The sequence below is a fragment of the Lycium ferocissimum genome, chromosome 4, assembly GCF_029784015.1.
Source record: "Lycium ferocissimum isolate CSIRO_LF1 chromosome 4, AGI_CSIRO_Lferr_CH_V1, whole genome shotgun sequence".
Lineage (NCBI taxonomy): Eukaryota > Viridiplantae > Streptophyta > Magnoliopsida > Solanales > Solanaceae > Lycium > Lycium ferocissimum.
Genome location: NC_081345.1, coordinates 6,011,684 through 6,083,772, shown reverse-complemented (window position 1 = coordinate 6,083,772; position 72,089 = coordinate 6,011,684). Strand labels below are relative to the sequence as shown.

At 37.8% G+C, this 72,089-nt stretch overlaps 2 protein-coding genes across 2 annotated transcripts; both read right to left on the bottom strand.

Moving 5' to 3' along the window:
• Positions 1–14,485: 14,485 nt before the first annotated feature.
• On the bottom strand, positions 14,486–22,394 carry LOC132051476 (pentatricopeptide repeat-containing protein At2g30780). Its single transcript, XM_059442555.1, has 6 exons — positions 22,263–22,394; positions 20,667–21,103; positions 18,558–20,117; positions 18,395–18,449; positions 15,141–15,649; positions 14,486–15,059 (listed from the first exon to the last, which is right to left on the bottom strand). Exons 2-3 carry the CDS (start codon positions 21,078–21,080, stop codon positions 19,002–19,004), a joined length of 1,530 nt encoding a protein of 509 aa, XP_059298538.1. The 5' UTR covers positions 21,081–21,103; positions 22,263–22,394; the 3' UTR covers positions 14,486–15,059; positions 15,141–15,649; positions 18,395–18,449; positions 18,558–19,001.
• Positions 22,395–24,372: 1,978 nt separating this feature from the next.
• Positions 24,373–31,431, bottom strand: LOC132051475 (serine/threonine-protein kinase Nek6-like). The gene is made up of 13 exons (XM_059442554.1): positions 30,936–31,431; positions 29,701–29,767; positions 28,127–28,192; positions 27,963–28,009; positions 27,677–27,722; positions 27,521–27,601; positions 27,396–27,438; positions 27,262–27,311; positions 26,394–26,475; positions 26,266–26,315; positions 26,100–26,173; positions 25,932–25,983; positions 24,373–25,847 (listed from the first exon to the last, which is right to left on the bottom strand). The coding sequence occupies exons 1-13, from the start codon at positions 31,049–31,051 to the stop codon at positions 24,657–24,659; spliced, it is 1,965 nt and encodes a 654-aa protein (XP_059298537.1). The 5' UTR covers positions 31,052–31,431; the 3' UTR covers positions 24,373–24,656.
• Between the last annotated feature and the right edge of the window lie 40,658 nt (positions 31,432–72,089).

Sequence of the window (72,089 nt, the reverse complement as noted above, 5' to 3'; positions counted from 1 at the left end):
CTTTTAGGTCAAAAGCCCAAACTTTAAGGACAAAAACAAGGGGGGATATATTTGGGCCAATTTGAGAATAAGATGGCTTTGGTGTTAGAATATGTCTGGCATATGAGCTTCAATGGCTTAAAATGATGGAAACAATAAACTCTTTTCATTTACCTATAAGTATTATTATAAAGGAGATATACTCCACTTATTTTCTTATATAAGTAATAAAAACCTATAAGAACTAAACTCATTTTATTAAGACAAAATCAGTAGCAACTCTACTAGGGAGAAATCCCGAGTGTGTTTTGATCCGGAAATTAAGTGAGTCGAACTTTTATTCGCATTTTTAAACCAAACCCCTTTTTCCAAAGAGGATATTTTGCCAAAAAATGAGGAATTAATGATAAGCATAACAATTTGTTTTGCAAGAAAGAAGTACTTTAAGCAAATAATCAAATTAATCACACATTAAAGCTCATATGTCAACTGTATTCTATGAATCCTTAATACTGGGGTGCTTAAAATCTTCCCTAAGGGATCACCAGAACTCTTACTTCGAACTCTAGTTTAAAAGGTTTTTTCTCTTGGTTTGATAAACCTTTTTTACCCGATTTTTCTAATTTTGAACATAAAATTAGGTGGCGACTCTAAAAATACGAAATCCAATTAGAGCACCAACAACCTCTTAGTAGCTTTTATGCACTCGCGTAAAAGTGAACCGTAATATTGACCTAGTGATTTGGTAATGTCTGCTTTGATTAATAGCTGCGTAATTTCTGGAGTCGTAGTTGTTCCTAGAAGTGCGGTGAACATTATTCAGTGGGGAGTCATAGAACAATTAGCAATGATGGGTGAAATAGAGTTACTCGGAGGAATTGAGAAAGGAGTTATAGAGTTATTAGTTGTCACCGAAAGGCAGAGAGTGGAATAAAAAGTTTCAAGTATTAAATAGAGACACGGATTTCAAGGTTATCTTGGGAAGACCTTGGATTCAAGATACAAACACCGTGATCGTAGCTCTAGTTAGACGGTTAGAATTTCAAATGCCAGAAGGAGTAGAGTTTGTCCCGGCGAAAAGCTTTGACGAATGGAATGTCTGGTAGCAGCCTAGACAAGGAGAGTTAAAAAAAACTTACAGTGAAGATGGAAGAATAAGCAGAAGGAATAAGCAAAGGAGTATTTGATAAGATAAGATTACAGGGAAGAAATTCATATCAAATGATTGAATGTCAAATCATTCGAGGTAAGTTTTATTGTTTCAAATAAATTGGATTGGTCGAACGTCAGAGGCCACAGGAAATCAAGAATGATTCAAAAGGTTTTTGAAAGGAAGGAACCAAGACAAGATACTGGGGACTGACGAAGAAAATGTCATAGGAAGTCAAAGCTTTTAAATCAAAAGTGTGATACAGTTTTCTTTGGTGAATGTTAGCCAAGCTATAAGCCGACCAGTCAAAAAACTGTACAAATTTGATGGATTTATTTCCTAAAAGTTTGATGTTGCAATAAAAGAGAAATCTATCAGTCAAATACACTTTTTCTCTCCAAAAAAAAAAAGATTGTGATTGAGAGTTATGCATACTCGAATTATACACAAATTATAAGTTAGCATTTAAGCAAATAATTCTCAAATGAATTAGAGACGTCTAATTCATTAGCATGGTTATAAGGCCTTATTCATGAAAAGAAAATGGAGTCGGAAGTATCATTCCCGGCCGAGAAAATCAAATTTGAAGGGTATATAAGCCCAATAAATACAAATTCGGAGGTGTTAAAACCCAAGAAAGCTAAGCGCAGTGATGTTTAAGCATGATGTGGTCTTTATCCATTTGGAGATATTTAATTCGGATGATTATAAGATAACCAGAGTAGAAAAGAAAAAAAAATGCGGAAGTTATTTATCCAAATGCACTAGGTGAGCATATTTTGCAATTATATGTTGTTTTCAAAATAAAGTGGAAGAGTCCATTTGCCTCAAAGAGAAAAGGAGTCCGGGTAGATTGAAAGCTAACTTCCGGTACAATGTATCCGAGTAAGCTTAGATTATTTGTGTGTCTTTACTTTTGCATTAGAATAAGGCATAGTTGTCAGAATTATAACAATGCAGCAAGGTGAAAAATTGTGTTTATTAAGAGTTAGAAATAAATGTTGGGAAATTGAAAAGATACGACAAAAAGCCCAAGGCAAGTATAAAAGCTGAAAGGGATACAATATATCAGCAAGTTGCTAAGTCTCAAACTAAACATCGATCAAAACGTCCATTGTTTTCATCAAAATTTCAGTAAAAATGAAGTGCTAGTATTACTAGAAGACATAAAGACAAGCTCTGCCTGAATCACTTCAATGGAATAAACCTTGAAGAGTGTAACACCACAGTAAAAGTTCTCCTTATAGTCAAAATTCTTCCTATATGATTACGGTGAAGTTAGCTTGCGAGCTTCTTCTTCAAACCTCTTTGGAACCTTCTGTGAGGATGAGCCGGGAACAGCTTAGTAAGACCATTAGTAGACATGTCAAGAATAGCATCAAGAAGCTAAACTTCTTAAACGTACTCTTCTTTGGTTGCTTCCCAGTAACCTCACTTTCGTGTTCTGTTGAGAAAGAGCCTGAAGAATAGAAGTGGCAATGGTGAAAAAACAGAAGAGGTGATTGTGCAAAGTCCCGGAAGTAAAAGTGGATATTTGATTAATAAAAGCAAGTGGTTATCAAAAGTAAGAAATGTTCTTGTAGGCCATGTTACAGACCCACAGAAAGGGCCGGTCCCATGGTCTTGGGCTTACAAATAAGACTTGGGAAAATTCCATTAAAAAAAATTAACAATTGTTCGGAACAAAAAAAAAAGAATGCCAATAGAAATTTTAAAGGTTAGAGCAAGTACGAGAGCTAAGTGTCCGGTGCAGCTCCGGCAGCAGGTGTTAACTCAAAATCTTCACTCCCCGGTCTGTCCACTTCTGGATCCTGGATGTCCTCGAGAGCCATCTTCGCAACCTCCAGATCGATTTCAGCTTCAAGCATTGACATAGGAAGATCAAAATCAGGAGCACTCTCTTCTTCAAGTGTGGCCCTCCAAGTTTTTAAGATGGCTAGATCACGACGAAGTCGTAATTTTTTGCATCGGGCTCGAAGGTGGTCCCGAGAAACCTCAACACTGAAAAGCTGGCCCCGGATGTTGCTCAAATCCTCCTCAAACCTGGAAGCCTTATTCTTAAGACCTACATACGACGAAGTCAGAATCTGAATAGAATTCTCCCGATCCCTTAATGAATTAGCCGCATCTTCCAAGCTCATTCTCAGGGACGCCTGGAGAGAATCCGAGTCTTGAATCTCAGCCTGCAGCCTCTCAACTTCATTCCTTAGACGATTGTTATCTTCTTGGAGCTTGACTTCTCCAAGAGAGGGAGCAATCGATCGTGCAAATTCAGCAGTAGAGCTGGTAGCCACATAACCCTGATAAAGAAAAAGTAAGAGTGTCAGCTAGAAACACCGGGACTTGCGGGTGAATTTACGAGGAAGGAAAAATAGGTACCTAAAGAAATAGATTGGTCAGGTGAGCTAGGGAGGATTCCAAAGTGATCACCGGAGGTTTTGGACGAGAAGATGAGCCCGAGGTTTAGGCTTCAACCGGTGGAATGAAGCTTCTTTGTGATGGTTCGCAAACTGGAGCAGCAGGATTTCCTGGACGCAATTCAGCAAGGGAAAGCTTTGGTTCCCTGGATGCTTTCTTTGGAATCATCATGCAAAAGGTCCTGGGGACTGCCAACTTGAGGCCGCTCATCATCATCATAAATCAAAACCACCCCGGGCTGTGCATCCTGTTGTGTTTTGCACCACGCTTCTATGAGCCGGCGTCGAGTCCACACTCTAGAACCAATTTCTATCGGAGATGTTGACACATCCTTGGGCTTATGCTTTCAGATGGAAGAAGCAGCATTAACAATCTTTGGAAAGGGTAGTTTTCTGAGTAGGGACTCTCCGAAAAGTGGTCTGCCTCACAGCAAGACCTGCAAGGAGAGGATTAATAAGAAAGAAAAAGGCAAAAAGAGGAAACCATATTAAACAGAGCTAGCATACCGTGACTTTTTCCCCTCCACCAATCAGAGGTCATGCTTCTCCAAGATCTAGTCATGTTGGGAGTAGCACGCAATAATGCAACGACCGAAAATCCCGACTAGGATTTCAGGTTCTACAAGAACCGCTATGAAATAGCATATGAAAAGAGGAATTAAGCAAAAGGAAAAATGATATTGTGGGAAGAAAAAAAGGTAAAAATAGTAAACAAAAGGCTTACGAGTGTTATTCCATGCCTCCGGAAATGGCGCGGGAGTAAGACGATGAAGATGATACGTCCGGATCATTGCGAACCTATGAAGCCATCCCCAATCAAAATCATCCTTAGGGTTGACCAAGCAGCGTCTTCCATGAGGATGTAAATAAACCAACCCTTCACGGAACACCCGGGGAGATTGAAACCTATCGCAAAGGGATAGGTGTAAACCATGGAGAAACCTTCGAAGTGATGGTTCATCGTGGCTTCAGAGTTAACAATAGAAATTTCAACTTCAGGAGTGAAGTTGCAGTCCTCTCCAACCTTAGGGATAGTATCAGCATTGATGAAGGATTCGATTTCCTCAACAGATTGATGGTGGTCAAATCTTCATGATATTTAAACCCAACAGGGAGGATATCAGCTGCAAGGGAATTAAGGTCGACTTTTTGGCTTGTTGGTGAGATTAGAGCTTTCCCAGATTGACGTCCAGGAGATGGAGTGTTATTGGGGGATGAAGTAGCAGCCATAGTTAGAATCTTTGCAAGAAAGGAAAGGATGAAGATAAGGAAAGTTTCAAGAGAAGTTTCTCTCGTTTTAGGAAAGGAAAGATGGTTGAATTTGGGCTTGATTTCTTGCCTTATATACACTTAATTGAGGAAGACGAAGCGTTTGACATTTAAAGAGGTACAACTTTCCAGAGACGGCAACTTTATGTCAATCATCATGATTGAAAGATTGTCAGCGCTTCGCTGCACAAGCATTGAATTCAAAGTTCGACGGTTGTCTTTTTTGATTCAACCGACGAGATGATTCATTTTCCCACCATTAAGTGGAGATAGGCCGGGTGGCATTTAAAATCCACTCCCCCGTGTCATTACTCTCCATTGAAGAGTGGGGGACTATCTGTATACATGATGAAATATAGCTTGACACATGGCATGATGAGAAAGGAACACGTGGCATTTGAAGATGAAACGCTGCTTAGTCGTTTAACTTGGTCGGAATGAGAGACCCCAATTTACCCCGGAGCAAACTTACCAAGTCAATTATTTTTGGGTCATTAATTAAAGATAACGTTGTGTGACCGGTCCGGGCTCGAAGTAGACATTACGATTTAGAATTAAAAAAACATTTATTGTCTATTATTGCTCATTATTAGAATTTAATCACAGCTTAAATGCTGATGTATTTGTACTATAAAAGGATCATCGAATAACAACAACTTACACACATTCATACTATCCAATTTCTAGCAATTAAGTTTACTTTATCTTTCTTTTGTACCGGGCTACCATTAATTTAGCAAAGCCGAAGCAAACAGCTGTTCCACCAGAGGAAAACCTATCAAAGGATTCTCTCCAAGGATCAACAAAGCCCAAGCTTATTTAATTCATTATTGCGTCATAATACTTTACTAATTTATTCAGTCAATTTCTCTAGTCATTATTGGCTTTATTATTCACAGTTTATAACAAATAAATTCACGTATCCTTTATGTCACGACCCAACCGGAGGGCCATAACGGGCACCTGGAGCTAACCTACCGAGCACCACAGGATATACGTGCATCAAATAATCATACCTTAGTAGGCCATAATGCTAATAGATATCCTGAACTGCAAGGAACACAAGCCCAAAAGATATATAGATATATACGTCATCAAGCTAAACCTAAGTATACAAGCCGACAAGGCTATCAACATATAATGATACAACAAAATATGGACGGAGAAGGTCATGGAACATCTAGCTGTGCATATCTGTCTACGAGCCTTTACTGGAGTGCATACCATAATAAGGTCGGGACAGGACCCCCCCCCCCTCATGCCCATATGTACACGAAAGAATCATACCAAGCTGAACTGAAAATCCAAAACAAGTGGAGTGCTCCTGTACAACCGTTGAGAAGGCAGCCTAAGGGTCTGAACCGTCTCTTTGTCTACCTGCGGGCATGAACACAGCTTCCACAAACTGTCACGACCCATTTCAGGATCGCGCGGGCACTTACCTTTCCCACCTCGGTAGGCGAGCCCTCTCATTGAATACACATCAACTAAATAAAGATGATTCATTTAAACCAATAGATATTTAGAAATAACAGCGGAACATCATAATATATATTTAATAAACTCAAGTATTCATATGATTACAATAATACATGATTACAGACTCGATCCAATTTCCCATGCGGCTGGTCTAGACTAGTACAAGAGCGACTACATGAATTCTGATTTCCACTATATTCTAAGACTCAACCTCCATCCCGGAATGAAGTGTGAGGAGGTCTTCAAGATCGGCACCGCGCATTCCGCACACGTCACAATCAACCACCTAAAACAATCGACACCCCAAAAAGGGTGTAACAAGTGCAATATCAGTACAATCCACGCTTACTGAGTAAGTATCATAGGCCGACAATGGTTAGTAACACATATCAATAAAAGAATTCACAGATAAACATGATAACAACCCAATCAAGTCATACGTCTATCTACCACACACTGTATATCAATACCTTTAAGTATTAATTTCACTCTAATAATTCGCCAGTCAATCTCACAATGATCTCGGAACTCACATACCATTAAATCGATCGTTTCAGCCTAGTAGTCAACTCATCATTAAGACACCCGTTATCCTACATCACATAGAGACCAAACACATAACTAATCTTACGTACGGTCTATGGGATACCTCAACAAGTTCAAACAATGAATCTAGATTCAAGTACACGACATTGCCTGAGTAAATCATCTAATCCCAAATGTGTCAAGTCTGAATAAACCAATCTGAATCCACTCATTACAAGTAAACACCAAATCATCTATTATGGCTATACAAGCCATAATGCAATGCAATGCAAGATGTATGAATGCAATGCAATGCAAGATGTATGAATGCAATGCCATGTCATGCAAATGAGGTGTACACATGTACTTCGGACGAAAATATCAACGTCTCGGTAGCACAACCCAGTGTGACTCGCGAAGTCTAAGTGCCACCCGTCCCAGATCTTTGCCTAACAGACAGACGGGACCCTGGCTAATTGCTCACAGGGGGAGTCTAACCGGCACCACTTTGAGAGACCCGCGGAGTCCATGCACTAACAACGATTTCGGAATAACATTGAAATCAGCCATGCAACAATGATGCCAGAACGGATCATCAGACATCATCCATCTCACAATCACTTAAGTAAAAGAGTTTATCAAATATCAGTTTCACTCAATAACGATACCGGATCATCACCGGGTATCGTCCATGCATCATGAATGAATGCGAATGCGTGCAATGCGTGTATCAACATCAAGCTCAATATCACAAGTACCAATAATGGGGTACGCCAACAACGTATCATATCACAATACCAACAGTGGGTATGCCAACAATGTATATGGGACATCGGCCTTCTCACAATCACTCAAGTAAAAGAGTTTATCAAATATCGTTTTCACTCAATCAACGATACCGGATCATCACCGGGTATAGGCCATGCATCATGAATGAATGAGAATGCGTGCAATGCATGTATCAACACAAGCTCAATATCACAAGTACTAATAATGGGGTACGCCAACAACGTATCATATCATAATACCAACAGTGGGTATGCCAACAATGTATCTATATCACAATACCAACAGTGGGTATGCCAATAATATATCCGAACCAAGACGGATAACGAGATTTAATCTCTATCAACAACTCATAGCATCAAGCCAACACAATAGAACTGTCAAGTACAACACAACGGGGTGGCTAGTCCCAACACACAACAGGTCAATCAATCGATATACATTATTACCACTTCCTTAAATCAGCCTATTAACTTAGAGAAAGTAATATCACCCTACACTCACAATCATTCGTCACAACTCTTTTTAGAACTCAATCACAATCGTTGGTGTATTTTATCCTCCCATTTATCAGCTAGGTTCATTATTAATGACATAACACAATAATCATTTATTACGAAAATTTCTCATCATTAGACACAACAATAGTTTCACCTGCTACTTCCAAGTCACATATATCCATCGATATTAAAGAAAACCACATCAAACAACCTAAGAAATCTACAGGCCACAAGCCCAAACACGCAAATCACACAACAATACCATCCTAAAATTCCATCCCAAATTTCCAATTCCTATACATGAATTCTCTATTTCTGCTAATACATGAATATATGAAGCTAACCGGAGTCTACCGAAAGGGAAGCCATAACCTACCTGGCAGCCGAACAGGTGCCACGAACCCACACGTTGCCTTGTATTTCGAAGCGTCTCCAAATAATCAAACTCTATCACATATGAATTCTATGTAAGAAAACATGAATAATGATACCCATATTGGCTACTTTCTATTCGGGTCAAATTCCAACCCGTAATTTAGGAAAAACAGGTCTCAAGGGCAAAACGGAAATTTTATGACCAAAATGCCAAATTCAATACCAAAAGGTCAAAATCCATTACTTTAATCATAGGAATACTCAATCAATTCTCAAAATCATCATTACTATGAAAACCCCCAAATTTGGGTCTAAGAACCCTAGCTTTAATTCATGAAATTCAACTCTAGCATGGAAGATTATTGGTTAACAAGCCTAGATATATCATTATCTAGCATAAATAGCAACATTAACATCATTTATTCACAATCTAGGAAGCCAATTCGTTTTTAGAACTCTTTCATGAAAAACCCCATAAACCCTCCTTTAATTCTGGTCATTACAAGGTTGAAATCATGTTTAGAAGATCATAATAGGATAGTATAAGGTTAGAACACTTACCCTACGAAGAAAATGGCTCACTAGACCTTCAAGTCGCCTCCAAGAGTGCTTACAACGAGTTTAGAAGTTATGGGAAATGTCTAAGGGTTTTACCAAATATAAATGTATACGGTGCGGCGATACATTGCCGCGGCCTATCCCGCCGCCCCCGGACCCGACTACGGCGGTCTAGCCAAAAATGCACTTCACCTCTCCAGCGGTACCATCACCGCCCGGCGGTGCCCGTAGCGCCGTGATCTCGATGCACTAGCCGGACACGCGGCGATTCGGACACCATAAACCTAATTTTACGGTTTCGCCAATTCCATCCCGATACTCGCCTATCATACGAAACCCAACTTACACAAACAAAACATGCAGATATACATAAAAACGCACTACGAACTCACCCGCGGTCTCGGATTTCCCAAATAGGGTCTGGTTGACCAATTCAACTCTCGATCAAAGGTTCTCAATTAAGGTCAAGATTTTCTCACAGGTCAAAATAAACATTAACGAGGCTCGGAAACGGTCAATAAGGGAAAAATCACGCTAACGACCAAACAGGTCTTTACACAAATAAAAGAACGTCAGTACGAATAATGTACCGAGTATGTAAGGCATGAAAAATAACACAATAGAGATATGGAAATAACATGAGATAAGAGAGAAATAACTTGTACATTTGAATGCCTCTTAAGGCGGATGTCATGCATGCTTTCCTTTTGAAAAAAACATTTTCATACATATATGTATCATAATACCGTACTCGGCCATGATAGGCTCAATGTTATCCGTACCCGGCCATAACAGGCTCAGTGTTATCCACACCCAGCCATAATAGGCTCGGTATTATTCGTACCTAACTGCAGTGGTATGCATAATAGGTGTCGTACCCGGCCGACTATAGCGCGGCTCAGTGTGTATATATATATATATATATATATATATATATATATATATATATATATATATATATAAAGCATGCATGAGAGCTCAAAGAAGCGTTATGACTCTATCGGTGTGACATAAGGTCGGTATACCTCCGATTACCATTATGGAGCTAACATCGTCGATATATCTCACCTTAGAGGAACAATAACCATAAGATGAGATTAACAATCATAAACAAGATCAATAATCATAAGACAAGATCGATAATCATGAGACAAAAATCAATAATATCATAAGAGGATTAAGAACATAAGCTCCTAATATTTCTAAGAATGAAGTCATTATGGATATCATTTGTATAAGTTCGCATCAATAAGATCATGCCATAAGAAACAAAGGGATAGTCTTAACATAACTCGTCGTCTACTTAACCACTCAACGTCTATCCTCCTGAGCTTGCAAATCTACATTCAAGATAATTCACACTAAGGTTAAGTCGTTGCGACGCTTATAAGGTAAAACTAAAGTAATAGGTGAGCTAACGAAATTTGGGCAGCATTTCCCCTATATCATCTACTTCCACCAAACTTCAAAGCAACTCACAAACATCAATGACAACATCAACAATACCATAGCCAAAAGATTACATTCATATTAGACTCAAATCAGTCCAAAACTTTCTTTCAAATTCAATCCATTACCATCAACTTCAACTTAATACCTTATGACTTCTCTACTATGATTCTCTTCACTTTTAAGACTTGCCAGACCTTCAAATCAACTCAACAAAGAAATAATGTGAAGAACATACCTTATTATTGAAGAAATTCAACCACACACAACTTGCTTTTAGACCAAATTCACCGCAACTCCAAGTAGAAGCAAGAACAATTACTTCCTATGAACTAGTTGCCGATTTAGAGCTTGATCCTCTCTTGTGTTGGTTTGGAATGATTTGGGGTGTTTGAGAGAGCTTATAGGGTCAATAAGGATCTGTTTTTTTTTTGAAATAATTGAACCCCAAGTCGAGCCAATCAATTTATAATAAAAGGGACAAATTTCCACCGCCTCAATTTCACGGTTCCTTTCACGGACCGTGAAACTGTTCCAGTGGCTCCACCCCACTGCCACCATTCCACGGTGGCCCAACACCATTTTCACGGGCTGTGGAACTTCCTATGTCAAATTTTTCGACGAAACGTATTCTTTCCGATTCGTTTGACGTCTAACCTTCATACACCTTTCCAAACATGTTTAAAAACTTATACATCTCTAGGATACACTCATAGGCCTGATACACAACTTCCCAATACAAGCTTACAACAAACGACTTAAGATGAAACTTTAACGTACGCGAAAAAAGAGGTTTAACACTTTAGACCTCTAAAAATTTAACTGTACTATTTTTTAGGGTAAACAACAAGACTGATAATGATCTAAAACAATAATAATCAATGAGTAATATTAATAACGTGTTGATAAAAAGGTTGTGATGATCATAACTATATTTAACAACTTGGAATTTGTGAAATAACTATATTTGGAAAAGGTTAATATGTTACATGTGATCTATATTGAAATTGATGACACAACACATGTGATCAATGTGAAAATTTATCGCCTTATTGCAATTGGTGAAATAACTACGTGGCCAACATGTAATTTTGAGATTAATCGAGAACAACTTGTAAATTTTTATTGATATTAGTGTTTATATTAATAATGATGTTATCATTTTGTTTAATATTCATTTAAATGCCAAGAACGATTTCAAGAATTAATTCATCAATTTTCAAGATAGTTTCGTATAAATCTTAGGTTGCTTACGAAAATTGTAGTCATTTATAATTATCTGATAAATATTATAATAGAACAGAAATCAAAACTTAAAATTAACGAAATATTGTGCCCAATGGGACTGAAAAGGTGTTACTTTAGTCCTCGGTGCCTAATGTTTATATTCTTCACTACCATCTATTAAATATACACTTGATCTAATGGTTATGTGTGACCCTCTTCTATTCTTAGTGGCTAAAGTGTGACCCTTTTCAGTTCTCAGTGCCTATTTCTACATTCTTTACTACTGTTAATTTGAATAAAGACGTGGTCTAGTTGCTATCTATGACCCTATCAGTTCTTAGTGGCTAATTAAGTGTGACCCTATTTAGTTCTCAGTGCATATTTTTTTTTTTTCATTCTTCACTACATTAAATATACACCAGATCTAGTGGCTAAGTTTGATCCTCTTCAATCAATGCATATTACCAGGGCAAAAGGGTTACCTAGCTAACAAGAGACAAAAATAGAACTACAGAATTTGTGAGGAGGGGAAGCTGGGGGGAAGAAGAAGGGCAACTGTAGTATTCGAGCGTCTCTCCTCGAGCAACGAGAAGAGCAGCGAGAATCCTATTGATTCTTCTATATTGCCGCTCGTTCTCATTTTTCACCGCCAATGCACCACTTTAGTATAAACTATAGGATGCTCATAAATCTATTACACGCTGAACAAAATTATTATAGACTACTTCTAAATCTTTTGAGATATCACCCACTCGAAATGGAGCTCGTTTAAAGTAATCCAAACTTTGAACAATCGTCTTCTTCAACCTTGAGAGCTGTTGTAAATCGATTCAAAATCATGTCAAACCTCAATGAAATTGCTTCAAATTTTAGATATGAATTCCCCTCATGTTTCGATCTTTTGAGATATCACCCACTCGTGCGATAACCCAAATGTTTGAACTAGAGTTCCGAAACTCTGTTAATGACTGTCAAAGCCTTTCAGCTCCTTCTTCACGTTTTTCAGCAACCAAATTTATATATACTTCAAGTTTAGCTTCCAACAACAATTACACACATAGAAGATTTAGGAATGAAAGAACTTGAGAGTAAAGGAATGTTTTTGGGGGAAGAAGAAAGAGGAAAGAAAGAGAAAGACAAAGAGGGTTGTAATAAATATTTTTAAATATAACCTCAAATTTTTTAAAAATACAAAGAGACCCCCGCATATTTGCTAAGCCTAATATCGGTTGTGAAAAAAAAATGTTGTATAATTTGAGATCTCATAATTAGAAATTTATAAATCTAGAGCCAAAGCAACATCTAACTAAATTAATTTAATTATTAACCTTTTAAGGTCCGAACATATCCAATGATCTTAAATTCAAATACTTAGATAACAAAACACAAGTAAAAATTTGATCTAAATTTATAACAACTAACAGGGCATTTACATACAACGCATGTACACATGAACTGAGCATGTCAAATGACTGGGTTAGGTTAAATTTGGAATCAAAATAGGTTGAGTTAATAAATAGGTGAGTTAATGACACACTCAATAATTACTTGAGCTGAAATGGGCTAATCAATGAGTTGTAGCGCAACCTGACCAACTCTCACTAAGTCCTAATTTCTTTATTTGTTCAGCTAACAGGGCATTTACATACAACGCATGTACACATAGGCGAGCATGTCAAATAGGCTTGGGTTAGGTTAAATTTGGAATCAAAATAGGTTGAGTTAATAAATAGGTGAGTTAATGACACTCAATAATTACTTGGGAAATGGGCTAATCAATGAGTTGTAGCGCAACCTGACCAACTCTCACTAAGTCCTAATTTCTTTATTTGTTTTCTTATAATTTGCTTAAATACCTAATAATTTTTTTTAATTATGATTATATATAACAAGTCAAACAAAAAAATATTTTAAAATATTTCCAAGATTTCTTATGGATCAGTTTTGGCTACAAATCAAATCAACTTTTAGATGGGCTTAATTAGGTAGGTCAATAATCGCACAAACTTGAACGGGACGCGGATCATGTTTCCTAATTCTGTCATCCCTAATAGGAACTAGTATAAATAATACCACTAATAACATCATAAGTTTTTTGCCTTAACGGAGTAGGGATTTAATGATTCTATTGCTTAATACCGTCTTACCTATAATGAAATTACTCAGACATGCATATGTGCTTTTATCAACCTTTTTAAGCTCAACCCTGTTCAGTATATTTACCATTCTGTCTCTCCCTGCCTCGTTAGTCCTTTTAGCATGGATAGCCCTTCAAACGCACTGGTCTTTAATTTTTGTCCCTCATATATGTTAAGTGTTGAAAGTTTTACCTTGTCCGACATAACTTGTGGCATGTTAAATTTAAATTATGTTGAGCGAAATCTAAGTTATGCCACACCAAAAGTTCTGAAGCACAAAAATTAAAGACCACAAATTTGAGAGGCAAAATTAAAGACCAACCCAAAATAGGGGTATTTGTGCGGAAGACCGCCTCCTTACGAATTCATCAGCTACCCAAATACAAAAATGAACTATAGTAAGCAGATTTTGCTGCAATTTTTGTTTTCCACCAAAAAAAAAACACAGAAATTGTAGATTCTCTTCTTTCCTTTTCTCCTGACTTTTTTCCATTTCATTTCTGGTATAGATCTATTTTAATTCCTTTTCGCAAGGGTTCAGTTAACATTGCTTTGGAAGCATATTTGAACCGATAAGCAAGACCTCCTAGAAGGGAATGAAACAGAACGAGAATAAACATTTGACTCTTCAAATAGCCAGAATTAAGACGCTGTTGCAGAAACAACAGTCAGAGCAAATGATTATACGCTAGTTTCAATCCTTTTGAACTTTATCACTTTAAAGTTTCAGTTTTTAGTCTGCAAAATACCAAAATAATTTGAACTATTACAGTTTTCAGGCTTCCCGACAACAAATCTAGGAACAACAGGCTTATTAAGAAACAAACATTCTTACTAAGAAACAAACATACTCTGGCCCGTATTTCATCTGCTAATTGTCTCTGTAGGTTCTCATCATGCGGGGGCTCTCGACCTTAAACAAGCACCATGAGCAGCAGAACGAAACAAACATCGACCATCTCAAGGTATACCTTCAATTGTAACTACTGGTTAATAGAGGCAGATCTAGCCCTTTGTAGCAGGTTCAACCAAACACAATGCTCTCGACTCGTAACCATGTATAAAATGTAGAAGATCTAAAAAATGTACATATGTTAGTAATACACGGCACCACCTCCGGCGCTCACTAACTCTAAGCAAGGGTTTTAGAGTTTCTGTATGATGCTTTCACATAATCAGCAGGTGGCCTGGTAGTTTATCAACAAACCTGGAAAGAAGAAGGAAACAAAACCTATAAGTTCAGAATGCACCAAGCACCCATTTACAGAGTAGTCAGTGTTGCACAGACCTTTCCATGTGAATAACCACTGTTTGAGGAAGCACCATTGTTTCCCCTATTTTCTCCTGATGCTTCAGACAGTAAGCCCATTGTTTCCCCTATTTTCTCCTGATGCTTCAGACAGTAAGCACACTTCAGAGGCTGAGCAGTAGACCAACAATCCAATAATAAACAAACAAAAAAAACAGATGTAAAACGCCGCAGCATCTGTTTTGTCAGAGCTTTTGACTGATTGGCAAGAAAAGTCTCATATTCACATTTTGGGACAGCAGAAACATCAAGGAACGGCTTCCAGGTAATCTGGGACTCGGTGCAGTTCTAAATATTAACAACTGGCAGCTGCTCTTCAGCTTGGAGATCGCGCAAATTGAATTGTAGATGAGAGACGTTTGCCTTGGATGCAGAAATAGTAGAATAATGGAATTTCGGGGTCTTGGTTGAGATACAAACCGCAACAAGTTGGCTGGTGCTTGCGAAAAATAATCAGGAAATGGCTCGTCATTTGTCTCTGCGCATGTCTGCTCAGGAAACACAGGTTTTTCACATAAGTACTGATGGAAGAATTGACAATTATGCTAGCACAGTAGCAGGAAAGCGAAAGATGGAAAACCCAAACTCATAATGGTTTACACATCATCAACCAGCATAATGTGGGTGTTAATTGGCCTTAGTACAGCTGTCTGAATATTCATCAGGTCTTTGAAACCACGTTTATATACCCATATATGATCAATTGAAGTTCACAGTTTATTCCAGAATGAAAGCACTTCTAAATACAAACTTTCTCTACTTGTACATGTAAGAGACAAATTAGAGGCATAAATATCTTCCAGTCTTTTGACAAAGATCTGTGCAGCTTTTTCCAATCGAGTGATTCAAGTGGTTACTATGCTTTACCAGTTAGTCCTTCACTTGCACCTTACTTAGGAAAAATACCCCATATCAGCCAAAGGAGCAAAAAGCATGACAGTATGCCACATGAATTTAGGAAGGCATTACCCAGTGAAAAAAAAAAGGGGGGGGGGGGGGGGGGGGGGGGGGGGCAGCCCCGTGCACTAAGCTCTGCTATGCTCGGGGTCCGGGGAAGGGCCGTTCCACAAGGGTCTATTGTACGCAGCCTTACGCTGCATTTCTGCTACTTCCATGGCTTGAACCGAGGTCACATGGCAGCTACTTTACCAGTTACTCCAAGGCTCCCCTTCATAGGCATTACCCAATGTGGTTCACAGAAATCTTCTTCAACTCTAAAAACAGTCGAAATAGAATCAATAATGCACAATATCTCATATGGTACCTCATATGATACTTAGGGGTGGGTGTCGGTTGATTCAGTTCGGTTTTTGGGTTTTTGGTTTGTCAATTTTGGTAACCGAAAACGAAGCGTAGTAACTTTTGTTCATTCTGGTTCAGTTTTTTGATTTCAGGCCTGTCAAATTTGCGTCTTTTTAAGACCAAAAAATGGGTCTCAAAATCAATATTTTGCAAAAAAGGATTTACTCCAAGCCAATACCTTCTTGACTTCTCTCTCTTCACATAAATTAATCAGCAATGACACAGAACTTCAAGCCAAAACAAATAATAAGAATGAGAAAACGGCGAAGCCATTCCATCAAAATTGAGTAGCATAGCTGCTTCTTTGCTCTTCTAGAGCAGATATTTTTTGGGTACAGCTGCGGAAAGAAGACAAAGTGGACTGTTGGTTTTCTTTTCCAAATCATTTAAGAGTTTATTAAATCTAACAAGTAAAACTCAAATCTCACTGCTATATTTAGTACTTTGTCACTTAAACAGCAAACGAACAGAATAGAAACCAAAATACACCAGAACACCATATATCAGTGTTATCAAAAGCGAAAAGCGCAAAAAAGCTCTAAGGTCAGCTGGGGCTTTAAGCGCAAAGCGCAAATAAAGCGTGGGCTTTAATTAAAAAAAGGGCAATGGTGCAAAAATACAAATATATATATATATATTTGTGTTTAGTCCAAGATTGATAATAATAAGGATGAACACAAATATATGGACAAAGAAATTATAAAAATATTACGATAAAGTGAAATATCAATCATCTAGTGTCACCTCTCCAAGAGAGGCTCATTGGCAAGGAAAAGTATGTCTTAGAGCCTTGATGATGACACTGAAGCGCACATAAAGCGAGGCGAAGCGCTCAACATGTTTTGAGCCTCGCTTCAGGGCTTAAGCGCGCCTTTGATAACACTGCCATATATTTAAAGCATGAGATGACCTTGGTAGGAAGAGATTCTGAAACGAGATGAAAGTGTGAGTCAGAATGAGGGCTGACGGCAACGGCACAGAGCAGGTGACCCAGCAGCAGCAATGGTTTGAATTTGGATGTGGGGCTTTGGGCTTCTTCAGTATGAGAATTTGTTTTGAGCTTAAGCTAAGCTAAGTGTAACCGAGTACGGGACTAAGGGGCCCAAAAGCTTTTAGAAAACCTTGGTTCTTTGGTTCACCGAAAAAACGAACCCTTTGAACCAACCACCGAATCAAAGAAACTGAAACTATGAAATATTAACCATGACCGACATAAACCAAAAACCAAAAATTCTGGTCTGATAATTTCTTTTTCTTTTTGTTTTATTCCCACCCTTAATGATAATGAGTAATTTTCACTTAGGCCAAATTATCAATATTGATTCTAAGGTAATAGAACCGTCATCAAAAGTTCTATCACTTGCCTTGGTAAAATATCAATCACAAGGCTCTGCATTGCTAGAAATAAATGGGGCAAACAGAAAAGTGTGGAACCTTTAGCGACATTCTTCTAACTAAGACACACAATGCATCTTTGAAGCCAACTACGTAAATATTTTCCAATATCAACCACCGCAAAGGCTGTTAAAATACTCGATCCTCGAAACAAAATAGAAAAGTACCACTGTCATTCGAGAAAAGGAACAACATTATTCTAGTAACAAAAAAAGAACGAGATATATTTGTAAACCAGCACTTGCATACAGGCAACACCAACTTTAGTATTTCCATCAATAAAGAGGGAAACAATGGGAACTCAAGGAGCGTAACTCTTCCAGATATTCATGATGTTTCATATGAATGACTGCATCAAACAACAACTACTGCGAAGGCCATTAAATACTCAATTCATGAAACAGAATCATCTATCTTATTATAGCCTCATCTATGTTATTACTTGCTTTGTCCTTGGAATCAAAACCATTAAACAAGATTTAAATTTAGAAAGCAGGCAGAAAAATAAAAAGTGATAGAATATCAGTGAGACTCACCGATCAGAGGCAGTGGAACAACATAAATCTCTGAGCGAGTGTAGCGACAAAGAATCTAGCAAGAACATCCAAGGATAGAGAGCAGTTATTACCCGCGTCAGAAGCGTAAATATAAAGGATACTACAAGCAGAAGAAAAAAGGATAGCAGAAGAAAGAACGTACAAGGTTAATAGCTTAGAGATGATGCTAAAACCCAGACAAGCTGAATGGCAATGAACCAAAAAGGCTGTAGAAGATTTAGAGCCACGAACAAAGCAAAATAAAGAAGTGTTCCATGGCCTTTCAGTTTGACGTTAAATACTCGACAAGTTACACAATTAAGTACTATGAGAAGTCTAAAATACCCTCAATTGGAATTATATTGACAATAAGCAGACATGCTGTTCACACATGCTTGGATTAACTCTTCTAAATCATAGAAATGCTTTCATCGCTTGAGCTTCTTTCTAGTCTGTCGTATATCAGCAATAACAGGGAACAAGAAAAGGAGAAGAACTAAATAAGGGAGTCATTTGCTTCATCAAAATCCCAAATTCCAACAGCATTACAATCGGTGAACCGCCATAGAACGATGATGGAAGGAAATTGAACTATGAACTACCAAATTCATCCATTCATAGGAATTCCATATCCATGCTTGCACATCATACCCAAGACCTGATGAAATTTATGCTTTTCCCCCCATGTTGCGTAGGCTTTAAGTAATATCCAAAATGTTTTCTTTGAGATATCCAGATTCACTTTATCCATCTCGCTAAGAACGCTCTCCATTTCAACGAGTCGCCTTTGTGATGCATACATAACCATCTTGCAGTGGTAAAGGGACCTGCATATTTTCCAACCAGCACATTCTGCACGGCTAACAAAATTAGCAAGTTTGTCCACTGCATTGTTTCGGAAGTAACTTGAAATGATGCAACGCATAACACCAACTGTTGTGACAGATGTGTTACATTTAAATGCCTCATTTATCGAATTTTCCATCTCGTCTAATAAATCCTCCTTTGCATACAAACATATCAATATGACATTCAGCCAAGGCCTATAATCATCTTTAGGAATCAACCTCATCAATTCCTCAATCTTTTGAACCTTATTTACGTCAGAACTTTTACTGTAAGCACATATCATCGATCGAATTAACGGGATTCCATACTGATCAACATGACCTTTGACAAGCTCATAGATTTCTTCCATCTTATCCAACTTACCAGAATGTGCATATCCTCGAAGCATCAACAAATGGGTAGTAAGATCAGGCTTGATACTTCCTGCCTTCATGATTCTATACGTCTTCTCCACATCATCCCACATCCACGCTGTGATATATCCAGCAATTAAATAGTTGTACGTACTAACATTTGGGCAGATATTTAAATCATTTATTTCCCGTAAGGTTGCCTCCATGTGATCTATCAGCATTAATCTTCCAAACACCGAGATAAGTATGTTGTATGTAACAATAGTTGGAGTACATGTTGCTTCCCTTTTCAAGTCACGAAAAACTGATTGACACTTTACAGCCAAACCATTGAACATATAAGCTGTCATAAGGGCATTATATAAAGAGGTCGACTTGAGTAGCTTGTTGGAAGCCTCCTTGAATAGTTCAGCTGCAAGATCAACATTCTTTAACCTTCCAGCCACAACAATAGCCTTGGAATACTCCTCAGGTGACATGGGAGTCCGGTAATCCAATTGTCTTCTTCTCCAGTCAAAAGCCTGATAGAAAAGAGTCTCATAGACTTAACACTTGCTCTTAGATAAAATGCAGACGAAATTTACTTAATACAGTAAAGGCACACAAGATAATTCTTCAACTGTGACTAGTAGAAAGGCACGAGATTACTATTGATTAATCGAAAGGAGAATTCTTTCATGTCGCCAAAAGAAGAGAAACCACTAATTTTTGTTTCATCCACAAACTCAGCTCCATTTATATTCCACGCCTAATTTACATAATTTAATCATAAATGTTATACTCATACATTATGACAATAACTCTATGAGGTCCCAATTTAATTGACATTTGCAGGGTCAACAAGTCCTCTTTGATCACAACTTCATTCATATATTTGTTTTACCGTATTTTTATGTTCAAAGACTGGTGGTTAGCAGAGTTTATGTAGCTTCTAATTGACAAATAAAATATCCACCAGACAAAATAATAATCAAGTCAACCATCGCAAAACAATTCAGTTATAACGAGGATGCTATGGTGTGTTGCTAAAGTACAGATATTAAGTATGTTACATACAGAAAGAAAATCACCTGGAGCGCTAATCCGGGCGAAGATTTTAGCTGCTTTAAGAGCTCAACAACTGCAGAACCATCTGCATACCTCCTAAACAACGAAATCCCTCTATCTTCCAATATTTTCTCAATCTTTTCAGCATCACCACTGTATGCTAGCAGCTCATCCCTTAAATGTGAAACCCTTTCTTTCATATCCTGTTTCACTAAAGAATCAGCGTGACTCCACCTGTCTGCGAACAAAGAAAATACCTGTGGCCAGGGAGGTTGCGAAGAAGGCGCCTCGCTTGCCAGTCCTCGGATGCAAAACATATTGGCTGAACCTCGTGCAACTGTGTAACACGATGAAAGTTTTCTATAATCTTCAGAAGATCTTCGGAGAATTGCTTCCATCTGGAAAGCATCCGGGATTCTCCATACCCTCTTCATCATTGATAAATAAGTAAAGTGGTAGCCTAATTTACATATAATTACAGAAGTGTCAGACAACTTTGAGGTTTTCAAATGGTTAAATAAATTCATCCAGCAGCTTAGATAACCTCCATAACATCAATATTAAAATCCAACTTCCAAATTTATTTCAAAAGTTATTCCTGTCCAAACGAAACCATTTCAAAACTCACCCAAAAACAATAGAATTTCTTTGAAAACCATCTTCTATCCAAGCAAACTATTTGAAAACCCAAAATTCTGGAAAGAAAATGAAACCGAAGATTCATATGATATATGAAATATTGAATGCTATCGTCTTGATGGTCGCCAAAGCATTAATAACACTAACAAATCTGATATAACATCACATATACAGTCAAGATTCACCATATCCATTTATCAATGCAACGTTTGTCAAGTGTTAACCGAGTGTAGGAGTTTTGATAAACAAAAGAAACCTCCAAAATAACTAAAACAATAGAACATTTCAAGATTTCTTCCGCAATTATTATATCCAGAAGAAAAACAAATTAAACGTAAAAGTGGATTTTGCAGGAGTGTTCATCGGCTGGTTTGGTTAGGTTTTCGAAAACTTTGGTTCTGCATTTTCGGTTGTCAAAATACTGAACTGAAATCAAACCAAATTAAATTCGGCATTTGAGTTGTGTGATCCAGCAACTTCGATATGTTGGACTTAGATTTAGTTGAGCCTCTTCAAACAAGATGCAATTTTCAAATAACGTATCTGATGGTAGAGTAAAGCATAATGCACCTACATAAAATCATAATAATAGTTTTGAAAGTAGCTATATTTTGAAAGTTAGTGTTGCTCATTTCGTATCTCTTTATTTTTTATTTTTTTTTGGATAAGTTCATTTCATATAGTGTTTCTGAACATGAGAATTGAAACTTCTTTCTACTTATATATTTTCAAGGAACAAATGAGAATGCTATCAACTGAAAAGTAGTGAAAATTAACCGAATCGAACAGAAAGCAAAGAGAGATGGAGATAACTGGGATGGTTGAAAAAATAATGAAATTTTAGTTATACACAATAGATTAACCTGCTATCGGCTAGCTAGGGTTTGGCATTTGTCGTATAGCTAGGGTTAAACTGTTATGGCCTTCTCTTGTTTTCCCTCATCTAATGTTTGAAGAAGAAATAAAGAGAGAGAGTTTACCTATGCCGGAGATTGCTGAACGTGCGGCGGAGTAACAGAGGGGTAAACGTCGACAGAAACCTGTTCTTTTTTTTCTGCACTTCAATGAATGTCCAAGTTAAAAAATCTTAAATGGCAATTCTAGAAAAAATGACAAAATGTCCCTTATTTTTGGAGTTAGAAACTTGAATGTCACTCAATTTTGGGTAATTAGCCACCATAGTAACTCGCTTTAGTTTATCTTCCAAAAGTTACTTAACTTTGAGTTAGAAGCTTGGAGGGTCACTCTACTTTTGAATAATGGCGTTGATATCGTCATTTCAACTTTGTTATCTTAAAATCATTCAACTTTATACTGATTAGAAACAATGGTCATATTAGCTCTAAATATAATTTTTGATTCGTATTGAATGACGTCACAACTATAAATTATTAGAAAAGAATATTTAAGAAAATTATTATTAATATGTAGATTTATTAAGGATTCAATTCATCATAATTAATGCATTTAACACTAAATTTTAAAAATATTATTCATCATTAATACATAAAAATAATGAACATATAAATATATAAAAATTTAGATTGGAAAAGCAACTTAAACACAATATTCAGAAAACTATACTAGCTAAGTAAACTAATTAATTAGAGCATATCATACTAAATTTTAGAATATTACTCATCATTAATACATAAAAATAATGACCATATGAATATATACTTATACGATATATCTCAAGTAATATTGTAAGACGTGAATAATAAGAGAATTTATTCTAAGAATATAAAATTCCATTAAATTAACAATTGGGCCAAAAAAAAACCAAAATAATCCTAACCTCTACAAATGTAATTGTGCAGTTAAACCCAAAATTAGCTCAGTTGTTTAATATATATATATACTTGGAATATTTTTATTTACTTGAGACATCTCGTATAAGTATATATTTATATGTTCATTATTTTTATGTATTAAGGATGAATAATATTTTAAAATTTAGTGTTATATGCACTAATTATGATGAGTTGGATCCTAAATAAATTTATATATTAATTTTTATTTTTTATAAATATTTTTTTCTAAAAAATATAGTTGTCACGTCATTAAATAAGTACCAGAAATTATATTTAGGGCTAAAATGACCATTGAAGCTAACTAAGCAAAGTTGAGTGACTTTTGGAAGACAAAACAAACTTGAGTGACTATGGTTGCCAATTACCCAAAGTTGAGTGACCATCCAAGCTTCTAACTCAAAGCTGAGTGACTTTTGGAAGACAAAACAAAGTTGAGTGACTATGGTGGCCAATTACCCAAAGTTGAGTGACCATCCAAGCTTTTAACTCAAAGTTGAGTGACTTTTGAAAGACAAACTAAAATTGAGTGACTATGGTGGCTAATTACCCAAAGTTAAGTGATTATTCAAGCTTCTAACTCCTTATTTTTGAGTAGGTTCAAATAGTGCCCTAAATATAAGCCTAAATAGTTTTGATACTTAAGTTTGTCAAAAATGAGCACTTTGGTGTCCGTCAGATATTTAACAAAATACATTTTTTAAATTCAGCGTGCTTGTAAACTCCCGTTCTCTCAGTTGTAGAATGCCATCTTTTTTAGATATAGAGGTGGTCATGGTGACGCTGATGGGGGAGGAGGGGAAGGATATGCTAGTGGTGAAAAAACAAATAGAGGGGAAGGGTAAAATGAGTTGAGGCACATCATTAAATATCAGTGTCACGTAAGATTGGATGTCCACCTTGGACAACCTTAACGGAGGGGTATATTTAAACCAATAATATAATGACGGGGATATATTTCAATCAATAGTATAACAAAGCGTAAATTTGATCTTTTTCTCATAGTAGAGGGGCATATTTGACCTTTGGGAAGGTTAAGGGGGTGGTGTGGCTGCCCACTGCCAAGGTAAAATGATCTTATCCCCAAAAGAACATCTAAACAATGACAAATTTACAAGCAATTTTCATCAAAGAGCATCACCAGAAGTTCAAAAGCAAGAAGCTGAAGTAATGTTATGCCCGGTCACCTAGTGTGATAAGGTGTTCTAAGTCAGAAGGAACAGCTAGCAGTACACTTTTAGTAATATAATAAATAGTGCAATCAAAAAATAGAAAAACATTAGCAAACTGAGTTAGGAGTAATTTAAGATCTTCACAATTCCATCAGATGTCCTACAATTATACAACCTCAATTCATCAAGCCTCCAACAAAACTTAGTTCACACTCTCATGTTACACACCAGAGAAGCTTCTTTGATGGAAAATAATACCATCAAAGTAAGCTTTCCCATAAATCAAATCATTTAGAAGGAAATCAAACACAGTCAAGCTAAACATCTATGTCAACCCACTGAAAGCAAACAAATCACTCTGTACAGTAGTATTTCACTGCCACCACAAAAATCACGATCCCTTGGCCAACTTTTGTGCACTCATGAGGCTTTTTGTTAGCCATATTGCCGTCTCTCTAGATGAAACTGCATCATCGCCAAATGGTTTCAGCACACCAGCAAGCTCATCAATTTTTTCCTGCTTGAGTAGTCGTGCACAAACCTCTAAAAGGGATTCCAGAGCTTCAGCTCTTTCTTGAGTGGGATTTTCCCAGTCGTTTTTGTGCCCATCACCAGCTAATGCAGCTAGTGCCTTAAGCAGTGAAACCCTATCATCTAGTGCTTGACGAGCATCTTTATCGGTCTGTTTAGTATCTTCAACCATATTTGTGTTCTTCTTTTCTATCTCATCTTTAAGTGGGCTTGACCCATTTCTTTCAGAAGCGATGCAGTCAACAGAAACTTCTTTAAGCTCGCCAACATTTTCAGTTTCAGATGCATGACACCTTAGTTCAGCATCAGTATCAGATTTTGCAGGTCGCGAAGTCGATGAAGTGCTTTCTTCATCAAAGGACCGTGTTTTCTCATTAGAGCTTCCACTAGACAATTTCATTCTGCTAGGCTTCGTGGAGATACTATCTAGTTCATTCAAGTCTGCTTCTCCACTGCCACTTGGAGTGCTCAACACCTCAAGGTCTTTTGTTTTGTCACTCTCCCCATCACCTTCTTCAGATTGTTGAACATGCTCAGCAGAATCTTGCTCTAGCTCTGCAGAGCGAGTTTTTGCCGTGAATCTTGAAGAGTTTGGTGTATTTTTACTTCCTTTTTGCAACAGAGAGTCGGTTTGATCGCCTCCATTGCAAATAGCCGCCTCATTAGTGTCCCAGCATTTAGAATCCACACCATCGACAAAGATCTTTGCCGAGTAGCTAGTGGGATCAACTCTCTTAGTCTCAAGTTTGGCTTTAAATGTGTCATAGTTGTCTGATAAATTTTGTGGCCGAATGTTGTCCGTTTCATCAAAGTGAAAAACAGGACCCTTCTCTTTTAGCCTTAGAGGTTTTTCACTTTCATCAAAGTGAAAAACAGGACTCTTCTCCTTTAGCCTTAGAGGTCTGTCTCTTATGAATCTAGGACTGCCAGATTTTCCAGGTGATTGCTTGTTTGGGCTGTTTGGGGACTTCACTGGAAGAAAAGCAGAAGAAGGGTTGCGGCAGCGAAGGAGGTATGGTTGCAAATGTTGATGCCTTAACAACTCTGCAGTCTAAAAGTGAAGACGAAAAACAAATCAGAAAGAATGACAATTTCAGATTTAATGTGCATTTGAATATATGCAGCTTGCACTCACTGTTGGTCTGTGTTCTGGGCTTTTCCTTAGCATGCTTTTAACAATCTGTTTCCTGGAAGCATTAATCCATTTTGTTAGTTTGATGATTACTTGTATTTTGGCTAGATGAACAATCATAAGTGTTAGTAGGAAATAAGAACCACTGCACAATGGTTAGAAGCTACTTACAAGTTGGAGGAATATATAATTGGAAGTGGTGATAAAGAACCCCTGTTTATTTTATTGATAAGTCCTGTCATGTCCTGCCAAATAAAAAACTTTCAATATACCACACAAATATATAAAGGTAATGAATTTATTATGATGTCCACAGGTAGCTAAATGGCCAACTTACTGGAGCTCTAAATGGTGCTTGGTGTGCGGCAATCTCAAACATGCAGCATCCTACAATCACATCAAACTATTATTCCAGTATTAAGGAAATAATGAAAAGGAAATGCATTGCTTCGCCAATTCTCTTACCAAGAGACCATATGTCAGATTTGTAGCCATACGGTATATCAGCAAGGAGCTCAGGGCACATATAGTTTGGAGTACCAACAACCTGTTAGGAGGCAAGAAGTCACTAATAGAAGTTGTTGGCAAAGTAAGAACTAGTAGTACGTTCCTCAAACACATGAAGGTGGGGTTTTTTGTAATTGAAAACTACCGTAACAAAGAATTCACAAAAAGATAGACATACTATGTATACCTAAAAAGAACACCTGGTTTTCTCAACCTTGGAGAGGATGTGGTACCCTCTAGCTAGTCACGTAAACCTATGTTGCTTGGACTCTTCAAAATCCCTGCCGCACCGTGTCGACACGACGTGGTTGTGGGTGTGGGATCCACACCGGACTTGGTCAACTTCCCTTGGGTGCTTTGACTACATCTATGACCGAGAAGTATAGATTGATTGAGTACTTGGTCTTTTTTTTTTCTTTTTTTTGGGTTTATGTTATATATATAGCTATATAAAGTATGAGAATGCTTTTCTGTTATACGAGATATCTTATGAATAAATCTTTGGTATTTATAAAGATAAATGTTATTAGTCTTAGTTCAATAGCTTTAATTAATCGAGATATATACTTTATATGTCATAATAAACATTTACTGGACGTATCTCAGCATCTGTATCCGCACTTGGATCCATATCCCCGAATCCTAAAATTTATGTGAAGAAGAATCCGACCTCTAGATCCGTACCCGTATCGGATACCCGCACCCGAGTCCGAGCAACATAGGCGTAAACATATTGAATCATTTGTTTAGGCAATCATAGTTCATAGCTAATAAGCAGGACCTAATGTTTCTACTACAGCTGTATGAATATAAATAGAACTCGTACCGAGGAAGCAAGGCCTTCTCCATCTAAAAGTTTTGCAAATCCAAAATCACCTGTGTAAATAAAGTAAGCAAATTTGATCAGTGATAAGATAGAAGCAAGAAGGTTGCAATCAAGCACTTGGTTATCACTCTTACCTAGCCGGATGTCATTGTCCTTTGTGACAAAAATGTTAGATAACTGAAATCGAAGTAGTTCATGTTAAAACATGTTAACATGTCATACTAGGAAAGCACATAAACAGATCAGGACATGTTTATACCTTCACGTCTCTGTGTAGAACACGGTTGGAGTGCAGATAATCCACAGCCAGTAATAGCTGAGTCAGCCACTTGCAGAGTTTCTGCGGAGGAAAATGATGGTGAACACATAAACTATAAGAGGGAACCCATTATGATGGAAGTTGTATCTAAACTACCTCTTCTGGGAAGAGAGCTCCTCTAGACTTCCTTATGATCTTTGCCCTGATTATCCAAAAAAAGAAAGTCATTGTCCTCATATTACACAATAAAACATTCCTATGATCTTCTCATCGCTTTCAACCTTGAAATTTAGGAAAGGCGTCTAAAGATTCTTCATATACTAGCATCATAGGGTAGTTCACTCTACAAGCATGTTTTGACCATCTTTTTGAAAGAAACTTAAAATAAAAGTGTCAATAAGGAAAGCATAAAAATGCTAGCTAGGCTAGGATAACCACTCACATATCTCCACCTTCACAATAGTTGGTAACGATGCATATCCAGTTCCCCTGAAAGAAAAACAAAGTTAAAGCCTTTTTTGAGGCAACTCGATGTATAAATTTTCTCAAGTCAAGGATAACTATTGCTGTTTCAAATCCTGTGCTAGAAACTGAACAACATAATACCTTGTCAACCCAAGCATCCTTGTACTCCACGATATATGGATGGCTTAGCTTAGCTATCAGATTCATCTGCTATAGAATGAGACATACACAAACATCATCAGATAGCAATTAGCATAATCTTGTGCAACCCTATCTACTCAACATAGTATCATCCCATTTTAAGTGACCTAACTTCACGAGAATACTTTTTTTTTTTTTTTTTTTTTTTTGATAAGGTAACACTTGTATTTATATCCAAAAACAGATCTGTCACAAAAACTGAAAGAACTTCATGAGAATACTAAATATAAGACAAGCCGAACATGTATGGTTACAAAGGTAAGACTAAATTTTTTTTTATCGGTAAAGGTACGATTAGACTTTTCCTAAGCTAATATACCACCAGGCGAAGCCCTTGATGGGTTGTTTTATTAATAAAAATAAAGAACCTCAAATAAAAGTATAAGTAAGGTAAGATTAAAGTTAACTTTTCTTGACCGCAATGACTATTTGCACTCTAAAAGTTAAAAGGTGTTACCACAGCGCTATCTATTTGTTATCATAAACTCAAACGAAATTAAGGCTGCAACAGAAGGTTTGCTTATTAAAGGTCAACCCAACTTTGATAGGATAATGACCACATAATTAGATCAAAGGGAATATTTCTTTGAGAGACCTTTTGGGCTTATAAAGTTCTTCACAAGAACATTTAAGGATAGGCACCTAAATAAAACGACGTATGAAATGAGCTCTACATCCTTAAAAAGTGATTTTAGCATTTATTGCAAGCTCCACAAGTAGCAAAATGTGCAGATAATTATCCAATCTAAGAGTTCCCTTCAACTAAGGTCTGAAGTTGTGAACCTTTGCTATCAGATATGAGAATGATGTAAGGTCTGAATTTGCGAACCTTTGCTATCAGATATGAGAATGATGATCAACGCCTTGGCATTTCTTCAAAATGCTCTTATTTTTTGTAGGTCTAGATTAACTAAGTTCTACTTTTGAAGAAAATTTTGTCTTCTTTATCAACCGAGTTTTTTTTTTTTTTTTTTGAAACTGGTAACTATTTATGAACCGAACTTTGCTTAGTGACATTCATGACTGAACACCAATTTAAAGGGCAGATAATGAAATGCTTAACTTAAATATGTGGAATATTTATCTCATTAATAGAAAGCAAATGCAGCAGTTGGAAATAAAATTAAGTTGGGGACCAAATTAAGGATTGTAAGGCAAGGACATAGATGGCTGACGAGGAAAGACGTGGGCATGAAATCTAAGACATTGGATTTATTGGCCTCAATTAGGGACTCAACATATTGGATAAGGGACACAAACTATTGATGATAGATATCACTTCTGTTAGGTCTTTATGATGGAATACTTTTGTATAGTATAGCTTCCCAATATAAAAACAAAAAGGATCATTAAAACAGGCAACCTAACTTTAGGGTTCTCAATTTAAGCATTGAAATCATGTACCCGTGCATTCAATAGGCAGCTCAAAATTAGGAAATCTAGGCTCAGATTTAACCAAATTGATTATCAAAGCCATATAAAAGAACACAATATAAAGAAGCATTTAAAGTGACCTCTTGATGTGCAGTACGTTTGAACTTCTCTGACTGCTTTGCTGAAGGTATCTTCTTCAGAACATACCTATAAGCGAGAAAAATGAATAGCGAAATCAATTATCCATTCAAATGGAATCACATTTCTATTCCTTGTTAGTCAAAATAATTTTCAAAATTTATTCCCAGTGTCAATGTTCTACACAATGGGTTCAGTACTACAGAGGAGCTTTAATTCTATCAGAAAAGGGTCATTTAGGGTTGTATCATTATGTTTCCATAATTAAAGCCAACTACACAGTCCACAAAAGCCATGTCAAAAATTCTCACTTCAAAACTGCAAATGCAAGAAAATATTAATTGCGGGTTTCTACCTTGTGGCCAGCAGAAATCACTTCATGTTCAATTCCTTTACTTTCTGTTACATTGTGAATATTGAAAAACTAGCAATATTAGAAGAAGATAAGATCTTCATCAGCGCATAACATGTTTCCTTCACATGCTATAACTTTAAGTAGTTAGAAACACTCCATCAAGACTATTAGAGATGCGAAAGAAGCGTATTCCAATAGTCCTCGAAAGTAAAAAAAAAAAGCGCATATCCTCCTGAAACTAGCTACTTAAAGATTTCCATGGATAGTTGCGGAGACACCCTTTAGTAAGAGGTGTCATCCCACACCACTTGGCAAAGAATATCAGTGTGTTTGCCTGAGTAAATAATATTTTTTTCTAAAAACAATATGTACATATATAATAAGCCAATACAAGGTAAATATTAATTTAGGACACAAAGTGATGTCTTAAAACTACCAGTGTCTCAAATTCAAGCCCACTTGCAAGCTAAATTGCGACAATAGGCCGACACCGCTTGTGCAAAATGCCATAGCCCACTTGCCATTCAAGTTCCAGAAAATGCATTATTACCAGAAACAAGTTTTACTTTTTTGTTTATCAAGACCAGAAACAAGTTTTACACGGGGTGGTTCTACTAAATTTCTTAACCAGGGACTAAGCAAATATCAACTTTAAACAGTATCCCTCAAATTCTTATCAAGAAAAACAAAAATACAAAACAACCTTTTAAGCTCTTAAGAAGCAAAATCAATGAAATTAAATTCATCTAACTCCAATTATCCCAAATTAACGCCAACATAAGCTAGGCTAACTAGGAATGATTAAACCAACTACACGACAAAATAAATAAAGAACAAAGTACTTTAAAAAAAACAAAAAAAAAAAGGAAACTTCTTGCTTACTTCTTTTTCTCAGCTCTATGAAGAACAAGAAATGCTATACCAAAAGATCCTCTTCCAATTTGCTCTACCACTTCATAATCATCCATCTTTGACTTGCTACCACTCTCTGTCTCCATTCTACCCTCAAATCCCCAATAACTCAAAAGGGTCAATCAAAGATACAATCTTTTGCTAATTGAACTCACCCAACTCAAACTTTGAGGGTCAACTGTAGAAATTCTTCAAAGTCTTTGCAAGAAAATCAAATCTCTGGTCTTGCCCCCCAAGCAGAAATTAAGGAAAAGATGACATTCAAAGTTGGGTTCTTTGAAGGGAATATTTGGAATTTTTGCATATAAAGCTTACAAGGGGACTATAATCATGATGTTAAGCTGCAACAACTATGTGTCTCTGTGTACGTGTGTGTGTGTGAGAGAGAGAGAGAGAGAGAAAGGCCGCAAGAGGGCCCATAGGGAAGAAAGATGGAAGGGTTGGTTGGGCTTGGTATTTTAGGAACACAACAAAATTCAACTATAACAAAGGATTCTCCTGCAAAAAAAAAAAAAAACAATGGATTTTCAATATTGGAGTAGTTTAATTGGAAAGTCAATTAAAATTGGTTTATCCTTTGGCCCTTGCAAAGAATTTTTCCACCATGCTGGTCATTTAGCATTTATTTAAGTTGGATTAGAATTAACACCTCAAACCCCTCTTAAATTATTTGTATTTTGTCCATTTAATACTTAGTACCCGTTTGACCATGAGAATTTTTTCCGAATTTTTTTTTTCACTTTATTTGAAAATTAACATTTGGCAATAGAATTTCACATACAACGAAAAACACCTAAAATCTTGTTTTCATTTTTTTCATTTTTTTTCACTTTCATTACATTCAAACAATCAAATATTCTTTGCAAAAACTATAACCATGCACAATTCCATTTTCAACTTCAAAATTCCAAATAAAGTGAAAAATATTTGGTTTTCACGGTCAAACGCCTACTTAACTAATAGGATATTGTTGTTATATCCTGAACGATATTATTTTCAGTCCAAAGTCTCCTGCAGTGTCAAGTGACATGGATAGTTACTCTCGTTGCAATGTGTGAAACCTAGAAAATAAGCCAAAAAGAGCATCTATGTGATATTTTACATTTGTTTTTTTTTTTGTTTTTTTTTTTTTCCTGATAGACTCAAATTAAAGACATAATTCATAACTTGCACAAAAGAGGATTCAGCAAAAGAAAGGCAAACACTAACAGGAGTGAATGAATTTCCTGGGGTGAGAAGGGGGAGCTAATAACTCAAGTCAAATTCATTAGTCTTTAGTTTTACCGCAAAATCAGGAACAGTTATAAATCACTTGGTCTCAACGTTCATAGTATATCTTTTGACTAATGACTAGGAAAAGTATGTAGCGTTGTCACACATGAATGGCCTAGAAATAAATTTAGTCTTATCGCACCATGTTGGTTTCGTAATATCATCGTCACTAACTAAAATAAATGTTGTTCCAAAAAAAAATCTCGAAACACAACTCTGTACGTGTGTGTGAGACATAGTCCTAATTCCTAAAGCAACATTAGACTAGTAAATTTATAGGAGAATAGAAAAAGGTACATGTGTGTGTGATAGTTTTGGGTGACAGGTATGGAAGAGCCAACCAAAAGAAGTGAGGGACCAAAGACCTTTGCTTGCAATTCCAGAATCAATACAAGGGGGTGGGAATTGACCATTTTACACACAACGGAGAAAATTGAACATCTTCTAATTGGGTCACAGCCATGATGTCACTATCCTCAACTTACATGTTTTTCTAAATCTTTTTTATTTTTTATATTGATGGTATTTGAGTTAGCATGCACGCACTTCGATTATTTAATTGTGTATTTGTTATCGTTCATCAGCACACATATTAAATAGCTTTACCTGGTAGCTTGTTTGGATGGTCGTTATCGTATTATATGGTGTTGTTACTTTATATACAAAATTTGTTTTGATTATTACTTAAATTTTATTGTATCGTATCGTTAAATCCGTAGTTACTTAACTTATTATTTTTTCTCATTTGCCTTTGCTTATTAGTAGTATTTAGTAACAACAACAACAACAACATACCCAGTGTAATCCTACGAATGAGGTCTGGAGAGGGTAGAGTGTACGCAAACCTTACCCCTAACTTATTTTATCTTTTTTTCCTATCTTTTCTATCATAACTCTACACGGTACCCTTCTTTAATCATTAAAATTGTTAGTATAAGTTTATTCTTTTGTTGGTGTGTTGACATTATGTAACGATTGAAAACAATACAATCTATTCAAACGTTATATTCATCAAAACAATATAATACAATACAATACGTTTTGAAATGATGAGTACTAGCCATCCAAACAAGCTTAAGATGTTTTTCTACTGGGTACATGTTTTTCCTAAAATTAATTGTACTAGGTACATGTTTTTCTGTACTGAGTTAGAGAGATTGGAAATTGACTGTACTGGGTACATGTTTTTCTATAATTTTGAAATGAAAGGGCCAAACTTGGTATTATCTCCAATTGAGTGTTTCAATTTCTTTTGTTAGGGTGGTGCTGCCTACTTAAGTCTAGAACAGTTGCCGTTAATCATGAAATTTGGAGGACACGTTCTACTTATGGTTGTCAAATGTTCAATTAATAGACGGCAGTCATTATGGATCGTCGGATCATTACCAAAGAACATCCAACAGTTCACGATTATTACGTAATCCAGTTATGATTGACCCTAATTGGTCTACTTTCTATATTCCTATACGTAATTAATGGAAATCGGGTAAGCATAATTCTAAAGTTATTTAACTGATTTCACACTGAAGAACAAAATCTGATATTATCCATGAAGGCAACAGCAAAACCTTACCAAACTCAATTATTCTCAAGCGGAACTTGGCATGTCTATAGCAGACTAGCAAACTATGTGCCAACATGATTAATTTGGTTATTCAATTTAGTTAGTCTTTATGATTTGTATATTTTGCAAAGGATATTGCGATTCTCCTTAGTGAGTCTCCAGATGTTTTTCTTTTCCTCTTATTTTTCCCCTTAATTTCTCAATCGTTGTTAAAATTTGTCTTATTTTGGTTGTCCGCTTCTTTTTATATTTAGTAAGTTGACAATTCAAATATCCTACATGTTAAGTTTATAATCACAAGATTCAAAGGATGGTTTATTATATTATACACATTTTTAATTTAGAACAACAAGATTCAAAAGTCTATCTTTATTTCTTAAATTCCGTGTATAGTCAAACGTAGACACTTAAATTGAGACAGAGGGATTATATGCCAAATGAAGGAAATGAAAGGACAATTGAGATACCGCGGACACGTGGGGACTTAAAAAGTAAAAACACAAGAGGTAGTATTAATGTTAAATTTCTGAAATGTACACATGTTAGTCCCGGCTTAGAGTACAATTTCAGTTGCTTTTTGTACAACTTATTGTTGTTGTGTTCATCCACCTTGGGCGATAGTTGTTAAATTAAAAAAAAAATTGTCTTATTTTGGTTATGTTCGCCTCTTTTTATATTTAGTAAGTTGACAATTCAAATATCCTATAGATCAAGTTTATAATCACAAGATTCAAAGGATATTTTATTATATTATACACATTTTTAATTTAGAACCACAAGATTTGAAAGTCTATCTTTATTTCTTAAACTCCGTGTCTAGTCAAACGTAGACACTTAAATTGAGACAGAGGGAGTATATGCCAAATGAAGGAAATGAAAGGACAATTAAGACACTGCGGACCCGTGGGGACTTAAAAGTAAACACACAAGAGGTAGAATTAATGTTCAACTTCTGAAATGTACACATGTTAGTTCTTGCTTAGAGTAGAATTTTAGTTGCTTTTGGTACAACTTATTGTTGTTATGTTCGTCCACCTTGGGCGTTTATATATAATAAGAAAAATATAGAATAGAAAAATAGACATATATTTTTAGTAATGCGTATAATATGGGACGAATGGAGTACTTCATTTATTAATTCTTAAAGAACGTGAAAGTCAAGTATAGTAATGTGGCCAAATAATATAGGACGAAGAGAGTACTTCATTTATTAATTCTTAAAGAACGTGAAAAGTCAAGTAATGTGGCCAAATAATATGGGACGGAGGGAGTACTTCATTTATTAATTCTTAAAGAACGTGAAAAGTCAAGTAATGTGGCCAAATAATATGGGACGGAGGGAGTACTTCATTTATTAATTCTTAAAGAACGTGAAAAGTCAAAAGTGAACAAGTAAAAGTGCACGGAATAAATAAATATGCGTCGGGGAATTAAAATTGAAGTGCATACATGTATATATGAGAAGAGAATAAATATTCAGCAAGAAAGTGAAAAGTCAAAAGTGAACAAGTAAAAGCGCACGGAGAAAATAAATATGTGTCGGAGAATTAAAATTGAAGTGCATACGTGTATACATGAGAAGAGAATAAATATTCAGTACTATGGCATATGTCCACGTGGGATTTATTAATTCTTAAAGAACGTGAAAAGTCAAAAGTGAACAAGTAAAAGTGCACGGAGAAAATAAATTTGTGTAGGCGAATTAAAATTGAACTGCATACGTTTATACATGAGAAAAGAATAAATATTCAACAAGAACGTGAAAAGTCAAAAGTGAACAAGTAAAAGTGCGAGGAGGAAATAAATGTGTCAGAGAATTAAAATTAAAGTGCATACTTCTATACATGAGAAGGGAATATTAAGTACTATGACATATGTCGATGTGAGATAAAGAAGTAGTTGGTTAAAGTGTACACGTTATATAGCTTTTGGTATAAGCATTCATTGCGTGTACAATTTATAAAGCTTTTGGTACAAGCAGTCAATGCTTTGTTGGTCCCTCTTCCACACTTATATATAATACTAGCCAACTATGCGCGTGCGATGCACGGGGCCCAACATGATTAATTTGATTACTCAATTTATTTAGTCTTTATAGTTTGTATATTTTGCAAAGGATACTGTGATTCTCCTTAGTAATTTTTCATATTTTTTTCTTTTCCTCTTATTTTTCCCCTTAATTTCTCAATTGTTGTTAAAATTTATCTTATTTTGGTTATGTCCGCCTCTTTTTATATTTAGTAAGTTGACAATTCAAATATCATACATGTCAAGTTTATAATCACAAGATTCAAAAGTCTATCTTTATTTCTTAAACTCCGTGTCTAGTCAAACGTAGACACTTAAATTGAAACAGAGGGAGTATATGCCAAATGAAGGAAATGAAAGGACAATTAAGACCGTGCGGACCTGTGGGGACTTAAAAAGTAAACACACAAGAGGTAGAATTAATGTTCAACTTCTGAAATGTACACATGTTAGTCTCTGCTTATAATAGACTTCCAGTTGCTTTTTGTGCAATTATTGTTGCTGTGTTCGTCCACCTTGGGCGTTATGAGAAGAGAATAAATATTTAGCAAGAGCGTGAAAAGTCAAAAGTGAACAAGTAAAAGTATACCGAGGAAATAAATGTGTCGGAGAATTAAAATTGAAGTGCATACGTCTATACATGAGAAGGGAATAAATATTAAGTACTATGACATATGTCCACGCGGGGTAAAAAAATAGTTGGTTAAAGTGTACAAGTTATGTAGCTTTTGGTACAAGCATTCATTGCGTGTACAATTTATAAAGCTTTTGGTACAAGCAACTAATCTTTGTGTTGGTTCCTCTTCCACACTTATATATAATAGAAAAGACTAGTGTCATTTGAGACAGATCTTACAAAATTCAATTTGTAGATATTTTGTAAATTTTTGCTGCTATTGTTTCTTTGTTTTTCTAACATCAATTTGATACTTTCAATAGACTTCTATCCGAACGTTAAGGGAAAACATTTTTTAGTTTATATATTAGATTTTTTTTTTTAAATAATAATCAAATTTTGGCTTTTCTAATTGCTATTTTACTTAAATATTTTTAGACTAAAATCTCCGATGATCCAAATTCGGCTTTTCATATGTTAAATTAATTTCATTTGATTTTTGAATTAAACTTACTTATTTTTTACCAAAAAATATTACAATATTCGATTAATGTCAAGAATATTTCTTTGCGAAAAAATATTGTTGTATGATGAAATCAATAAAGTTAACTTATAAATAAATATAAATAATTAAAACCCTTGATATTACAAGATATTTTTGTAGATGTTTTGTCAAATTAAACACACGAAAAAAATATTGAAAAGTCCATAAAACTAAATTGTTCTTACTTTAAGCTTTCATTTTCCTTCCAAAAGATGCATGTTAAAAAATAACAACTTTTTGTTTTTCTTAATTTAATAAATCATTTTATGAAATTCACATTATAATAACTTTTTCATGTTGAATTTAACTATTTTGTCTTTGATTATACGGTATTTTGCAAAATATTTTAATGTTAAATGGTAAAAAATATATTCCAGTTTTTGCAATTGTTTAGTATTATTATTCTTTGGTTTCTTTAACTATATTGTTTTTATAACTATAATATTTTAAGTTCCTCTTTTAATATAGTAATTTATTAGATAAGTTTTATGTTGAAAGCATGTGCACGTAAAATTTGATTAATTAACTAACGTACTTCGGACTATAATTTACAGTTTCGATTCATTTTTAAGTATATTTAACAATGATAGTCTATTTGTATTTATTCTTTTGATTTAAAACCTAATCTTACCTTAAGTGAAATCTTTGTTAATTACTTATTTTGTCGGTATGTACGACATAAAATTACAGGAGAGAATAAAAGACTTTATCTATAACCGGATGAATAAAATTTTTAAATAGCAAATGATAATTGGTAATTAACATCAACAAATAATAAATAGTATTATAAAAATAATATTTTAATTCAATAATTAAGACTATATTATAGAATTTGATTGACATGATAATTATATTCTTTAAGTGTCTAAAATAAATTCTTAAGGAAAAATATAATTTTAAACAAATTTAATATTTCTCATAAAAGACTCAAATATGTATAAGCATTTTTTGTGGGGATCACTAATCTTTTCCATTACATCATCATCTTTAGTGGCATAAAAAAGCCCTTGAGGTTCTCAAAATTTACCAAAGTTTGTAAGATTTCACAAAGTAATAAAAACTTTAATTAGGGGTAAAAAAAGACAAAAAATTCATGCGAGGATTACAAAAAATTGATATTCTCCCTTATATATAGTAGTAAAATGTAGGTGCACACACTACTTTCAACTTGGACTATATACATATATGATTAAATAATTTAAAATTAATATTAATGATAAAGTAATAGCACAATATTCTATCTATTTAGTATTTACCCCTTTGGACATGAGAATTATTCACTTTTTCCGGGTGTTTTTCCCACGTTATTTGAAAATCAAAGTTTGGCCATGAAAATTCCAAATTCAACTTGAAGTTGTATCTGGAATTTGGAAAATATCTAAAATCTTGTTTTCACTTTCAGTACATTCAAACAACCAAATATTCTTTGCAAAATTATAACAAAACACAACTCCAACTTCAAAAATTCCGAATAAAGTGATAAATATTTGGTTTCTATGGCCAAACAGCATTTCCCCAGGGCACTGATATAATGACTCTTTCAATTACACGTGTGTTAGGGAGTTACAACGTCTTATTCTTATACTTAAAATTTTTATTCACCTTTGCTTGCACACTTGTACTATACTCTTATTGGAAGTTTCACTTCTTGCCTTTTTCCACATATCTACTCCTGCTTTTCTATTTTATCATTAGGTTGATGTACGAAGTAGTAAAAACCAAAGAAGTATTCCTCTCTTAGACGTGAGGCCCTTATTTGAGTTGTTTCCACATTGACTCACAAGCTTCTTCAAGTACTCAAGAACTTGTACACAGCCGCGGAGTCGGCAAAGGTCAAGAAAATGTATAAGTGGTCCTTTAGACAAATAAACTTTCTGTGTGGTATATTCAATCAGTCGAAATCATTAGGGGGGTCAAGTGTCACTTTTCCAACTGCCAACTCTAGCAAAAAAATATACACCCCCAAAAAGAAAAAAGGAAGTTGCTTGGCCTATATTTCGTGTAAATCTTCCGACAAAAGTCCAGTCAGAAATCTTCAATTTTTGCTTGATTAGAATGTCTTTTTCCTATGTAATCAACAGTAAGTTTGAATAGTTTTGCATTTGTGTAATAAGAAGGGGAAAATGTGCTCAAGTTTCGTCGGTGGAATATATAATAGGGGAGGCGTAGGGGGCCAACTCTATCAATAGAGAAATAAAAAAGGAAATTTCCTTAAAAGATTGACACAGAAATATGCGTATAAAAAGGTTGGATTTTGTCATCTTCTAATTTGCCAATTCCTCTGCCCCACCACTTGATAATGCTAGAGCAGTGACACGGTTTAAGATATCAAATATTGATGGCATAATTATAATATATTTAATTAAATTTTAACTAGACATATGACCTTTATTTATTGATCTACATAAAATTTTGACCCAATTCCAAAGGAACTGATTCATCCATGTTCCTCACCAACACGAAACTCATTTTAAGTTATCGCATTCGCAGCTAATAATTTTTCACCTCCCGTTTTTAACCGGTTCCTGTAATAACAATTTTAAGAAATTATCTTAATCTTTGTTCATGTTCCTGCCCACGCTATTAAAAGATTAATAGAGCTTGTAAATATAGACAAGATCATTAAAATGTCGTCTAGATGTTAAAAGCAATTTATGTGATAACTTCCTAGCATTCTCGGGAGCAATACAAGAATCATATAGCGGAATACTCACTTCATTTTCAACGCTGCTAAGCCATAAAATAATTTTTTTCCTGGAGACAAATTGTGTAAGTTCATCACCTTCCAATGTTTTCCTATAAGCGGGTCAAGGATTTGAGCTAATTGATTTTTCTCTGATTGCCCTCTTTCTGAAGCTTTGTTTTGTTTTTCTCCAGAGTTTTGATTTGTGATATTTTTGCTGCTTGGAATTTTAAGTTTTGTTATCCATTAGGCCGTTCATATCTATATACTGAACATGTTTGGAGACGGAAAACTGTTTATTAGTTTGTCAATGTTTTCTAAGTTGGTTCTTAATTAATTTTAGCACTTATTATTTCTTCCCAGGATCTAGGAATTTAATTCGATGAATTTTCTATTTTTCTTAAGAATAAAAAGATCATCGAATTCATGATGAATTTTCTATTCATTTGCCATGGCCGTTAACTTAGTATAAAAATATTACTATTTCTAAAAGTATTTCAATTCTATATGTCTGTATGTATATTAGTGGATGGACTCACAATGCAACCATAAATGTCCCTTTGCCTTTGTTCTACTCCTTTTTGAGATTAAACAAAATATTTTATCAAGTAATTGGACTTCCTTTAATCAAGGCCGGTTGTTATCATTATCATTCTTCTTGGAATATAATCAAGAACAGTTAGGTAGCTGCAAGTTCATTACAGTGTTTTTGTTGGGTTTAATTGATAGGTTGAATGGGAAATGGAGGGAAAGAAGTGGAGGGAAAAATAAGTTGTTCCCTCTTGCTTTATGAAATAAGCATTTGTCCCTCATAGGTGGTGGAAAGAAAAGTTTTCCCTACTTAAAGTAAAAGACTCATTCAGTATTGCTAAAGGGTCAAGAAAATGCCTCGCATTGGTTCGTCGTGCTCGCTCGGCTTCGGCCGGTGATCTGATTGATTGATAATCTTTTTGGACCAAATTTCATTTAATTTTAATTATTTAATTAAATAATAATTAATTAATTAATTAAAGATCTTGACCCGTGACCCGTTAAGTGGTTCGCCTGACATCGGAGTTTGGTACTAATACACCGGTGAGTGAAATCCTTCTATTTTCTAGTCCAACTTGAAGAACATAAAAACTTCGTTGGATTATTAAAGTTCATAACAGTGACGCGATTTGAAGAACATAAAAACTTTGGATTATTAAAGTTCATAACAGTGACGCGATTTGAAGAACATAAAAACTTCATCGTGAAACAGATTCTACGAAAAGGGAAAAAAAATATATATATATATATATATATATATATATATATATATATATATATATATATATATATATTCTCTGTTCTTTTTTTATTTGCCATTTATTAAACGGCTTGTCAATTATTGACGAAGAATGGAAACAGAAAAGTGATGCGAATGCTCACGGAATGGAATTCTGTTGGCGCGATGTTGCACTGTTAGGCGTATTTGTGGGCCGACAAATGTTGCTTCGTCGTCGGCCCAACTCGCCGGCACACGCGATGGTATTGCCGAGAGAAACCAGGGAAGTTTTTACGGTATCAACTTCAAAGGATGGCAACGGAAGAGAATGTTCTTCCGGGTGACTACTCTGTAGGCATGCGAAGTTCACAAATGAAAATCCTCTGCCATCGAAGAAGGAATGCTCGAAAATCGCTTTATGATTCGAGGCTTGGAAGCGTACGCATTTTTTGTGCAAAGGATACATCCTTAGTGCACTAGATGATGATTTGTGTAATGTCTACGCTTTACGCCAAAACTTCAAAAAAAGAATTATGGCTTGCACTCGAAAAAAGAAGTATAAAATCGAAGATACGGATGCTTGAAAAAATTCGTGGTTGCCAAGTTTCTTGACTACAAGATGACGAACACGAAACTGTTGAACCCAAGTTCAAGAACTCCAAGTCCTTATACATGACCTTATTCTTGACAAGGTATGGTGATCAACGAGGCATTTCAAGTTGGCTGCGTAGATTGAGAAGTTGCCTCCTTCGGAGAGAGACTTCAAGAACTATCTCGAAACACAAGCGTAAGGAAATGTCACCGGAAGATCTTGTGATTCGCTTCAAGATTGATAAGATAATAAAGTTGTCGAAAAGAAGTCGCGTGGAAATTCAACAATTATGGGAGCGAACATCGTTGAATAGCCGCTCCCAAAGAATAAGAAAAGGAAGAAACCTTATGGAAAGAGTAAGGAGCGAGAACAAGAAAAAATTCAAGGCAATTGCTATAATTGTGGGAAAGGCGCCCTGTAAAGCCCCGTATCGTCGTCTCCGAAAAGGATAAAGGAAAGGGACAAGCCAATATGGTGGAGAAGAATGATGACATGGATGATCCGTGTGCAATGCTATGTCCGAGTGCAATTTGGTTGGAAACCCAAAGGAGTGGTGGCTTGATTCTCGGTGCCACTCGACATGTTTGCGCTCGTAAAAGAAGCATTTGCAACCTATGCTCCCGCTCGGACCCGAAGAGGAACTTTATGGGAAATACGGCAACAAGGTTGAAGGATATGGGAAGATACTTCGAAGATGACTTCGCAAGGTGCCGACTCTCAACAACGTTACGCACGTTCCAACAATTAGGAAGAATTTAGTTTCAAATGGACTACTCGTCAAAAACGGGTTTAAGTGCGTGTTTGGTTAGTGAGAAAATTGTAATAAGTAAGAATGATATGTTCGTAGGAAAGGGCTACCTCACCGAGGGCCTTTTCAAACTCAAATGTAACGGTTGTTGACGGTATTAATAAGAATTCTACCGTCTACTTATCGAGTCAAATGATTTATGGCGTATTCGTTTTAGGACATGTCAACTACAAAACCTTGCGAAATTGATTAATTTGGAAGTATTGCCTAAATTCGAGTGTAATAAATCAAAATGTGAAAACTGTTGAATCTAAGTTTGTTAAACATCCATATAAGTCTATTGATAGGAGTTCAAATCCTTTAGACTTAATCCACACAAGATATATGTGATACGAAGTCAATACCATCACGCGGTGGGAAAAGTATTTTATAACTTTTATTGACGATTGCACTCGAGCATCGTTATGTGTATTTTACAAGAAGGATGAAGCAATTGATGCATTTAAGCAATACAAGAACGAAGTGGAAAATCAATTGAATAAAAAGATAAAAATGATTAGAAGTGATAGGGGTGGAGAATACGAATTTCCTTTTGTAGAGATATGTTTAGAATATGGAATTATTCATCAAACACGCCTACACACCACAATCAAATGGAATTGCGGAAAGGAAAACCGAACATTAAAGGAAATGATGAATGCTTTATTAATAAGTTCTGGTTTTACGCGGAACTTGTGGGGGAAAGCTCTCTCACGGCCTAATCGAATACTCGAATGTAGGTGCCCCACAAGCAAAACACAATCTATTCCATATGAACTATGGAAAGAAGAAAACCCAACTTGAAATATTTCAAAGTGTGGGGGTGTTTAGCAAAGGTCCAAGTTCCTTTGCCCAAAAGGGTAAAAATCGGACCAAAAAGCTCGTGGATTGTATTTTTATTGGCTATCTTACAACAACCAAAGCTTGTCGGTTTTTGGTTCACAATCGGACAATCCGAAATTCATGTTAATACGGTAATTGAATCGATAATGCGAATTCTTTGAAAACATTTATCCGTATAAAGCCGAATATGAGTCGTCAAGTGAAAGATCTAAACGGCCGCGGGAAGAACCAAAGGAAAGTAAACCAGTGAAGAGGATCAGGCGTAGCAAACGTCAAAGGACATCTACTTCCTTTGGACAGCATTTTGTGACATTCTTGCTTGAAAATGAGCCTCAAACATTTAAAGCGACAATGTCTTCTTCGATTCAAAGATTTTGGAAAGAGGCGGTCAATAGTGAGATTGAATCAATTTTGAACAACCGTACATGGGAATTGGTTGATCTTCCTCACGGAAATAAACCTTTAGGATCAAAATGGATTTTTAAAAGGAAAATGAAAGTCGATGGCACTATTGACAAATATAAGGCAAGACTTGTGGTCAAAGGTTATAGACAAAAAGAAGGCCTTGATTACTTTGACACATATTCGCCGGTAACAAGGATAACATCTATTCGGATGTTAGTGGCAACTGGCAGTAGATATGATGATCTTGAAATCCATCAAATGGATGTCAAGACGACTTTTCTTAAATGGAGAATTGGAGGAAGAAATTTACATGGAACAACTTTGAGGGTTTTGTGGTTCTGGTAAAGAAAGGAAAGTGTGCTGAAACTTGTTAAGTCAACTTTACGGACTTAAACAAGCACCCAAACAATGGCGTACGAAATTTGACCAAACAATGTTGGCAAATGGATTTAAGATTAATGAGTGTGACAAATGTGTTTACATTAAAAATACTCCAAATCATGAAGTCATTGTTTGTTTGTATGTTGATGACATGTTGATAATGAGTAGAGATATTGCCGATGTAAATGCTACATGTAAGCCGTATGCTCAGCTAGCAAATTTGACATGAAAGACTTAGGGGTTCTTGATTTGATCTTAGGAACTAGGATCCATAAAACTCCACAAGGGTCTAGCGTTATCATGGTCACATTATATTGAAAAGGTACTTGACAAGTTCAAGTATTTAAATTTCAATGGAATGCAAAGACTCCAATTGATGTAAGTTTTGCACTTGAAAAGAATGAAGGTGAAAGTGACTCACAAGTGGACTATGCACGAGTTTTGGGAAGTTTGATGTATATTATGAATTGTACACGACCGGATATAGCATGTGCTTTAGCAAGCGTTTGAGTCGATTCACGAGTAATCCCAATCAAACTCATTGGATGGCAATGAAACGAGTGTTGGGGTATTTGAAACACACCAAAACTATTCTTTGCATTATAATAAATATTGAATTGAGGGATATAGTGATGCGGCCGGATCACGGATCATCGAAGTTAAATCCACGAGTGGATATGTTTTCACCGTTGGTGGAGGAGCGTTGTCTTGGAAATCATCAAAACGGACATTGGCCGTATCTACTATGGAATGCAATTTATAGCTTTAGACGAGGCGGTGAAGAAGGCAGAATAGCTCGAAATTTCTTGGAAGATATTCCATTTTGGCCCAAACCTTTGGCACCTATATGTATACATTGTGATAGCCAAGCGGCAATAGGTAGAAGCGAGGGGAGCGTTATGTATAACGGAAAATCGCGTCACGTTCGACGGCGACACAATACCGTTAGACACTCTTCTCTAGTGGTGTTATCACTATTGACTACGTAAAGTCAAGAGATAACGTATCGGATCCGCTAACAAAAGGCCTATCCCCGAGATGTTGTTGAAAGATCATCGAGGGGAATGGGGTTAAGGCCTAGGACAAGTCATCATGGCGGTAACTCTACCTAGTAGACTGGAGATCCCAAGAACTAGGTTCAAAGAGATCAAACAAAGTTATGAATGAAGGTTCAACATTGTCAAATAACTCAACCCATTCTCGTGATGATGACAATGTTCAGAAACAAGGATAAAACCTTAAGGCTTTTTAATGAGTTAATAAAGCATTAAAGTTTTTTTAATGATTATCTAAGTACGAGAATATGACCGGATAGTGTGTACATGGGACTACACGTTTAGAAATCACCTATGTGAGTGTGAAGTACTAGCTTCCAAGGGAATGATGGTAAAGGCCCATTCTCTATGCATTCACGAAACCGGGCGGTGTTCATGGTCGAAAACGAACACACGGTAAGTGAGAACCGTAGATGGTTGAGGATTAATTGTGTGACTTATGTTGTCTAGTTATACAACAAAGTTCGACGGTTCAAAGATATCACGTCCACCGATTGATCGAGTATATCCGATATAAGTACACTACGGAAAGTTCAAAGGGAAACCTACTTATCCGGATACGATGAATCTTGTATATCACGCACTTGTCAAGTGCATTCCTTCGTCGTATAGCCATTCCCCGTTCATGTGGGGATTGTTGGAGTTTAATTGATAGGTTGAATGGGAAATGGAGGAAAGAAGTGGAGGAAAAAAATAAGTTGTTCCCTCTTGCTTTATGAAATAAGCATTTGTCCCTCATAGATGGTGGAAAAGAAAAGTTTTCCTCTTAAAGTAGAAACCTTCGTATTGCTAAATGGTCAAGAAAAGGGTCTCCCCTCGCGCCGTCGTCGTCGCTCGGCTCGGCTTCGGATTTGGATTTGGATTTGGTCAAATGATCTGATTGATGGATAATCTTTTTGGACTAAATTTCATTTAATTTTAATTATTTAATTAAATAATAATTAATTAATTAATTAAAGATCTTGACCCGCGACCCGTTTTCTTTCTTTCCCGGATTAATTTAAAACATTTCCCTCCGTTCGAATTTTCTGATTTTCTTCTATTCTTCTACTCTTAAAGTTTGCTTCTGTGTGATATCTGCCGTTAAGTGGTTCGCTTTGACATGAGTTTTGAAATCGGTGAGTGAAATCCTTCTTATCCCGGGAGGAAATATTCCACATTCAACCTCGGGTTCGGGGAATAATTTCTTAAGGACACCTTTGTGCATTCAATGGGCGATTTGGTTCGGTTCCTTAAAAATTATTTTCGTATACTATTTCGATTATTTTTTCAGTTATTTTACATTGTTTATACTTCTACGATTTTGTAAAGTTCCGATTTAAAAATATTGCTAAATTCTTGTTTACAATGTCTGATTGAGGCCGGTTTTAAGAGGCGGGGGCGCGAGGCAAGGCATTTTACACAACACGAGTACGAGACGTAAGTCCCGAGACACGAAGTATAAGTCTCATGGATCTACGAGGCGTATGTCTCATGTATCTTCAATTTTATAATTTTATTACTAAAAAATAAGCAAAAGTAAAGTTTTCATTAAAATTTTGCAAATAAATTCAAATAAATCACCAATAATATAAAAAAAATATTATAAATATTATTTGAGAAAGAAAACAACACAAAAAATAATAATAATCTAGATAATCTTTAAAATGAAATCTTCATTTATTTCATCATCAATCTCCAGATCTATTAGTCTTTTCCACCATAAACTAATATTTGCACCGACTTTTATTTATATATTTCAAAAAGGGAGAAAGGCAAAAAGTGTAAGAGCAATGACAAAAAATGGATAAAGTTGCTTCAGGGACATAATTCTATGAAATCTCTATCACATCAATTTCTGGCATATTCATCTAAAAATAATAATTTATGGCAGTGTTATTTTCTATAAGAGTTACTTTCTTTATTTGTATATATTTTAGGAAAAAATCACTACAACATGAAAACATGATAACATAAAATATAAATATCACTATACCAATAATAAAAACCATAATTTATAGCAAAAATACTTTTAAAACAATAAAAATCAAATTTAACGCCGGGGACTTACACCCTATGGATCTACGCCTTTCATTTGCGGTCCGGAGCGTTTTTGGTACACCCCGCCCCGGGACTCGCCCCGAAAACGCCTCTGAACACTGGTTCATTATTGGTTTAAAGCTTCTAAAACAATACAACTTCCACTAAATCAATCTTCTTAAAGAAAAGATTATGAGGTTTATTAAACTAAATTAATTCTAGCTTCTGAGTCGGTAATGCACCCAAAGCATCTTGGTACAAGAGGACAAAAGAATTTTAAGGGATTTGAGGTGTCTTACATAATAGGAACATAGAAATTATTCAATCATTTGATTGATCCCAAAGAGCATTATAGTACATTTTTTCTTCATATTATTATATACTACATATAACTTTTTTATGTTTGGTAGGGAAGGTGGTGAAGGACAAAACAGCATTATATGTGAAGATTGATTAGCCCAAATTAATATTAGGTTCTTTACCCTAAACATCCAAACATTATCCCCCCCCCCCCCCCCCCCCCCCCCCCAAAAAAAATTCACAAAAAAAAAAAAAAAAAATAGTAACCCAAGAGGGGGAGAGGACAAATGGGCATTCATTGGTTAATTATATGGATAATAAAGAACGATAATGTACTCAAAAAGGATTGTATCTCAACTCCTAGTTAATTCGTTGTTTGACCGAATTTGGGACAAACAAAACACTACTAATTACGATCATTAATTGTTTGGAGTGTTCATCACGAATAATTAGAAGCCTCTCTTATCCTGAATCCTGATAATAAGTACTACGTCCTAAATTAGTAAAATTACCCTAGAGATGGCTCTTGTAACAAACTAAAGTCCATAACTTCTTTTTAATTACCTTCTTTTTAATTACCTTGCGATACCTTATTTCTGTCAATTGTCTCAGTTTCATCGGTAAGGGCTATGGGTTTATGTGCATATTTATTTATGTTATATATGCATATCTATTTATATTAATTTTCGATAATATTTTTTCTTTCCTCCTATTCTTGTGGGCTCTAGCTAGAGCAGTCAAAATAGGCTTGGCCCGCGAAGCCAGCCTAACCCAACCCTTTACTTAAGTAGGGTTAGGCTAAGTTTTTCTTAGCCCATTTAGAAGTGAGGCTCGATAATAACTCTCTTGGCGCCCGGTCGGCCGAGGTTGGGCGGGCGCTCTCCGAGGCGGGAAAAAAAAACAATAAACTAGTTAATTTTAAAAAAAATTATGAGTAAATTAAACACAAAGATAGAAATTAATGGAAAAAAAAGAAGTACTAACTACTAAGCGGTAAATTAGAAACGAGAGTTATATATTTTGGTCTCATAAATCATATTATGTTTAATTTTTTTTTGGATGTGACTTGGATTAGTGAACAAAGATAGTAATTTATATTTGTTTTTGTAGTGTGAGTTCGTGTAAGAATGGTACAGTAGAAAATTCTATTTCAAATTGCAAAATTTTCGTGTTCAGATTGTCCAAAAAAATCACTTAGAGAATGATATTTCGGAAGAACAAAAACCTTAAATGGGCTGGCCGTCTGGCCGCCGGCCGCCCGCGTTGAGGTCACAATAATGCTTATTTTAGAGGTCCTTTCGTAAAAAGAGCCAACCCGTCCAAGCCCATTTAACTCTTTGGCCCTTTACGGCTAGGCTGGGTTGGGCAGGGCCAGCCCGTTTTGACACCTCTAGCTCTAGCTATGCTTCAGCTCTTTCAAGAGGACAAAGGTCGGTTGTTTTTTTTTTTTTTTTTTTTTTTTTTAATTACATAAGGGGTAAGGGAAGGGGAAATGGGGAAGGAGAATACAACTTGGGGATTCGAACCCTCACCAACAAAGTGAAAGTTCAGGTAGTCAACCAACTGAGCTACTAAAGCCCTACAATCGGTTGTGTCACGACCCAAACCGTCGTGATGGCACCCACACTAACCCCCGTAGTGGGCGAACCATTCCCTTAGCCAATTATTCAATCTTTTATCCAATTATAACTTAATAACAATGAAAATAACCAAAAACTTTCTAGTCATGCCATATAAAGATAAATAGTGCGGAATAGTAACTATCACAACCCCCAAAATCCGAAAGTCATAGTACAAGAACTCTAATCATAACACTGTCTAAGAAATAAACAACTATCTGGAAAAAACTGAAGAGTCTAGAATGAAATGTAAGACCTCAGACCCTTAACTTAAGCTTTGACCATGATTTTAGACGTAGAAAATCAGATAGAGAATGTTGGAGTTGGAATTTTGCTTCAGTTCAGCAGATGGAATTTTACGCCCATAATTACGTGCCGTAATTTGAATTACGGACCGTAATTCAGCATGTAATTATTAAGTTGATCACTGGTTTTGATATGGAAAATTATGGTCAGGAATTACGGACCGTAATTCGTGACCGTAATTGGAGAGGTGTCTAACTGGGCATTCTATTTTGAGACATCAAAAATTACTATCCAAGAATTACTAACCGTAATTCAGTCCGTAAAACTCAATACGCACCAGAACCTATAAATACCTGGTTTCAGTTCTAATTTTTATTTTTTTACAAGTCCCTAAACCCTAGAACGACCTGCTTTCCTCCTCCACCATCAAGAACACTAAGGTAAGCTATCCTAACCTATTCCAAGTGGATTAAATCATGTGTTCATCTAACCTAATTAGGGAATCATTGTTCTTAACCTAGGGTTTTCAAGAAAACCCATATTCAAGGTTTGAGACACAAGCTTTTGGATTCTTCTCAAAGTTCAGATTTTTATTGTGGATTGTGAAGCAGCTAAGGTATGTGAGGCTAACTATCTACGTTAGGGAACGCTTATGATTCTCCCTACACCTCATTCTACATGCTTATCCGTAATTTAACTCGGAATACGGTTTAGCCCTAGTTTTGATAGTTGTAATCGTTATCTTCAGGGTTATAGTTCCATAATTCGTTCACGGTGATCACTTTGAATAGCATGAACTCGACGTAATCATTATAGACTTGTGTATTGACATCTACGAGTCTCGGTCGGTATATAATTAGTTATTTGTTTAAGTTCCATAATCGAAACGATTATCATGCTATCATATAGCCGATCTCGGCACTTTGTAAATTGTTTAATGTTGAACACCTGTATCTGTATTTTTGGACCCTAGGCCACAGTTTATGCATATGTATTGCTTGGGCCCGAGGCCATAGTTTTTGTGCACATTATTTGGGCCCTAGGCCATAGTTTATATTTACAGTTATACAGGTAATTTTTCATTTAGAACAGGGAGTGCTTCAGATTCTTCCTTTTCTGTTTAGTTCAGTTTCAGTTTTAGTACTTATATTTCTTTCTTTCAGTTGCTTTACATACTAGTACAATTCAAATGTGTTGATGTCTCTTTTATTGCTTGGGGGCCTGCATCGATACAAGTTGACGATCCAGCTAGCTAGGACTTGCTCGTAGGGTGGGCGTTCTTTATTCTGTTCGGGATTTTCAAAATTTAGGTTCGGTAATCGGTAGTTGAAAGTAGATACCAAATACCAAACCAAAAAAGTTTAGTTCGAAAATTCTTTGATCGGTAAATCCAACTTCGATTTGGGATGGTATTTGGTAATACCGTACTAAAGTTGGAGTCGGTTGTAATATAAATTTAATACCGTTCCTCCAATTATTTCTACGTTTCGATGTGGAGGCATGATATAATGAAAGATCAACAAGTTAGAAGACATTACAAAAAGCTAATTGACACAACTAAAAGACATCTAGAAAATTAAATTAGAAAAGGCTAGAAGATAATCCAAATACTGCTACCAAATGGATTATCCAAGCACTGCACATTGCACTGGTTACATGCCCACGTTTTGTGAATTTTAACCCCAGTAGTTTTACAGACGTGCGTCGTATTGCAGTATTCAAATGCTGAAGAGTCACAGCTCGATTTGAAGTTTTTTTTATTTTCCATGTAGACTCCCTGAGCTAATTCATTTAGTGTTTCACAGAGCTACGCAAAGGTAGTGTTTTTATTTATTTTTATTTATTCATTTACTACTCCTACTACTTTGTTTATCATTTCTCTCTCCTGAACATAGCCTCAAATGCTCAAGTTAACATACCAATTTCCAGACTCCCAGTTTACAAGTCCTTACCAAACAAATAAAACAAAATAAAATGAGATCCCTCCAGTTCTAAAATAAAATTAATATGGGTTATAATTAGGGGGTTTCCCTTTAGTTAATAAATAATTCGGTATTCGGTAAATACCGATTACCAAACGGTATTAATATCTCGTACCAAACCCAAATCCGAATACCATAATTCTGAAATATTATTCCCGAATACGGTACCAAATAACGAATTACCGAAATTACCAGTTTGGTTCGGTAATTCAGTTTTCGGTATTCTATGCCCACCGGCAAGTTCTACAAAGTGGTGGATAGACCAACTATGTTGTATGGGGCGGAGTGTTGGCCAGTCAAGAAATCTCATGTTCAGAAGATGAAAGTGGCGGAAATGAGAATGCTGCGATGGATGTGTGGGCACACTAGGAGCAATAGGATTAGGAATGAAGTCATCCGAGACAAGGTTAGAGTAGCCTCAGTGGAAGACAAGATGCGGGAAGCGAGGCTGAAATGGTTTGAGCATGTGATGCGGAGAGATGAAAATGCCCCAGTGCGGAGGTGCGAGAGAATGGCTAGCAACGGTTTCAGAAGAGGTAGAGGTAGAGGTAGGCCGAAGAAGTATTGGAGAGAAGTGATTAGAGAGGACGTGGCGCATTTCCTGCTTACCGAGGACATAACCTTAGATAAGAGGGTATGGAGGACTCATATTAGGGTAGAAGGCTAGTACGTAGTCACGTTTATCCTTTCTTACGAGTAGTTATATTACTCTATAGTTTCTTGTCTCTTAATTTCTGCGAGTATCTATTGGTTTATAATGGCTTATTTACTTTCGTTGCTTTCATTTTCATAATTGCTTTGATTTGTTTGCCCGTATCTGACCTTTCATATGCCTTTTCTTGAGCCGAGGGTCTTCCGGAAACAGCCTCCCTACCTAAGGTAGGGTAAGGTCTGCGTACACTCTACCCTCCCCAGACCCTACGTTGTGGGATTCACTGGGTATGTTGTTATTGTTGTGATGTTTGTTGTTGGTATTCTATGCCCAGCCCAACTTGCTCGTATCAGCTATTGGTGAGCCCCAGTTCCTCCCGAGCGTTTTCCTGCTTCAGTCTTACCAGCATTTGGACAGTTATCTTTAGAGGCTTCATAGACATAGTTCAATCAGTCATATATTAAGGTCTTTTATGTATTAGCCTTGTTGGCTATTTATTCAGATATTTCAGACTTAAACCGATATTTTCGCATTTAATATATTTTCAGTCAGACTTTTAGTAGATCAGCATGTGTTAGTCTTATTTCCTTATTATTGTATGTTTTGATATCACATGTTGATTCAGCCAGCCTATGGGTTCGCTCGGTCATATACAGTTAGGCACCGAGTGCCGTGTTACGCCCAGGCCATAGAGGCGTGACATGAAATAGACATCAGATGAGAAAGATCTTCAGGCGGCATGACATGGATAGGAGCTCACCCTCGGATCTGAACTGGATATGGCCTCAGGCTAGATATGAGGTCTGAATAATGTCTCCGGAACACAATCTGCACTAAAAAAGGGTGCAGCAAGGTAGTATCAGTACAAAAACTATGTATCAGTAGATATCATAGGCCGACTAAGACTAGTATCATGCATACATTCATAAAACCAACAAAATAGACAGATAGGCACAACAGCACAACAACCATATTAATATCAATAACCAAATAACAATGAATCACAAGAATAAGATGAAGTCCAATGAAATAAAACCAATGATAAGTATCTCAACCGTACGCACATGCTAAAGGCCTTGTTCGCACGATAGTCATGACTTGCAGGGGACCCATAGTGTCCATGTACCACTCGCTCCAAAACTGACCTCGGATCACGAGTCCATAACTAGGCCACATCCTCACCCCTGTCTTATATATATATATATATATATATATATATATATATAAATATATATATTCGATCACAAGATAAGTCTCAACGTGTTACAAGTCCAAAACCCAATATGAAGCATGATCAATCAATAGTATCAGTGTCAATGAAATACCAGTCACTATGCCATTAGTCATAACAAGACTCAGTTAAATCAACTCAACAATAGCATGAACATACAAGCTATCCCAATCAGCAACGAAGAGTATTAACCCCTTCCTTCCAATAACACAACAAATACACCTCATGTTCAATCAGTGGCAGAGCTAGGAATTTGGGGAAGGGTGTGCAAATTTTCTTCTCACTTGTGTTAAGGGTGTGCAAAATTAAATATATACTCATAATAGCTAACATTTAAACTATGTACACAGCGTAATTTTTGGTGAAGTGTGTGCACCTGACCACCCTTCGCCTAAGGTGGCTCCGCCCATGTGTTCAATACGTAAAGTAATGGCGACAAGCCCACATAATCAAAAGTCATACCAACCTAGGTAATATCCAACGTACTTCATGCCCGAAAGCCTAATCATGCTTTCTGCCGTCAATTCTACTATATATACAATCGACTAATCAAAGTCTAACTCAAGTAAACCGTAACCTACCTCAATGCAGAACTGGAACAACGCAAGCCACTCCGCTCAAGCTTTCCCCTTGTGTAACGCCTCAGAACGCTCAAAGTCTAGCAATATAATGCTAAGTAAGCAACAAACCATCTAATCAAAATAAGAATCAACATTTGGGGAAAGAATACCCAAAATACCCCTAACGAGTCAACTGGGCAAAACCAGAAATTAAGGGTGAATTTATCCTACCCTCAGTACCAACAATCTTAGTCCTCCAATTCATGGGGTTCTAATCACTTTAGACTCTTCAATTCATGATTTAGGCAAAAAAAAAAAAAAAAAACAAATTAGGTGAAACCCTAAGTCTCAACATAGATTCTTGACATAAATAAACAATTTCATTCTAGAAGGTGACAACCTACACTTCTAGATGATATAAACAATAAGCTAGTCAATCATTCCATAACTTAGATAAGGGTTTCATGAATTTAAGGTTCTGGGGTTTTTATACACCATTAGAGAGCCTAGAACTAATGTGGGAACTTAAAAAGGAAAGAAAAATGAACAAAGTGATGGTTGGAACCTACCCTCAAAGATGATTCCACCAAAGTAATGAATAAAATCGCCTCTATTGCTCTGGGAACTTATTATGGGAGTTTGTGACTAATGCTTCAAACTTAGCAATAATACATGGGTTTCTGTCCCTGTCGATCGCTGCAGCTGTCGATATTTGCGCCTCAGCGATCCCGCTATAGCCATCAGACCCTCCGCAATGGCGATCCTCATTAATCGACACGGCTCGCCATAGCGGTCCAAACCGTGCCGTAGCGGTCCCGTTATGGCAGAAAACTACCCGCTATAGCGGACTCCCCCTAAACCCAAGTCATCGCGATAGCAGTCAAGGCTCCATTGTGGCGGTCCTGCTATAGCGGTACCACGCCCGCTACGGCCGTCACACCAAAACCAGAAACTTCTGATTTTTCACCAAGCTTTCCCGAAATCCCGACATCAATCTGAGGCCCCACATACACAAACCAAATATGCACACATACGTAAACACACGCTACGGACTCACTCGTAGCCTTGAAATTTCCAACGGAGGTGTAAATTACCAAGTCAACCCCCAAACTAAATAAAATAAGTTTACAAACAAGTACTCAAAACACAATCAAACACCTTGGGAACTGAACCATTCACCCCACCAAGTTATAATCGACCCTCTGGACCTCACGTGTAACGAATTGCTAGGTCGTTATGGGGGGGGGGGGTGACTCAGTACTAGACGTCCGTTGAAAATTTCGTGACCGCAGGTGAGTTTGCAGTGTGTTTTTTATGTATATGTGCATGTTTGGTTTGCGTTTGCGTTTGTAGGGCCTCAGATTAGTGTTGGGATTTTTGGGTGAAAAACTGGTGAAAAAACCCGGGCTACTGGTCAAAATAGACTGCTACAGCGGGTGTGGTACCGTTATAGTGGGTCCGTCGTAGCGGGTAGAGGGTCACCACTGCGAGGCGGGGGAAAATTAATGAGGTCCACCATAGCGGGACATTTCCCGCTATAGCGAGACCTCTGCAGCGGTCAATGGGAGGCAAAATCAGTGTTTTATATTCTTATTTTCGAACCCATTCGCCACATAACTCCAAAATAGTTCCCAAGAACTCTTGTGGCGAAATTCTAAGGCTAGGGCTAAAACACTCTTGAAAGGTAAGTCTCAATCCTCTTCTTTGTTCATTCCATCATCATCACATTAAGTTCCATGATTAGTTTAAGCTTCGTTAATGGTGGAAGGAAGCGATAGAACCCTAGAAGTTGCGAACCCTTGAATAATTGATAGGTTATTGATTTTATTCTTTGTTTAATCATCTAGGAGTATAGATTATCACTTCTAGGATGAGAATTTGATTATTCTTGATGAGAATGATGTATTGAGACTTAGGGTTTCATAAAGATGGTAACTTTAGCATAAAAACTGCTTGTAAAAGGGTTGAATTGATTAGAAACCCATGAATGGGAATAGTGTGATGGTTGGGGTTGATTTTATGATGAATTCACACTTAGTGATAGTTCACCCATTTGAAAAGGGTAGAAGTAGTTGGGTTCTTTTCCCCAATTGTTGTTTGTTTGAGTAGATGATCCATTACTCACTTAGCATTATGATTGCTAGACTTTGAACGTTCTGAAGCTTTGCGAAAGGGAAAGCTATTGCGGAGTGATTGCATTGTTCCAGTTCGATTTTGAGGTAGGTTACGGTCTACTTGAGTTGGACTTTGATTAGTTGACTGTATATGTTATGAAATTGATAGGAGAAGCATGATTAGGGCTTCAGACATAAAGTGTGGTTGGAAATTCCTAAGTTTGACATTGATTGATTTATTATGTGATGAATTGTTATGATAAAGAAGAAGTTAATGAATACTCTTCTTGTCGACTTGGATTAATCCCTTATTCATGCTATTGATGAAATGATTCTCGAGTCTTGAAATGACTTGTGGCATGGTGACTTATGTTTCTTGTTATTTATTCATTAATTGTTCAATTTCTTTATTGATTGTGGAACGGAAATACATTGTGATGAGAAAGATAATATAAATATGAAAAGGCACATTTGACAGAGGGTGAGGATGTGGCCTAGTTATGGGCTCGTGATCCAAGGTCAGTTCTGAAGCGAGTGATACATGGACACCATGGGTCCCCTATAGGCTGCAGGTCATGGCTATTTGGACAAACATTACCATTTAGCATGTGTGTACGGATATGTGATAGAATTGAGTTAATTCGCGAGTTACGGTTGTGTTGATAATGACACGGTTGGAGTTACTTTTATTGATTAATTCTTGTGTGGGCTTATCTTATTTCAGTGTTGGATGACTCTTGGTGATAGTTTCATATGGTTATGTCTTTGTTGTGCCTATTCTATTGATTTTGTGATTTTATGCGTGACACTAATCTTAGTCGGCCTATGATATCTACTAGTACATAGTGCTTGTATTGATACTACCTTGCTGCATCCTTTTGAGTGCAGATTGAGATCCAGAGATATCTACCAGACCTCATATCTAGCGTGAGGCCAGTTCCTGATCAGATCCTAGGGTGAGCTCATATCCATGCCATGCCGCCTGAAGATCTTTCTTATTTTGGATATCTATTTCATTTCAGACATTTGTGATTATTTCAGACTGTTGTTCATTTTGTAGACAATTATGTTTTAGAGTCCTTGTACAATGACTTTCCGATTTTGGGTTTGTAATAGTTAGGATTTCCGCACCTTTATTTATTTATGGCATGACTAGATAGTTTGGAGATTTTATTATCAGTATATCCTTGAATATGTTAAAATTGATTAATCTAATGATAATTGGTTAAGGGGATTAGTTCGCCCACCAGGGGAATTAGTACGGGTGCCACTCATGGCTATTTAGGTTGTGACATCACGGAGTCGACTGAAATCAGAAAAAGGTCCGTTTACTCAGAAGTCAACTATTCAGTTTTCACTAGACTCGCTCCTAGTCTCGGAAATGGATCAACAGAGGTAAAATGGTCAAAACGCACATAACGACCTAACGGGTCGTTACAGGTCGGGGTTAAAGCACCACATATGTATTAAAATTCACAAAAATTGACATTTCAATAATAGAAGTGCATGCACTTTCAAAACACATGTCCATTAAAGAAGAACTTACATAAAAATGAAAAAAAGATCGAGAAAATATGATCAAATCAATAAATAATCAAAACTAATTAAACTTGCATATTTTATTTAGCAGACTGTATTAATTGATTTATTATTTTCGTAAGCGAGTCAAGCAAATTGTTTATTTGATTATTCGATCACAAAAATCGATCAAATTACATTAGATAAATTTTAAAGCTTGCGGAATTCTTATAGGAAAAGAGGCCTAATAAAAGAACATATAAAAGCCATCTATGTGACAATATGCTCATGTAATCGTTCATAAGTTTAGATAAATAAGAAGAGTTTTGACAAAATTAACGGGTTGTCTCCAACCACAACACCCCCCCTCCCCCCCGCCGCGTAACCTTTCTGATGAAAAATACATACGTCTGTAGAAGTGCAAATTCTAGGGAGTACAGACAAGGAGAGGAGAGGAAGAAGAAAAAAGGTCCTAAACTCGATAAATGAAACTCACATAAGTTGCACGTATATATTTAGTTTGCTAAATGGTTTAGCATTATAGTGCAAAGATTAATATGTAGCAATTGTAATGTAGGAATTAGTAATGCATGATTTGTAATACAGGGATAAAATTATTCAATACATGAGGGTTACATTGGTCATTTTAGTTGATTTAATTCACGTATATCAAATTCCTGTATTCTTTTTCCACCTTGCATCATGCACAAAATAATACCTAAATTCCGGTTTAACTTATGTAACCGACAAAAATAACAACCAAACAATACATTGCTAATGCTGGATTTTATGCAAGAACCAAAATGCTAACAAACCATTGTATTGCTAGTGTAAACCTCTATGCAAGTATTATTATATTACTCCTTAAACTTTCCAAATGACTTCACAGTGTAGAGAAAATGACACCAATAAAATAACTGCACGTAATTACTATTCGTAGGTAATTACTGTTCATGACATGAAGTTGTACTAGTAACTTTCAAATAAGGTATGTAATCTGCTATACAAAAATAAATATATTAATAGTGTATAATTTTCTTATACTAATCAGTGTAGATGAGTCGAATTATTTCCTAAATCGAAAGATACGTTTTACATATAAAGTGTATAAGAGGCCGGAACGACAAATTTTAATATGAAGTGATAAGAGAAGTGGAGACGGGGTCTCATAAGCTTTATCGATAGATTAATAAGTTTCAAATGTCCAGAGTTTTCACGAATAACTTTTACTAATTTGAATACTAAATTTTAAAGGCAGGGATAATCAAGAATTTACGCAACGAAATGGAATGTTCACTTATTATATACACTTTAAAGAATTATGTCTATTTATTTAAAACATATATTGATTTATAACTTTTATGGAAAAGACATTAACCAAAGGAATCTTGAAAGAGAGATGGAACTTCAAATAAGCTACTTAAACTTATTAGAGATCGCGAAAAAGAGAAAATCAAATCAAAAGTTGGGACAAACAAACAAAGCATAATATCCTTTTTTTTTTTTTTGGAATTATCAAATTTTGTTATAAGCTTTCTTTTTGTTATTCTTAAAATTAGTAGGACCTAAATCCTGATAGAGATGGAATCCTGAAACAACTACTAGGCCCATTGTCATTTGTTTTATTTCCAGGTGACACCTTAATTACTGCTTTCAATCCTCTGAATTTCATTGGTGAGAGGTAGGGCATCAAAAAAGAAAAAGAAAAAAGCATAGAGGTAGGGGCATCCAAGAAAAGTCAAAAAGTTGAATCAAATCGATGCAACATGTCAATACTCAATACTCCATGTACTTTTACTTGATCTAGTTTGATTTTAATTTGCAAAAAGCAATAATATTTTATTTGATGTAGTACTGAATGAAAAAAAAAAAAAAAAACCAAATCGACAATGTGTGTATATGTAAATGATTATCTAAATTTATTTACACATAGATATTTTTAATATTTTTCTTAATAAGCTGTCCGGACATAATCAAGATATTACCTTGAAATGTGTATATATATATATATTTTTTTTTTCTGCCAACACATTAAAATAGGGACCATTTTGTCATTTCACCCACAAAAAAAAAACCAATTCATTATATCTTTAGCCTCAAAAGAGACCACATCTAAAATATAGGACTGAAGCAAGTAGGTAGTGCCTTTGACTTAGGATTAGTTAGTTTTATTTCTCGATGGGGCGGGGAAGGGATACAACTCAGCGGTAGAGTGTCACCTTGACGTGGTGGAAGTCATCAGTTCGAGCCTGATTATCCCTAAGCCCAATGTGAGTTTTTCTAGTTGGATTTCTTTGCCAGTTAATTGTTTCATCTATATTCTCCATTGGAGTAGCAGCGAAGAGAGACGACTAGTCACATACAAATAGACAAATAATATTGTTTAACCTTAAAACGGAGAACAATTAAATTTATGTGTGACGCCAAAGATATGTGACTAAATTCAATTACGGATTAAATTGCGAGATAAGCCAATAAGTAAACAAAGAAGCAGACCTGACTAACTATTAAGTATGTCTGTCCTCGAGTATAGAAACCGAGGTCGATACCCTCTGGCGAGTACTTACACAGTGAATAATAAAGATGAACTTAAGAACAAATGGGAATGATTTCAAAGAATTCTTATTATTTTGATACGAACTCTTTCTGTCTTTTTGTTGCCAACCTCTTACAATGGCTGAGAACCTCCTCTTTATATAGTAGAGGAGTCCTAACCCTAATACAATTCTAAATAAAGGAAAGAAATCTGGTGACAGCTATTGCCGAGATCGACGCCGAAATATCCGGTTGAGGGCGGATATTTCGGTCTTCTTCTTATGACAGTTAACCGCTCTTCCTATAGCGCCTCGTCCTCGACCGAATTCGATGCCTCCTTCTCGATAACCCGGTCGGGTCGTGTCCGAACACAACCATGAAATCGGGAAACCGAGCATGTCCGTATCCTCGGTTTTACCCGTATATAGATAGTCCCCCCATTTCCCGAGGTAAAATTATTGACGGCGGGAAATGGACCCAAATAAAGCTGAACATCCTGCTTCCAATTACCTACGACAAGACCTTTCCTTAAACATCTCACTCTGCCTGATGCTAGGTTATCATTACCCAGCCGCCAAATCTTTTTGGGAGACCTCCCCGTGGCAGAGTCCTTGATACGCTGCAATACCTCTGGTTTCTCTTTCTATATAAAGCCCATATGTCCCTCATGCATCTGCACTTCTTTAAATCTCATTTTGCTCCTCCTCAAAAAAACCTACTGAGATTCTTGTATTGAGCTCGTACTACTCCTCGGATCTTCAATCTTCTTTCTTCAGGACGTGACTACTCATCGTTAAAGAAAAACTTACACGAATATGGCTTACGTCCCATTATTGACTCAAGGTGAAGATCAGTATTCGTTCATGCCATCAACTGGAGCCGCTGGTTCTGATAGGGAGCTAGAATCTCTCGCTGCTGGTATTCTCCCGTCGGGTTTTATCTATACGAACGACTGTAAAATTCTTCACCATCTTGATTCGGTGGAGAACTTCGAATCTTGTATTGATGATGGCGCCATTACCGCAGTCAGGGAAGATTGCCACTTAGGCGCAAATGTTGACGTCCGCCCCGTTGGGGATGGTGTGAAAATAAATCAACATGTTGTTGGTTACTCGTTGGCATATACTTATCCCTTTGCCATAGGGTTCACTCTCCCTGTTCATTGACTGATCGAGGGCTTCTGTCGTCGGTACTGGATATGTATCGGGCAGATCGCCCCGCAAATTTGGAGACTTGTGTATTGCATTGAGAAGTTGACTAATGTGGCCGGAGTCGCTTTCACCCTCGACCATTTGCTTCATTTGTACGTACCTCAGGTGATCCGAGGGGGAATTGGTCAGATGCTTCCCAGGGAAAGCCGAAGCCTAATCGACCCCGAAGACGATTATGACTGAGGATGGCTTCATCGGTTTGTGATGATACGCACAGCTCAACTTCACCGTCCATCGTCTGCCGATTTTCCCGAGGTGTGGAACCCTTCACCAAGCCCGGTTGAACCCGAGCTTGAAACTGCTATCTTTGAATGGGTGATTGCCCTTCTCCGAGCTTCTCGTACCGTAGGCCGTTCTTGGAGAAGAATGGCACCAGAGGGGTGGAAAGGCAAAGACCACGGTAATTTCTTAATCTGATCGTTTAGACCCTCATTTCCCTGTATTATATCTTAACCCAATACATTTGATTTTCAGGACTTTGAACGAGGAGGGCTTCCAAGGGAAAGTCGGCGGTTGAGAACGTAGTTCGGGGAAGAAGAACACCTGCTCCATCGTGGCCACCTAGACGCAGAGAGGCCGGAAGCTTTCCCGTTGTGCATTCGGGGGTTGGATCTCGGGTTCGAACCCGTCATATCATGGGGACCCGTCGGGAAATGCCTTTGGGCAAAGCTCTACCAATAATTGTGGTTGACGAGGAAGATTCACCGAGGCCAAGTATTCCCGGTTGATCCGCCTCTGGTGCAGGTCACAGGGATATCTAATCGGCATCACGCATCATTGCCGCATCCCGTGGGATAGGCTAAAGACCTTAATATTCGACTTGCTAAGTTGATAAAGGGTGCAACTGTCTTATTTTCGTTTTCCAATTAGTAGCCGTAGAGTAGGGCCTCTCTTGTTTTTCCTGATATACTGATGTATCCGACATAATCGGAATTTTGTGGAATGGAACAACCGTTAATGTGACTTTGCGCATTGGTTTTTATTGGACCTTACTGAGCATTCCATTTGTATTATTTTTTGTATATACCCTTGCAATATTTGATCAATAATCACTTATCCTATAATTCACAAAAATTCGAAATGTTCCGCTACCGGCCGCCATACTCGAACATCTTCTTATTAAAACTCGACCGTAATTGGTTCGAGACCACATCCTTTGCAATCGATACGAAAGCTTTACTTGATCATAGCGGTATTCGTATGAGGGCCCAATCTAGGCCTCATCAGGAGGCCGACCTGCTTAAGTACGATCTGTTGATCGAGTGGGAATCCCGGTTCCTTCCCGTGTACGCTTCCCATGGTTGGATAAGATCAAGGTCACATCCGTCACATCCATCTGACGTCGGCACGTGTCGAGATCTTGTTGGTTCTGAAGACGGTTATGGAAGGCAAACCGTTTCGGCCCCACCCTATAAAAGCAAGTTTTCCCTTTTATTTTTCACTTTCTGACTTTCACCAAAGAGAATTTTACCTTCGTGTGCCTTGGATACGTTGATCTTCATATCTTCAAACCTTCATACCTTCATATCTTCATATCTTCATATCTCCTTATCAGTCCTCAACTCAATCTTCAAACCTTCATCCAAACCTTCTTATCTTCATACTTTCCGAGATGACGAGCAAATCTTCGAAAGCTAAAACCGGTGAGACCTCTTCGGCTCCTAAACCAGAGCCAGTACTGACTGATTTTATTCCTCAAGATTGCTCGACCATCCGGGATTTCAAGTTCGAGAAACCTTCTCAACAGGGGGATCGGGGTGTCAAAATATCGGCCTATTTATGCACGATACCCCAGAATAAACTTGAGCAGGTCAAGGAAGATTACGGGTGGAAGGGTAAGGAGGTCGTTATTCCCGACTAGAATGAAGCCATAACAACCCACGTGGAAGGGTACTTAAGTGTTTATACCTATCCCTTCACATTTAGCACACTCGATCCTGTGGTGGTGGATTTCTGCAAACGGTATGACATTACCCTCAGCCAAATTCATCCGTCCTTTTGGAGGTTCGTTGTGCTCCTCCGTTATTTTACTTCAAACGCGAATGTTCCATTCACGGTGCACTATCTACTCCGGCTATATAGTCCCCGTGTCTTCAGAGGGGGCATAATAAAACTCTCCAAATGAGCTGGAAAGGCGGTCTTCTCCGGTCTGGACGAAAATAGAGTCCGAGGGCCGGCGAGGGTGTTTGTCCGAACCAGGACAGCGAATCTGATTCCCGCTGACAAGTTGTCGTTTCCGGAGAGATGACACTGGTGGTTATTTCTTGTTGTAAGTAAATGCAACGAAAAGACCCGAAAATAACGAATAATGAAACAATTCATATATTGACATTTCGTGCTCATTTCCAAATTTCTACTTTGTTATGACCATATGCCTGCTCTCATACTGAACCTTTTATTTGCTTGGTGTATATAGCGCTTGCCCGAACCCTCAGTGCGGTTCCTAACCTTGACCAGTGGATCGAGAAAATCTATTCCCAACTTACTTATACCGATCGTACCTGGATACATTTGTCCCGGTCCCGGTGGGAGGCCGGAACCCATGGTAAGTCATTCCCTTAGAGCGTTGTCCCTTCTTCCCTACGTAACACGCCATGTTAAATGGGTAAGGATTGTTCCTCTTTTCGCTTCACAGGTTTATCAAAGGCTACCAGAATTCGGGGCCAGGAAGCTGCCGAGGCCTCGGCCGATGAGCAAGATGTCGAAGCTCCCGATCAGGGAGACAAAGCTGAAAAGAGGAAAAGACGATCCTCCGAATCTTCTCGAGCTCCTTCACAGGCCAGGAAAAGATTGAGGCTCGCTATCGGAGAGAACTCTTCGGAAGACGTCTCGACCTGGGCTCTGGACACTGAGGTTGTTGGTCATCTATTGGACCATTCTGACGATGACGACTAGGCGTTGGGCGGGCTCCGTCTTGTTGACGAGCTCCTCGAGCATGATCTGACCGGTTCTGCTGCAATTACTTCACCATTTGGTGGAAAGCTCAAGTCAAATTCTGGCTGGTTCGAAGGATGTCTCGAGGCCGACGGCCGCAGGGAGCATCGGGTCGAAGGTTGGGACATCTAAAGACCCTACGACAGAGCGTACTCCTACCCGAAGTATTGAAAGACTGCCAGTCGCAGCCGCTGGATCGAAGGCAGCTTCCTCGGCACCGGGCTCAAAGGTACCTAACATTCCGCCTTTGTATGGTATTGGCTCTGTCCTTCCGATACAAGCTGTGGCCTCGTCTAAAACAATAGTTTGCATATAGGATTCTCCGCCCCCATTGATGGATATTCTTGCTGACGTTGATAATGCCAAAGGCAAGATGACCGAGGAAGGGACAACCGGTCATGAGGGTTATGAAATACCTGCCCCGGGTATGTCAGGTTTCGAGCATTTGTCCATCCCCGTGGCCAACCGTTTCAGGGTTAATTCCGGTCCTAGGATGGAGAGAATGTTTCCTGCCCCCAGTATCGACCCCAATTGGAAGAGGCTAATCACTTTCAAGGGGCCGGCCGACATGAACATGTTATCGAGGCTAGTTGGGGTGGCCAGCTATCTATACCCTCTGGTGTCCCAAGAGAACCGTAAGAAAATGGCCGAAGTCAGCGAATCGTGCCTTTTCAACAAAGCTCAACAGGTGTTGAACCGGGTAAGTCTTGTTCTTATGCTCTTTTCACTTAGTTTTATTTTCATGCCTCGTTCTAACAATCGTTCCTCTCTCCTTTATAGGCCTCCATACTTCATCATGCAAGCTTCTACGGGCTCAGGCACGAAGTAGGCCGGCTCAAGGAGGAGCTCAAAAGTAAAAGTCAGGAGGTGGACGAGTTCATGGATCTGTATGAGCAGAAATTGCAATATATCTCGTCTCTCCCTGATCTTTCTATCCTGAAGTCAGATTTAGCAGCGGCTCATAACGAAGCTGCCGAGGCTAAGCGGGAACGTGACCAGTTGACAGAGAAGGTAAGGGCTTTCGAAGTTTACGATAAATCTTTAACAGCCGATGCTAATGCCCTTCCTTCTCAGGCCCTAGCATATGTTAGCCAGATTAATCAACTTCGGGCAGAGCTGGATAGGATCAAGCCCGAGCTTAATGTCCACTAAGAAACGACCATCAGTGCTGTGGCCGAACGTGATGTTCTTAGAGAGCAGCTTTGGGCATCGGTGGAACAAATGAACGGACTTAGCTCATCGCTTGCTGCGGCTGAAGCTGAACGGGATCGATTGAACCGGGTAATCACCGATCTGCATGCTGAACATGGAAGGGCTCTTGACCAGATCTCTGGTTATGACGATATGTTAGAGCAGTATAAGGCCGATGTGACTGCTGCCGAGAAGGCCAGTAATCTTCGAGCCGCGTACGAGCGGTGCTTATCCCGAAGGAAAACCCTCGAAGAAGTTCAAGCCACTAGAGTGGACTTAACAGATCTGATCGAGGAAGCCAAGAAGCTCGAAGCGGAAGCAAAGGCTGCGTTCGACCCTGAGGATTCGAATATTGACCTCGAGTTAGCCAGTGAAGAGACTGAGGGGTCAGGTGAAGATTAGGCTCGGGGGCCCTGCGTCCCTTCTCTCCCCCCCCCCCCCCCCCCCCCCACCTTTTTTTTTTAATTGTTGTTTTTGCTTTTGTTTTAAGGCTGCTAGTTCGAGCCTTTGTAAATTCACTTATATGTGTGTATAAATGAAGAGAAAAATCTTCACTTGGTTTATTCATCGCCTTTTGTTGCCCTTTGCAAAGTATTCCTCGGTTCAATGTTTGTTCGATTTATGCCATCGTTTTAACTTGCCTTATTGTTTCTGCCAGGATAAAATTCAAGTGGTAGCGGCTCGTGGTTGGGTTTTAGCCCGTTTTGACTTTAGTCGTTGCTTTATTTATAAACTGCAAGACAGACTGGATAACGACGTTTTTCGATGCTTTACGACCGTAATCTTCAACCGTTTATGCCGCAGCTTTTTAGCATTGTTTATGTTTTTTAAACCGTAGTCTTTAAGATCGTAATCTTCAACCGTTTATGCCGCAGCTTTTAGCATCGCTTATGTTTTTTAGACAGTAGTCTTTAACCATTCTTTAACCGTTTAGGCCATAGCCTTTCGGTATTTGGCAACATTGGATCCTTTTGATCGAAGTAAGATTTTTATTAAAAAATCGGCCAGAGATGCATTCGCAATTGCTGCCGTGGCAAGAACAAACTAAGTGGACACGATTCAATCGATCGTTTGGTCCTTACATCTGATCCTATCGTTCAAGCCTTTACTTTTACATAGTTATCACTTAACTCATGGTATAATAGTCTCCTATTACTCGAGTCCGAGGTATGAGGGCTCGGGTACTATTAGGCCGATATATGTAGTCCCAGTCTCCAGTCTCTGATCGGTATGCTCTATTTGCGTAGCATGCTGTTCAATGTTGCCTCGTTAAAAACCTTACCGAAAACCCACTTCGGGACAAAACGGTCGAAGAAAAAAGAGTGCAGTACATGCTTGCAGTCCTAAGTTTATAGCTTTCCAATTTCCATTGCGCTGCTCCGGTGTCCCTCGGACTGTATCCCTGCGTGGTCAGATCGAGAGAGAAGATAAACAAAAGAAAAGTTATTCGTACCTTTAACAGTAATATCGCTTTAAGTGTGCTACATTCCAGTTGTGTTTCAACTGCTGTCCGTCTTCGTTCTAGAGCTGATAAGAGCCTTTCCCGGTTATTCCACTGACTCGATACGGTCCTTCCCAATTCGGAGCTAGCTTCCCTTCGTGAGGGTTCTTTGTATGAAGTGTGACCTTCCTCAGTTACCAAGTCCCCAATCTGAAAGTGCCTGAGGTTGGTCCTCCGGTTATAATATCTTTGCATCCTTTGTTTTTGTGCGGCTATTTGGATATGAGCAGCTTCCCTCCTTTCATCCACGAGATTCAAACTAGCAGACATTGCTTCATGGTTCGAGTCCTCAGTAGCATATCAGAATCTCAAGCTTGGTTCACCAACTTCGACGGGTATTAGGGCCTTGGCTCCGTATACGAGGGAAAACGGAGTCTCCCCGGTGCTTGATCTTACCGTTGTGCGATAAGCTCATAAAACCTCGGGCAGAACTTCCTTCCATCGGTGCTTGGAGCCGGCCGGTATTTTCTTTAGATTCTGTAGTGTAGTTTTATTAGTAGATTCAACCTGGCCTTTCGCGCTCGGGTGATACGGGGTTGATAAGATCTTTTTGATTTTGTATTCTTCGAAAAACTTGCTGACCTTGTTGCCTATGAACTGCTTCCTGTTATCACACGCAATCTCCGCGGGTACCCCAAACCGATGGATTATATGGTCATAAATGAAATCGATGACCTCTTTTTCTCTGACTTTCTTGAGTGCCTGTGCTTCAACCCATTTAGAGAAATAATCAGTCATAATCAAAATAAATTGTGCCTTACCTGGGGCCCATGGCAGAGGGCCTACTATGTCCATACCCCATTTCATGAATGGCCATGGGGAAAGGACCGGATGGAGTTCTTCCCCGGGTTGATGTATTAATGGGGCATGTTTTTGGCATCCGCTGCATTTTCGAACGAAGGTTTTGGCGTCTTCCTCCATCTAGTTCCAGTAGTATCCTGCTCGGATCATCTTGCGGACTAATGAATCAGCTCCCGAATGGTTCCCGCAAGTCCCCTCGTGAATTTCCCTTAGAACATAGGCGGTTTCTCCTAGTCCTAGGCATCTCGCCAAGGGGCCATGGAACGACCATCGATATAACTGGCCATCAACCAAACAAAATCTAGCTGCTTTGGTTTGAAGGGCTCTCAATTCCTTAGCATCGGATGGCAGCTTTCCTGTTTGAAGATAATCTATGTATTTGTTTCTCCAATCCCAAGTGAGGCTGGTCAAGTTTATTTCGGCATGGCCGGTCTCTATGACTGATTTTGTCAACTGCACCACAGCTCCAGAGTTGAACCCATCCGATTCGACCGAGGAACCCAGATTTTCCAAGGCGTCCGCCTCGTTATTTTGATCCCGGGACACGTGTTCCGACGTCCACTCCTTGAACCGGCGAAGGACAACCTGCAGTTTTTCTTGGTATCTTCGCATTCGATCATCCTTGACTTCGAAGGTTCCATTCGCTTGGTTGACCACCAGGAGAGAATCGCATTTGGCATCTACAACCTTTGCTCCCAAGCTTTTAGCCAGCTCTAAACCTGTAATCATAGCCTCATACTCGGCTTCGTTGTTAGTTAAATTAGCCGATCTAATAGATTGTCTTATTACTTCACCCGAGGGAGGTTTGAGAATGATCCCTAACCCGGACCCTTTTACGTTAGACGCACCGTCCGTGTAAAGAGTCCAGACTGCCGTACTAGTCCCTGAGGTAAGAAGCATTTCCTTATCGACCTCGGGAATCATGGCCGATGCAAAATCGGCCACGAAATCCGCCAATATTTGGGATTTGATCGCAGTTCGGGATTTGTATTCAATATCATACCCGCTAATATCCACAGCCCACTTTGCTAGTCAGCCTGAGAGTTCGGGTTTATGCATGACATTCCTTAGGGGGTACGACATTACGACGCATATGGGATGACACTGAAAGTAAGGTTTTAATTTTCTAGATGCAATCAATAAAGCCAAAGCGAGTTTTTCCAAATGCGGGTACCTGGTTTCGGCGTCATCGAGGGTTCTACTTACATAGTAAATCGGGTATTTCGTACCTTTCTCCTCTCAAACCAGGACACCGCTCACCGCTATCTTGGACACCGCCAAGTATAGATACAACTGCTCATTCGCTTTTGGCGTGTGGAGTAGAGGTGGGCTTGATAAGTACCTTTTGAGTTCTGCTAAGGCCATCTGACATTCGAGGGTCCATGTAAAGTTAGTCTTTTTCTTTAGCAACGAGAAAAACCGATGACTCTTGTCTGAGGATCTGGAGATGAATCGGCTTAGAGCAGTTATCCGTCATGTCAATCTTTGTACCCCTTTGATGTCGTTGATTACGGTGATATCTTCAATTGCCTTTATCTTATCCGGGTTGATTTCGATCCCCCGATTTGATACCATGAATCCGAGAAACTTGCCCGATCCGACTCCGAAGGCACATTTTTTCGGGTTCAGCTTTATGTTGTACTTTCTTAATATGCTGAAAGTTTTCTGCAAAAATTTCAAGTGGTCCTCTGCTCGCAAGGACTGAACGACTATGTCATCTATATAAACTTCCATGGATTTCCCTATTTGGTGTTCAAACACGCGGTTGACTAAATGCTGATAGGTGGCACCAGCATTTTTAAGCCGAAGGGCATTACATTATAACAATATGTGCCAAACCTAGTTATAAAGGAGGTTTTTTCTCGATCCTCTAGGTCCATTTGTATTTGGTTGTACCCGGAGTAGGCATCGAGGAAACTCAGCGTGTCGTGACCCCCAGTAGCGTCGATCATGCGATCGATGCTGGGCAAAGAAAATGAATCCTTCGGGCAGGCTTTGTTTAAATCTTTGTAATCTACACACATTCTAAACTTATTCCCCTTTTTAGGCACTACTACAACGTTAGCTAACCAATCTGGGTATTTTACCTCTCGAATGGATCCTATATTAAGGAGCTTGGTTACCTCATCCTTGACGAATGCATGTTTTACCTCGGTTGTGGCCTCCGCTTTTGTTTGACCGGAGGAAAACTTGGATCCAGGCTCAACTTATGTGTCGTCACGTCCGGTGGAATACCTGTCATGTCTAAATGGGACCAAGCAAAGCAATCTGAGTTATTTTTAAGAAACTCAATAAATTCTTTCTTGAGCTTGGGGGTTAACCCCGTGCCCAGGTATACCTTCTTCTCTGGTAGATGGACGAATAATATGACTTGCTCGAGTTCTTCGACTGTGGACTTAGTGGCATCAGAATCATCGGGCATCACAAAGGTTCTCGGTACTCCGAATTTTAACTCTTCGTCTTGTGTGTCTCCGTTCTGATCTTCCGAAGATTCTAGGATTGGGATATGTGATTGCTATTTGGCATTCTTCCCTTCGTTCCGATCTGGCGCCTTCATAGTCTTAACAGATTCTTCAACCGCGAACATTTCTTTTGCGGCCTGCTGTTCACCACGGATGGTTTTGATACCTTCTGGGGTCGGGAATTTCAATACCTGATGCATAGTCGAGGGAACCGCTCTCACGAGGTGAATTCACGGTCTGCCCAGCGGTGCATTGTATCCCATGTCTCCCTCTATCACATAAAATTTTGTCTGTTGCGTAGTTCCTGCCATATTGATCAGTAAAGTGATCTCACCCTTCGTCCTTTTACATGCCATGTTGAATCCGTTGAGGACCCGTATTGCCGGCACGATCTGATCTAGTAGTCCCAGCTTTTCGATGACTCTCCATCGGATGATATTAGCCGAGCTACCTGAATCAATTAGCACACGTTTAATTCTAAACTTATTGACAAGGACAGATATTACCAGTGAGTCATTATGCGGCTGGGCTATGCCTTCCATGTCCTCGTCATTGAACGTGATGGGACCATCGGGGTCATCATTCCGGATATGCTTTTCCCTCGATATGGAAATTTTTGTGCGTTTTACAACCGGCCCAATGGGAACGTTAGTTCCTCCCATGATTATGTGTATCACCTGCTGAGGTTCTTCCGGCCTATCCTGCTTATTGGAGTCCGGGTTTTTGAAATGGGTTTTTGCTCGTTCGCTTAGGAATTCTCGAAGATGTCCCAAATTGAACAGACGAGCGACCTTTTCTCTCAGCTGCCGACAATCCTCGGTCCGATGGCCATGAGTATGATGATACTTACAAACAAGACTTTTATCTCGCTTCTCTGGATCAAATTGGATTGGCCTTGGATGTCTTGTTTCTTTGTTTCGGATAACGGCCGCCGCTATGGCTGCTACATCGACGCAAAAGTTGTACTCGAATAACCTTGGAGTTTCTCTATTTCCCGGGGCTCTATCGATGGCACTTCTGTTTATCAATCCACGGCTACTTCGGCCTCGATCATTCCTCTTATCATTCTTGTCTGATTCGCCGTCGCGTCCGTTTCCCCTTCGATCGAGTGGGTAAGGCTGGTACCTGTCATATGATGATCTGGAATCCGGATCTACCACTCTCCTCAAGCGATCATTTCCTTTGCCGGAATGCCATGATACCGAAGCAGCCCTCAGAATCTTATCATCTTCGACCCTGATCTTCAACTGATACCTGTTGTGTACATCAGCCCAGGCGATCACCAGGTATTCTATCAGATTTTGCTTTAGCTCCATAGATGTGATCGAGCTCCTTGAATTGAGCCCTTGGGTGAAAGCCTGAACGGCCCAATCGTCAGTGACTGGGGGTAAGTCCATGCGCTCCATTTGAAATCGAGCCACAAACTCGCGGAGGGTCTCGTCATCTCATTGCTTGACGTTGAACAAGTTCGATTTTCGTGTTTCGACCTTAATGGCCCCGGCATGAGCCTTGACGAAAGCATCAGCGAGCATGGCAATTGAATCAATTGAATGCTCCCCAAATTTCCCCAAATCATCCCCCCATTTGACAAAGTTTTCCCAAATTTCTTAAGTAGCACTGATTCCCTTTCGTCATTGGCGAGATTCATTGCCCTTAATAGCACATGTATATGCAGTCACATGTTCATTTGCGTTCGTCGTCCCATTATACTTCGGGATATCGGGCATGCGAAATATCTTAGGGATTTTCATCAGTGCCGCACTAGGCGGAAATGGCATTTAAATAAATTTTTTCGAATCCGGTCCCTTCAATACTGGTGGAGCCCCCAGAATCTGATCGACCCTCGAGTTGTAGTTCTCCACCTTCTTGTCGTTCGCCTCTATCTTCTTTTTGCCGGACTCGACTCGTTTAGTCAATTCTTCGAGCATTCTTATCAATTCGCTGCTTTACCCGGAGTGGTTCACATTACTCCGTGGGACGTGTCTTTCCTCCGTATCCTGGGTCTGTTATGATGGGGCAATATCGGGTGCCTGACCCTGGTTTTGCAATTGTGCTATGATCTCTTCGGGCTCGCAACCGAGTCATAGCCATGTTCAATCGGTTTTGGGAGTTGCAAAGATGACTCCGTTATTTTCGTTGGCAGTCGGCACGTTGCCCACCGATGATCCGACTTGAACGAGATTAACGGGGCGCGTTGTTGTTTGGTACGTCCCCGTCGTCATGCTTGTG

Bases quoted from the DNA above. Each gene is read 5' to 3' on its own strand.
- LOC132051476 (XM_059442555.1), bottom strand. From the start codon at position 21,080: ATGATGAAGAGGGTATGGAGAATCCCGGATGCTTTCCAGATGGAAGCA. The intron at 20,118-20,666 runs GTGATTTTCTTT...CTTTTCTATCAG, and splicing joins CGCCCGGATTAGCGCTCCAG to GCTTTTGACTGGAGAAGAAG.
- LOC132051475 (XM_059442554.1), bottom strand. From the start codon at position 31,051: ATGGAGACAGAGAGTGGTAGCAAGTCAAAGATGGATGATTATGAAGTG. The intron at 27,723-27,962 runs GTGAGTGGTTAT...TTGGATAATCAG, and splicing joins TATTGTGAAGGTGGAGATAT to GGCAAAGATCATAAGGAAGT. The intron at 26,316-26,393 runs GTAAGAGAATTG...ATGTGATTGTAG, and splicing joins ATCTGACATATGGTCTCTTG to GATGCTGCATGTTTGAGATT.